The sequence below is a fragment of the Schistocerca piceifrons genome, chromosome 5 (genome assembly GCF_021461385.2).
Source record: "Schistocerca piceifrons isolate TAMUIC-IGC-003096 chromosome 5, iqSchPice1.1, whole genome shotgun sequence".
Classification (NCBI taxonomy): Eukaryota; Metazoa; Arthropoda; class Insecta; order Orthoptera; family Acrididae; genus Schistocerca; species Schistocerca piceifrons.
This window is the reverse complement of record NC_060142.1, coordinates 301,423,188-301,495,276: the sequence shown is the minus strand read 5'-3', so window position 1 is coordinate 301,495,276 and position 72,089 is coordinate 301,423,188.

Sequence of the window (72,089 nt, the reverse complement as noted above, 5' to 3'; positions counted from 1 at the left end):
TAGCTGTCTTTAAGTATAGCTTTATCCTTACTAATTATTAAAAAATCTCGCACCTGTCAAAGCTCAAAATATAATCTAAATGTCCAACATGTATGTAATAGATAGTAAATGTTCGACGTACTGACTTATCCTATCGTGAAATCATAGCCCAATAGTGCTACTATGTGTGTACTTGGAGGGGTGGGAGTGTGGGCGCATGGCGATTTCTCTAGAGTATGTCTCAGAGGTGGATTACACTGCTAAGACGTACTCTTCGCCATGCACTGTACACTGATGTACAGAGTATCTCTATGCATGCGGATTTTGGCTCTTCACAGGTGATAGTTTTCAACATAGGAGACTGGCAAGACCAGTTGATTGCAGTGAAATTCCAACAGCAACTAATATATCATCAGAAGGAATCACTTTAGATCAAACAGCATTACGTATTTGATCTATTGCTGTGCAGAGGATCGACTATTGGTGCAGGAAACGAATAGTTCATCCTGAAAACAGTTAAATATAATTAGAGCACTTCAATAGGGGAAGAGATCCGATACTTTTAGATTGCATTATTGGCAATAAGCCACTGGAAACAGTAACACTGATGTAATATCTAGGAGTAATTGTCTGGACTGACCTAAATTAGAATTACTGTAAATGCTATGGGAGGTTAATTAGAAGCTATCCAGTATCGGCATAATGGAGATGGTTGCTCTTACAAATATACTGCCACAGTTACCTTTACGTGGTTCATGGGAGAGGCATTCCCGCAATTTGTTTGCTTTGAGCAAAGATACAAATGTTCCATCCCTTCTTACTATTTCAGATAGTTCAGTCTGACTGTATAGAAAACACTGTAGTTAATTTTGAAAGTTAATTTCTTATCCACCTCCGAAGTGTAATTGTTAACATATTAAATGAAACCTGTGCCTCCACTGTGCGATTATTACATAGCCGTTGTTTGCATAAATTGAGCCCGGTTTAACTGCGAATCACAACTTACTGATTTATGAATAACAATTCTAAAAAGATATAATACGTTGGTAATGGTTGTTAACAAGCACAAATGTGGTACCTGTAGCACATTTTTGATGTCTTGGGCAGTCATGTTTGATAGTTACATCGTAGTGTGTCATACACTATACTAATTAAGACAAAGCTATCGTGGAAAAGCGTCCAGCAGCCACATTGTAACATAAATTGTAGCAACAAAAGATAAGGGTGACGTCAATATGGAGGTGGTCATCTTGGGAAATAAATTATACCGTCAGTGTCAGTGAGAAGTCGGGCAATCATGTACGCCTCCGTGAAAAGGACAACACCCTATCTCTGATTTTGAATCTCACACCATTTATAAATAAGGTGTTTGGCCAAGAAGAGGGGAGGGGAGGAGTACGGTGAGGGAGTAGATCGTACTAACTTGTGATAAGTTTACGGCCCGGTTTCAAGAATGTGTACGTAGTCCTCATTGCGGGTAAATTATATACAGTGAGCATGGACAGCTCATTCCGTTAATCCAACACTTTCTAATTATAAATCTGTTATTCAAAGACATATAGTAGCCTATCGTAGACGCCATTTCTCGCAGCATCTCCAACTGAAGATCTACCTACTGACCTGATAAATATCGAAAGAAATAGCCGAAATATATTTCTGATTATTTGAGAAACTTTTATACTGGTAGCAGTAATAGATCAGTAAAACTGGAATCTCTGATGAAGGAATAAAGTTTTATAACATTACATGTGATAGTTCGATGCAGACTGCAAAATGTATAGACTGAAATGAAAATAATAGATTTTCTAAACAGTGGCACAAGATTACGAGCGTACCTCATTGGCTTCGGTTCAAATATTTATTACTATTTCATATAAGGCATGACAAGTCACAAAGAAGCATAAAAGTCTGTTTGCATGAAACACGCGGTACAGAAGATCACCATAAGAAAATGTTTAGAACAACAAGATATTCATAGACCTTAGATATCGTTAAATGCAGTTTATTCGACGAGGTTTTGACGAAACCAATGGCCATAATAATCACATGCACGAATCTGAACCCGATTATGTACCATGCCTCGAAAACTGACGGTCTGATCATACAACGAACTTTAAATTTGTATACCGATAAATGCAGAGTAAAAATCTAAAAAAGTAGCAGATACTATTATGCTAAGCAGTGCAACATAGGGACAATCTTGGCAAGCATTTGTCACATGAAATCTGAGAATTCTCGACAGAAAGTGACTCCATTTCTACTTAATACATTACTCAAGCATAACAGCGCCAGGTCTGCTGGAAACACGCTGACAGGAGGCTACAGATAGGTTAGAGTCAATTTGTCCCTTTCAGACCACCAGTAACCAGCAGAACCACTTGACGTGCTCGCCTCTCATAGCCTAGGTTTACAGTCCGCCAAAATCTTTCACTTGAAATTTTCTTACGAAGTTCGTCAAAGTGATCGACTGCTCTGTAGAGAAACATCTTTGCAGTGAGCAATGAAATCAGTTTCAGAAATTTACATTTGTGACAGGTAACTTTCAATTGTCACTCTCTGATGCTACAAACGTGTGACGAGAGTACCGTTTTCATGGCATCAGCAGTGCAAAAACTTAGCGCATTAAATGAAACTGCATATGAACAAAAGCTTTACGATTTTGTATACTGATGTGTCGGTATTAAATATAGAATTTTAACCACTTTAAATCGGGATAAGTATTCTGTCATGAGTCATAACCTATATGCCGGCCTTGGTGACCGAGCGGTTCTAGGCACTACAGTCTGGCACCGCGCGACCGCTACGGTCGCAGGTTCGAATCCTGCCTCGGGCATGGATGTGTGTGATGTCCTTAGGTTAGTTAGGTTAAAGTAGTTCTAAGCTCTAGGGGATTGATGACCTCAGAAGTTAAGTCCAATAGTGCTCAGAGCCATAACTTTTATAAGTACTAACATTTTGGGGATGGCGGTTACCTATCTCCAAAATGAATTTCAATGACAGTCTATAGCATAGGCACAAAACTAGTATAGTTATCGGTACCTCTATACGTAGTACGAGGAAATTTACCTATGCTCTGAAGATGTCCTACTCCTTTTTGAGTCTGAGGAGAATGCGGCTCGTCGTCGGCGGATCAAGCTTCGCTGAGCTGCAGCGAGCCCGGGCCGGCATCATAAGCGACGCCGGGCGCCCGGGCGCTAAGTCGCCTCTTCGGCCTTCCTGGCCATCCCAGTAATGGCACGGCCGCCCTCCGCGGCCAGCACCTGCGATTTTTCAGGCTGTGCCGCCAGAGGGCCGCCCTGAGACCCTTACTCACCTGGATAGATCGCTGGGGAGCGAAAAAATTCCTCTCCTGTGGGCGCTGGCTATCACGCTGACCTTGTCTACTTTTTCTCACTTGAAAGACATAAAACTGAAGCACATTGTTAATAACCTTACGCGTGTAATTTGATATTACATGTTAAAGGGGATTGTAAGGATATTTTGCTGAGCTCCCGAAGTACTGAACGAAGAGGCATACTACAGTCCTGCGTAATACGGTACTGCCGTCATTTTTATGCCCGAATAAGGAGTGAATACAAACTTCATACGCACAGAATTGCCACAAATAGAACGCTGTTAGACACCATTTGACCAAATGACCACTGACGTTAGTGGTAAACAACTGCGAGAATGGAAAGAGAGTTTTCTCTGCTAACTACGAGGCGTGTTTTTTTTAAGTAAGTGTAAGTAGGCTGTTTAGGTTTTTATGTTGGTAACGCCATGTAGCGCTCTATATGAAAATCACTGACAGTGCTGTGTGCAGCCTGTGGCTGGTTTGCATTGTTGGAATTTGCTACTGTAGTGCTGGGCAGTTGGCTATTAACAGTGCGTAGCGTTGCGCAGTTGGAGGTGAACTGCGAGCAGTGGTGGATGTGGGGAGAGAGATGGCGGAGTTTTGAGAGCGGATGATCTGGACGCGTGTCCATCAGAGACAGTAAATTTGTAAGACTGGATGTCACGAACTGATTTTTGAACACTATTAAGGTAAATACATTGCTTGTTCTCTATCAAAATCTTTCATTTGCTAACTATGCCTATCAGTAGTTACTGCCTTCAGTAGTTAGAATCCTTTATTTAGCTGGCAGTATTTGCGCTCGCTGTATTGCAGTAGTTCGAATAACGAAGATTTTTGTGAGATAAGTGATTCATGAAAGGTATAGGTTATTGTTAGTCAGGGCCATTCTTTTGTAGGGATGTTTGAAAGTCATATTTCGTTGCGCTAAAAATATTGTCTCAGTTTAAGCATAATCATTTATAATTTTTATAAGGGGACGTTTCATAAGTACCGTTTTGAAATTAAAAAAAGACGTGCTAAGATATCTAAAATTTTAATTTTACATGAAAGCCTGTACCTCAATCTACGCACTGACGCCATTACAGTCTGATTCTTCCTTGTTTACGTTGTGTACTGAGTGTTTAAGATGCCTGCGATAATCGTGATTCCCGCCGACTGTGAAGTACGGGCTGTTATAAGATTTCTTAGTGTAAAAAGCCTAAAAGCGATCGATATTGATCGTGAGATCTGTGCAGTTTACGGAGAAAACATTATGAGTGATTGAATGGTAAGAAAGTGGATGGGAGCATTTAAAGATGGCCGCACAAATGTGCATGATAAATAACGGAGCGGGCGTCCTTCGGTCGTTAATGAAAGTTTGGTGCAGGGAGTGGACAATAAGGTGAGAGAAAACAGACGCTTTACGATTTACTCCTTGCGGGATGACTTTCGTAATGTTTCTCGTAGTGTTTTGAATGACATTGTGACCGAGCACTTGAATTACCGAAAATTGTGCGCACGTTGGGTACCGAAAATATTGACGGTTGTGCACAAAACCAAACGTTTAGACAGTGCATTGACTTTCCTTGAGCGGTACCACAACGACGGTGACGATTTCTTAAACCAAGTTGTTACGGGCGATGAAACATGGGTGGCCTACGTCACATCAGAATCAAAGCAACAGTCCATGGAAGTTGAGCAAGGGCCTCGTTTTGCTGCAAGACAATGCCCGTCCGGATGTGGCGAATCAGACCAAAGATCTCATCACATCTTTTCGATGGGAAACTCTAGATCATCCTCCGTGCAGCCCCGATCTTGCGCCCAGTGACTGCCATCTGTTCCTGCACTTGAAGAAACACCTGGGCGGTCAGCGTCTTCAAGACGATGACGAAGTCAAAACAGTGGGGATGCAGTGGTTAACAAGTCAGGCGGCAGACTTCTACGAGGAGCATATTCAAAAACTGGTACAACGTTATAACAAGTGCCTTAATATTGACGGAAAAAATGGTTCAAATGGCTCTGAGCACCATGGGACTTAACTGCTGAGGTCATCAGTCCCCTAGAACTTAGAACTACTTAAACCTAACTAACCTAAGGACATCACACACATCCATGCCCGAGGCAGGATTCGAACCTGCGACCGTAGCGGTCACGCGGTACCAGACTGTAGCGCCTAGAACCGCTCGGCCACTCCGGCCGGCAATATTGACGGAAATTATGTAGAAAAGTAGATTAAGGTACAGGCTTTCATGAAAAAATAAAATTATTGAGACATCTTAGCACGTCTTTTTTTAATTTCGAAACGGTATTTACTTACTATGTTCTCGTATAACAACTTTTTATGGCGATATGGTGATGTCACCTTAGAGCTGTGTTCCAGCAACTCAGTCGCGAATAGCGCCTTGACATTCCTGTTTGAAATTTCTAATGTTGATAAATGAGAGGGAGCGACCTGTTTTATTTGGTAAAAAATTTCTGTAGCCAAGATCGAATAAATTCTTATTTACATTCTACAGCCGGTTTCGCCAGGTTTTGTTGAAGACCTGAAGATGACAGGAAAACAAGGCGAAACCGGTTGTCGAAAGTATGTAACTATTTATGCGGTCTTGGCTATAGAAAGTTTTTTATCATGATGTTCCTTTGTTTAAGGGTTCATCGTCTGCCGGAGTGTGTCGTTCAACACTAATTAAATAATTCTACTATTACACGCTGTACCTTTCTTTCCGCCTCCATCACAGCAGAAACAAAACACGCTGCTCCTTTAAGCACTGTATAAACATTATTTGCGTGCCCTGGATATGCAAAAATTAGCGAAGTTGGACACACAGCGTGATTCCATAGTGAAGTTACAAACTTTCAGGGATGATGGAAAGGTTAAATGTGTCAATTTGAGGTGAGGAATCCTGCTCATGAAACGGCTGAGTCGAGAGTTATTAGAGAAAATCGTTCTGACATCGTTTTTATACCTCTGACAGTGGAATACAAATACGGGTACCGTTGTTTCTAAGATTGTCAGATGGTTAGCTTTCGTAGGTGGTAGCATGGACCAAGACAAGCAGTAAACATGGGCTCTAAAAAGCATACCTTCAGAGCTACGAGTACTTTTTCATATTGGTTACTGTGAAATACATGTGTTGTACTGCCAACCACTTTGACATCCATAATTTTGGAGGAGGAACTACAGAGCGAAACAAGAAAAAAATGTCTCTTTAATATTGGCTCTAAAGAGCGTGCCTTACGAGCTATGAACATGTGATCACCCTCGGTATTTTGAAACACATATCTTCTATTGCAAAAGTGCCTATAACTCTTACGATACACACTTTACAGCCCATATTTACTGGACTCTTCCACTGCACACTTTTACTGTGGGATTCATCATCCTTACAGCCAAACAAGCCAAACCTACAATGTTATGGCATTAACGACCTATCACTTGCTTTAACGCTCATTTCAAGCCCGAATGCGGGCGGTCACCCCGCTGATATTGGGAGAGTATCAGTGTAGTGCGGTACGGCGTCGATTCATAGGAGAGCTTCTTGCACTCTCTAGAGACGTTGTGTCAATGGCGTGGATACGAGCACTTCTTGCTCTTCGCTTTTTTAGGCTTTAAAATGTCCTGCGATCGGATCGTGTGTTACTATGTAAGTAAATCACTACTGGCTTCCGGTACAGCTTCATTCAAATTATAATGCGATGCATCTCGCACACCAAAACAAGAATTAAAGTTAATACGTCCCATATATCTCTCGTAGCTTTACATCGAAGTCTCAGATCAGGATGCCCGCTGTCAGCAATGTTATAACCGCTAAACATTGAACCATTTCTGAGACGTCTTAATTCTAATTTGGAGGTCTTCAGGTTACTTGGACGTAAACCTGGAGTTCAAACATTTTTAGATGAAGTCAGCATTATCCTTGCTGGTGAAGCAATAACTCATGCACTAATATGAAGCGGTTAGCGGCGTCATCTTCAATAACCTTAAGTCACTTCTGGTACAAGTGGCCCGTGAACAAGTCATGCACAAATCGCACTGGCTTCCAAATGTCACGCTCCGAAAGTAGCTTGGTTTATACATCTCTTCGAACTCCAAGAACTGGATGAAGAAAATACAACCCCTTTGGTTAACCTGACTAAGGCATTTTGACAAATTACAAACGCCCCATTTCATTCACACCTGTCCTTTACCTAACCTGCATCGCGCCGTATCAGTATACTTCATCCCGATCAACACAGCGACAGAAATTCTGGCAGCCGCTGCTTAGGCAATCTGTTCCTCTAAATATTTCCAAGAACAGCCAAACTTCTTCCCGGACATGGTTTGAGTTTAGCAATCGTCTAATGCATATCTATACTATTAACACCAGGACTATTTTCATTTTCTTATCAGCTACTAGATATTCAGTAACTGAAACCTTGTTCAACGCCTCTAGCACAATCGACATGTCTCCGCCAATATTCATGCGCGAAACAGAATCACAGATGCGTTATGTGTAATCGTATTTCATTATGGCAAAGCACGTGGGGGAGGAATCCCTTCACCGTTCCGTAGCCTCTTTGTACCAACAAACATTTCGGAATTTACCATTACGCGCAATTTACAGGAGTTATCCATCGACAGAATGAAGTAGAGTTTGGCGAAATGTTTATAAAAATTCCCACCATCGGCTGTCAAATCCACTTGGTTAGATGTAATCTATACTAAGGTTCCAAATAGTGTGAAGTCGTACAACATCAATAAAACACTAAGTCCGCTCTGCAAAAAGTGTCAGTTAAAGGATGAAGTGGCATATGAATGCGTCAATTCAGATCAAAACGTAATTTGGTCATGGACAAGAAGGAAACTGGCTTTAAGTACGAGAACTACGCATATCACCATCTACCTGAACGTGGTACGCGGCTCGCCTCACCCACTACTCCATTACCTCAGTTACTCCAGGCATGTCAAACTACCAGTCCGCAACATCAACAGAGAGTCATCCAACAGAGCTGCGGCAGAAAATACTCTGAGAGGTTCCAAAATTGTTTAATCATCTCCTTTGGCTTGCATTGAAGAAGAATACAAATTTAATATCAAAGCGTTCTGAAATCTCTTTGAGTACAACTATATTTTTATTGCACCAGAAATTATATCGGTCTCTGGGATAAAGGAATTTTCTATTTAATTTTTTTTCCATTTTTTACATGAAGAAATTTAAGTTCTAGATATAAGATCACATAACAAAAAATAGGAGTGAAAGAAGGAAAGAAATGAAGTATAAGAACCAAAGGACTATTGTTGTGGTGCGTATAATCTGACATACAATCAGACTGTCGGAGAAATACAGGGTGATTCAAAAAGAATACCACAACTTGAAAAATGTGTATTTAATGAAAGAAACATAATATAACCTTCTGTTATACATCATTACAAAGAGTATTTAAAAAGGTTTTTTTTTTCACTCAAAAACAAGTTCAGAGATGTTCAATATGGCCCCCTCCAGACACTCGAGCAATATCAACCCGATACTCCAACTCGTTCCACACTCTCTGTAGCATATCAGGCGTAACAGTTTGGATAGCTGCTGTTATTTCTCGTTTCAAATCATCAATGGTGGCTGGGAGAGGTGGCCAAAACACCATATCCTTAACATACCCCCATAAGAAAAAATCGCAGGGGGTAAGATCAGGGCTTCTTGGAGGCCAGTGATGAAGTGCTTTGTCACGGGCTGCCTGGCGGCCGATCCATCGCCTCGGGTAGTTGACGTTCAGGTAGTTACGGACAGATAGGTGCCAATGTGGTGGCGCTCCATCCTGCTGAAATATGAATTGTTGTGCTTCTTGTTCGTGCTGAGGGAACAGCCAATTCTCTAACATCTCCAGATACTGTATGTAGTCCAGTTACAGTAGCACCTTCGAAGAAAAAGGGACCAAAAACTTTATTGGCTGAAATGGCACAGAAAACGTTCACCTTAGGCGAGTCACGTTCATACTGAGATGTTTCCCGCGGATTCTCAGTGCCCCATATACAGACATTGTAACGGTTGACTTTCCCGTTAGTGTGGAAAGTTGCTTCATCACTAAACACAATCTGTTTCCATTTGAGCAAGGATAAAATCACAGAAATCGATTCTTTTAATCTTATCAGCTGCAGCCAGTGCTTGAACCAATTTCAGACGATAAGGTTTCATAACTAACCTTTTTCGTAGGACTCTCCATACAGTTGATTGTGGGAATTTGCAGCTCTCTGCTAGCTCTGCGAGTCGATTTTCCTGGGCTGCGAACAAATGCTTGCTGGATGCGTGCTACATTTTCATCACTCGTTCTCGGCCGTCCAGAACTTTTCCCTTTGCACAAACACCCATTCTCTGTAAACTGTTTATACCAACGTTTAATACACGACCTATCAGGAGGTTTAACACCATACTTCGTTCGAAATGCACACTGAACAACTGTCGTCGATTCACTTCTGCCATACTCAATAACACAAAAAGCTTTCTGTTGAGCGGTCGCCATCTTAGCATCAACTGACGCAGACGCCTAGTCAACAGCGCCTCAAGCGAACAAATGTACAACTAAATGAAACTTTATAGCTCCCTTAATTCGCCGACAGATAGTGCTTAGCTCTGCCTTTTGTCGTTGCAGAGTTTTAAATTCCTAAAGTTGTGGTATTCATTTTGAATCACCATGTATTATCCACAACATTCCGAAGACAGCAATGGCACATAGGTGCGAAACTATCACTTCATAACTCATTGATCCAAGCAGCTGACAAGATCAATATAGAGCAGAATGGAAAAGATAGGATCCGTTAGATGACGATCAGTTTGGGTTTAGGAAACGTAAAGGCCCGAGAGAGGCTTGCTAATGGAAGCAAGACAAGAGCAATCAGGATACGCTCATAGAATTGGTCCAGCTAGAAAAATGGTTCGACAATGTGAAATGATGCAGGATGTTCGAAATTCTGAGAGAAATGATAGTAAGCTACAAATATAGTCGGGTGATATATAATATGTACAAGAACCAAGAAGGAACAATAAGATTGGTAGAAGAAGAACTAAGTGCTCGGATTACGAAGGGTGTAGGTCGGGGATGCAGCCTCTCGTCCATACTGTTGAATCTACACAATGAAGAAGCATTGCCAGAAATTAAACAGCATTGTGCGGAGATGAATCCTGGGCTGTAGGAATAACTAGAGAGATGAAAACGAAAGCGCTGGCATGTGGTGGTCAAGAAGAATACTGAACATTATGTGGATCGAGATGTTATGGAGTTTTACAGAAGAATCGCCGAAGAAATTAACATCGGGGAATAAATTTCGTGGTACTAGATGTAGATGGTAGAAACTGTAGAGGAAGACAGAGCATAATAATTTCTATTAATAATTGAGAATGTAAGGTGCAGGTGCTACTCTGAGATGAACAGGTTTTCGCAAGGGAGGAACTTGTAGCGGGTCGCATTAAACCAGCCAGAAGAGACATCCAAAGAGTTTCGTCATTTTTGTCATTCAGTGGACTTCTCTCTAGCTGTTTCCAGAAAATTAATTGGTGTAATTTTTTTGTGGCTGACCGAAGAATGTTTTAATGCTTTTGCAGCGACTCTATGGTGATAAATAGCTTTGTTTGTTATTAACAGCCCATTCTCTTCAATCTCCAAATTTTAATCAATGTCAACAATAGCTAACGAAAAATTTCGGAAATTATGATTTCATAACTTATTAAAATTGCAGGAAAAGTTCTCATCAAAATTACCTTTCATAAAACAGTGGCACCGCAGCATCTGCTCGCTACAAATATTTAAGAGAAATCGTCCCTGGATGTGGACGCGAATGTCACACACACCTTTCAGCTGAAAATTACGAGTAGTCCAAGCTTATGAATGACAGTAAACAGTTCTTTATTATTTTATCCAGATATTTGTGCCCAACTGACATTCAATAATTCCACACGTCAATCACAGACTCACTGCGGTTTCAATAACTAATATCTGTAATTATCTTCTGAAGCAAAAGCAACGACCGAGGACGATGTTGGATATTGGTCTAAATTTGGTCACGGCCGTAGCGCCACTTAACATCCACAGAGTTCTGTATGACATATCTGTTAATTATGGTATAACTAAAACTACAGTTTTTCTTATTCCAAACAAGTTATTTCTATCTGTGAATAACTAAAAACTGTAAACAACTGAAAGAGATTCAAAGAACAAGAAATGAAAATACTTGGATGAGGAGACTTCCGTAGAAGAAGAGTATGTTTTTTGGATCCTGAGGAGCATGATTTGGAAGACAGCTGAAGCAAGAACGATATAAAATGAAGTGCAGCACATGTTTAGCTCTTCGTAAGTTACCTGAGCCTTTCCTTTTGCCTCCCTTTCTTACATCTTGATTATTATAATCAGTCCAGCGTTTATTATTTCTTTTGTACAATCTCCTCTCTTATAATTAAATTTTCCCCGGGAAATTTCAGTCTCATATTTATCAACATTTCCGGGGCAATAATGTCACCTTAGGGGGAAAGTAAACTGACTTTATGAATAGAAGTTTTATCGGGGAGGACATTGGACGTGGGTAGTTTCTGCAGCCATCTTGACCATAGTGCTACGGTGGTGTAATGGTCAGCATTTCTATCTGGTAAGGAAGAAGACCAGCTTTCGAGTCTCGGCTGTGGCACAAGTTATAATTCATTTCTTCAGCTTCCATCATTAACGTACTCTGCTGTCTGTGTCTACTGAACAGTTAGCAGATAACTTTACTAATGCAATTAGCCATTCCTGCTTCCACGAGCACTCATGCCAGAATTTGGTTCTGATTTGTTTCACTCTGGTATGTTTCATCTAAATCTTCCATGTCTTGTGTCTCCCTTCTGTAAGGATTCGTTATATTTCTCTGATTTCATACCAGTGCCAGATATAAGTTGTTTGTAGCCCCACAGAGCTCCCCTACCAAATCGCTAAACTTATTTTGCTCTTTCCGTGAAAGTATTCTGGAATCATACCATTTTCTCATACCATTGCTTTTATAATGATTTCCTCTCTCTTCCAGATCGACACATTTTATTAACTCAGAGGTTGATCATACATTTTCTCTATTTTTGTCATCATTCCTCCCCATAACATGGTAGGAAATATCTATTAGGTTACTGGGAAAAAGGATAATTAGAGTATAACGTCCCATCGGCAACGAGTTCACTAGAGACAGAGCACAAACTTGGATTGTTTTTCCTTTAACTCGGATTGCTTTTCATTTTAAGTATGGCGTGAAAGGGTACAGTACCGCCCGACATTGAAAATAGGCACAACATTTTTCGTTATTCTTGTCAGAACAACATATTTTTTCTAATAATAACTCAATTTCAATTAATACAGCGAAGCCGGATACCAGTGTGGGAAAGAATGACAATTTATTTATTTAACTGATCACATGTGCACTCCCTCAAAATAAATCCCTACATCCAGTTTGGTGAGATCTGTGAAATGAATGAATGTATGGTCGTCTGCTAACCACAGATAGTGAATGTGAATATATGGTCATCTTTGAGACGATCCTTTGGCCACCTTTGGTGGGACCAAAGAGATGAAATTTACCTGAGCTTTGAGCGCTTGAAATGTGGCTGACCAATACAGTAGCAAGGTGCTCCCCCACTTCGACAGAGGTGCAAGAGGACCTGAAGAACGGCCATGTTACAGCACTCTGCCGCTGGATCTTGTGCTGTTAAGACCCGTCTTGGGTGTGTTCCGTAAAGACAAAAGAGTGGAGACATGGTATGCATGTGGAATATTTAAGAGTAGTTTGAAATAATAATTTCTCTATTTCAGGAACTTTTGTGGGGAGAATTAAAAGTCAGGCAGGTAATATTAATGGGATCGTAGTAATCTTTGGAAGTGACCAACTGTCACAATGAAACCACGTGTAGCAATAAGTTGAAATACTTAAGTTAAGCTGAATTACTAGCGTGTGTACTATAAGTTGAAATATTTAAGAAATAGCGTGTGCAGGACTTGAAATTAGAGGCGAGTACTTCCACGTGGTGAGTACTATGTGAGCTCAATCTGTGTGTGAGACAAAGGATAAAGAGAAGTACTCGTCCATGGTATCAGTTGAGGACTCGTGTGTGTGATGAATATGTTCTTAATATTACTTTGCGTGATATGTTTCCATGTGATGCTTGATTCAAACTATAATACTCTGAGAGAGAAGCAAGGTGAGTCAGCCGTCTATCCAGCAACGCCACTTGGCTTGCATTGCACAGGAAGACGTGCATATACCTCCAGAGTTCACAGTAGGAAAGTAGAATTACGAAGTGGGGCAGTGTCGTGTGAAACTGGGATAAATATTAGTTGAAGTGGTAAAGCTGAAAGTGATAATGTTGTGACTATTCCCTGTGTTGTATTTCATGTTGTAGTGTGGTGTATGTCATGTAATTTAAGTATGTGTGGTTTGCATGGGAGAGTAGCAAGGTAGTTTCAGAGGCAGTGGGTTATGCGTGTTCATTTTGTACCGTTCGGTCTGGAGGAAAGTTTCGAGATGATGATTGTGAGAGTCGAAGTGTGAGATATAATAAGAGATCCACCATCCTATCCAGAAAGTGAACGTAGCGTTAAATAATTACGAGACCATAAGATAGAGAATCACCAATGTAAAGCCATGCCCAATGGGCGGAATTTCTCATGTGTTATTGTTGTAGGTTATAGAATTTTTGTGTTTAGGTTATAGAATTTATCGGAATAAATAAGATAGTGAAAAGAAAAAGATTGGTGGCCTTTTCCTTCGAATTGTATGTTGTCATGATATCCAGAATTTATAATGTGTGCGCCATTCATATTCAGTGCGATGGCCACGTGTTGATAAAAGCCGTTAAATAAAAAGAAAGAAAATGTGGTATTGCCAGTGCGTAGTGAACAGTCAGAGTTCTGTAAGTTACTGATAGTCAGATGTGCGTTTCCGTTGCGTATTATTCATATAGGAGGATAATTTGTAACTTAGTTGTGAGTACGAGAGTTCATGTTACTCGATAAATAAGAATGAATCCACTCGCTTGGCAGACCACTCATCTTGCAGGCCTGACTGCTTGATGCCACAGTATGAGCAAGGCATGTGGGTGCCTCTCAGGGGAAGGATATCGGCCTTGTTCTTTCAGAGGAAGTATCACAGTATTTCCCTGGAGTGATTTAGAGAAATCATAGGAAACTTAAGTCTGAATGGTCGAACGCGGATTTGAACCGTCGTCCTCCAAATAATATGTGAGAGCTTATCAGATAATTAGATTACCTATTCGTTGGTTGGACTGACGTGAAGGTGTCTGGAGCTCGAACTCGGTCGTCAAAAATGAGTGGAGTCACGCCTTTTACTGACTGATACAAGGGTGTACAACCTCTTCTGACCAGACCAGGTAGAACGGTATTTGACAATGGGACCTGTTTCACACTTATTGCATAATCAACCAACCCCACCCCTCTTGAGAGTCAGTTCATTGTGGAATTGTTGGACAACTGAAATGTATACTGATGCCTTATGATTGGTAACATGTTCAGTCAAACGTCGATTGTGTTCTACGACTATATTATTTACCGAAAGGTTCATGAAACTTTGGTTTAATGCTATGCTAGTGACCAAAAATAGCAAATTTATGGAACAAAAACTTCGAAAAATGAATAGAGCAATTAGGTCCTAGTTTGATCCCCTCACACACTCATTTTCTGGGTTTCATGAAATCATCCATATGTCAGTCTGATGTCCCTTGTTATTAACAGTACCCAAAACTGGAACACATTAATGACAATAAACGTTTCTGAAACATGCTGCACAAATCCAATCTAACCTATATTTAAAAAAAAAGAAACACTACTCTACCTGATCCAAAACTATTGTGATACAGGTGACAGACTGACTACTACCAGGACAAGGTTATGATGACCTGTGACAGTTTACATAACGTTCTTTGGGCTCCACGGGTTATAAATATTTAAAGAACGTTTCACCTGCAGAGATGAGCTGCTTACAAAACACTTACTACTATTTCTATGGCCTAAGAAACGTGAGGTATTATAAAATTTCTGTCAAAGAATCGTAGCCCACTTATATTACAGCTTCTGGGCTGTGGCAAGTGAACCAAAGCTATAATATAGTATACCTGTATAATGCAGTGTCCTTATGCGCCAGAACTGATCACGAGATCCCAAATGCATGCGATTGCCTTTCACAAGTGGCATGAATCTCAGGTACAAGTAGTCAGATGTTAAATTACTTCTTCTTGCGGAAATTTGACATTCACATTTTGTATAAATACATCTACTTCACATGACTAGAAACTCATGAATATTGTATTCAGTTTAACATGGCTTTGCCAAATGTTTATTTATATTTTATGTAATTTAGCGGTATCTCGCTAAATTATCAAATTTATTGGCTTTATAAATTTCTGTAACTCTCAGTATAAGTGTGTGTAATACAGCATTGTCTTAACTGAACATTAAACATATCAAATATTTATTTTGTGAATTTCACACTGTAAAGCTGTTTCAACTATGGTCGAAAGATTGAATGTGCCACGGTGACAGTCCGACTAATGTTTTGCTAAATGTGTTTAATATTTCTTTTCGTCGTTCCAAGGTGTGCTTGGTAACCACTGCAAGAAATGTTAGACACATCAGTTGTCAGCTCTGGAAGATGAGGTGATCTTATGCATCTACGAAATCATTTACTTTGGGCTTAAACATCTTTTGACCCATAGTTGACGAAAACTTTCCCAAGTTTATCAGTAATCTTGTTTATAAAGAGAAGGTACTGAATTGTGTGCAGGTGTTGAAGCTACCAACTAATTTAAAGTTACTAAGTTGTATTGGAATGGATTCTAACTCCTCTTCCCCATGGGCTCATGCTATGAACGTTTCATGTATGCAGCAGTACCAATAACTTGTCTTTCATAGGCTGTTTGATGTCTGGGTACAGTTGGTCAGTAAGCTAGACTAAGATGATGCCCATGAAGATCTCATCGGTTTCCTTATTGATTTCATTGTTGTATTAGATGTAGAAGCTAAGATGACATAGCCTAAACGATGCCATTACATCCACTGGAAAATTACGATGCAGCGACTCTGGCGCGCAGCTCAAGCAACCACCACTAGTGATAACTGCAATGGCCGATAATTGTCGATTGGCCAATTGGCGGTGGTCGGAAATGAAAAAAGAATCAATATGGGGGAAACCAAGATGGCGGTGTTGAGAAATTAAAGAATATAATAGTGCAGAACTGTTCCAGATGTCGTAAGATTAAAAAGAGTGGAAATTAAAAAGAAAAAAATGACCATGATACTGGTCCATTTGTGAGGTCACAATCGAGGTACCATATTCAGCTATATCAAAACAACATGAATAATTGTGAAAAGTACGTGAAGAACGTATCTTACCACGCGTACAGATTTGCATTATTAATGAAAAGTATCCAGGTCTAATCAGCAACTCTGTCTCCTGTCTCCCTCTCTTACCTTCCCTCTCTCTCTCTCTCTCTCTCTCCCCCCCCCCTCTCTCTCTCTCTCTCTCTCTCTCTCTCTGTCACACACACACACACACACACACACACACACACACACAGTGTTATTTAGCCACTTTGATACCCAGACTATTTTTCACTTTGAAATACTTCAGAACGTTTGCCATAACAGCCCGTCAGAATGGTATGGTATGAACATTATATTCTGTATGCGTAGTATTACTTAAACTTCATATTTTCATACTACACAAACATAATTTCTAAATGTACCAAATAAATTATGTAAACACAACATGGTCAAAGACATTGATAGACTAGCTTCCAGACAGAGAATGGTATAGTTTCTCCAAAAATCCATCTTTACCCCAAAATAAAATTATTATTCAAAATAAACTAAAATTTCGATTACAAAACACGTTTGGGTCACATTTTGTATTATGTAAGTGTAACTAGAGATCACTTTTTGTGAACAAAAATTCGATATTCACTCCGAAATAATATCATCATTGTTGCTTATCAAAATTTCCCGTAGAACATAACAGAGCACATGTGACAGTGTTGTTGTTCATTCGAGGCATGCTACCACAGCATGGTAAGTACGCAACTGTTCAGTACTGGGAAAACTGTATAGTTTTATATTTCACTCGACTCATTTGTACTGATATAAAATTCAGCTATAATGGGTACTGGTTTCGCGCTGACACACAGGTTCCCTTAGCACACACCTGAAATTACATATCTTACAATACGTGTATGTACATATCTATGTCCCCCCCCCCCATAGCAGCTTCTCCTATGCTTATAGAATTACCTAGCAATTAATTGTAATTACTCGTACAATATGGTGTCAAAAGGCACGAAGAGCTTCCATAGGCCAAAGTATACGATGGGCAATACGTACCCTCACTGATCTTAGCCTATGTGTCTGTTAGAAGTGAGTGTTATAAAAAAAGTGACAAACATTACCTACAGTAGCCAACATGACATCATTGTAGGTGTCGCCCTCACACATGTACTCATGGGCAGCTGCACACACTGTCATTTATTGATAAGATTTTTTAAAAGTGAAGAAATATGAAATATTACAAGGGGGCTTAATTAAATATAACGCAAATATTTTTTAATTTTAGTCGCTGTGTGTCCGGCTACGAAGTCTCATAACCGGTTGGCCCTGACTAGTATCAGTACGCAATCTGACTGCATAGAATAACAACAAAGAATGAAAGGAAATTTACGTTCCCACAATTAATTAATTAAGTCCCCAGCAACTATAAAAGCCACGAAACAAAAACTACGGAACAACAAAGCACAAGTGTAACTGTTCTGTGTGTGGAAGTGTGATTCAACGTACGCATCTGGCACGGTTCTTCCTCAATAAGACAAGATATTTTAAATACCATTTACACTGAATTAATTAAATAAAACTGAGATACTATAATTGCACATAGAAACCCGAATTACAGTCTAATACATGAACACAAGCCAGATGCTTTGTTGACTGAACCTGTGACCAAGAGGCATTGTTAGTTAGGAAATTTAAGAAAAAATAAAAAAAATGTTTTTTTACCTTCATATATATTGACTAAAAATACACTCTGATTATTACAACATCTCCATTCGAACAACATTTGCTGTCTAGCCCATCAAAACAACTGCACACGACATGGCCTCAACTAGTACAGCTATCGACATCCTCTCAGCAAAGCACTAACTACCACAACTTCTGAACAAGCACTGCCAGTGGAGGCGGCGGAATAAAACTCTTTGGCGCGATCTCTGGTGCTGTGACTCAGTGTAGCCGCCGTTCAATATCTTTTACTAAATAACGTAGCATCCCAAATTTAAATGTCAGTTTTACATTATAGGAATTGTTAAAGTTTACTTTTTTTTTTTTTTTTTTTTAGAGAAACGAGGCCTTCCTGTGCACAAGCCTATATTTATGCAACAGGGCATAGTGCGAACCATTAGTAGCTTCCATACAGGGAGTGAATGCTAAAACCTAAATTATGCTGTTTATTATTGTATGTTAGTCACATTACTGTTTAAAAAGAAAATAACGTGGAAGACATAAACAGTTACAGCTGTACAAATTATATTATCAGTGTAATTTTTTGGATTCAAATGCAAAGTAACACTAAAAACATTACACAGCACCTTACTGAGAATCATCTGACACAGTCCTCATTCATGGCGTGAAGGCCGCATTCAAAACCTAACACCACTTGTTCATAAATCATGTATATTAAAATCGTTTTAAAAGTGTTATATGAAATGTCGGTAATATATCTTTACATAGGGCTACATAACAAATGGCCAGGTTACAAATAATATAATCACCATGAGGGGTGCAGATTTTGCTCATATACATTTGAGCAAGGGTATCAAACGATTATGTATGTGTACATCCTAAGAGCACTAGTAATACAACAATATACACTTTCGTTTCAGAGAGGGAATAACCAAGGGTCTTGCTGACACTAACTGTCCTGTGCGACCAATGTGGACTACATCATACAGTGTATGGGTTATGGAATCGAAGCCCTCACAACCTTTGTATCATGCATCATAGATTTTTTTATTAAAACAAAATCTCTTGCTGCTTATAAGGTGTCACGAATAAAACATAAATGTGTTACAAAAATGCAGCGCTTGTATATATGCCAAGAATGTTATCATATGTGATACTCACTTAAATTTCGGCACATAAACAGTTACATGACAATTTCTATGGACAGTACTTGTGACATGGCGCCATACACACACTTCAAAAAAAGTTTAGCATCACCGCAGTTCCCAGAACTCCTGAAGATAGACGTTGACTGTGGATATTATATCACAGACACATTCCCTCTGATTGTTCGGAGCTGTCACTAAACCCGCCCAAAGATGTAAACAACCATGCTTGAGAAGCGCCTATTAGACGAAGGGTGTGGGACAGCCGATTAGTTCCAGTCATTCGACCAGAAAGGAGGTACACGGCTCGTGTTGTCTGTAGTTCAACCAAATCTAGTCGGTCAATACCGCGGTTTGAACGCGTCCGCATTGTTACTTTGTGCCAGAAAGGGCTCTCAACAAGGAAAATGTCCACGCGTCTCAGAGTGAAACAAAGCGATTTTTTTCGGGCATGGAGGAGATACAGAGACAGGAACTGTCAATGACATGCCTCGCTCAGGCTGCCCAAGGGCTATTACTGCAGTGGGTGACTGCTACCTACGGATTACGGCTCGGAGGAACCCTAACAGCAACGCCACCATGTTGAATAACGATTTTCGTGCAGCCACAGGACATCGTGTTACCACTCAAACTCTGCGCAGTGGGCTGCATGATGCGCAACTTCACTACCGACGTCCATGGCGAGGTCCATCTGTGCAACCATGACACCATGCAGTGCGGTACAGATGGGCCCAAGAACATGCCGATTGGACCGCTCAGGATATGCATCACGTTCTCTTCATCGATTAGTATCGCATATGCCTTCATCCAGACAATCGTCAGAGACGTAATTGCAGGCATCTCTGTGGGAAAGCGGAAGCCAATTTGTATGTCACCCCTGCGACGGTGTACGGTAATATACTTAGTCTCTTTAGTAAGAACACGCCTCATATGTTTATGTTCATGGTACAGAGCCCTTAAACTACAGCTCTATATCAGTTGGCAAAAGCTATCTGCTCAAGTGTCCTGAGTTCAGTGCCTATATCCGTCTCATCCGATGACAGTTTGCAAAAGCGAGTCAACATTGCGTTAAAGAATGGTATCTTAAGGCGTTTAGGATGGTTAGAGCTATTACGGCTAATCATGTTGGTACAAGTCGGTTTCCTGCAAACTGCAAACCACTAACAGTCCTCTTTTTTGGATACCATAAGGTCTAGGAAGTAAATTTCCCTTTCTACTTCCTGCTCCAGCGTGTATACGACGTTCCTACGATGCGAATTGGATACCGTCTTCAAAGTACACAGTGTTTCTACTATGTCCTTTACGATTATAAATGTATCATCAACGTACCGTCTATAAAAGACGACCATGTAACATATTTCTGGATTTTCTCAGAATACCTTCGTTCCCAGTGCGTTTTTTTGTTTTTTTTTGTTTTGTTTTAAATGTTCCCAAAGAGACTTGATAAATACACTCCTGGAAATGGAAAAAAGAACACATTGACACCGGTGTGTCAGACCCACCATACTTGCTCCGGACACTGCGAAAGGGCTGTACAAGCAATGATTACACGCACGGCGCAGCGGACACACCAGGAACCGCGGTGTTGGCCGTGGAATGGCGCTAGCTGCGCAGCATTTGTGCACCGCCGTCAGTGTCAGCCAGTTTGCCGTGGCATACGGAGCTCCATCGCAGTCTTTAACACTGGTAGAATGCCGTGACAGCGTGGACGTGAACCGTATGTGCAGTTGACGGACTTTGAGCGAGGGCGTATAGTGGGCATGCGGGAGGCCGGGTGGACGTACCGCCGAATTGCTCAACACGTGGGGCGTGAGGTCTCCACAGTACATCGATGTTGTCGCCAGTGGTCGGCGGAAGGTGCACGTGCCCGTCGACCTGGGACCGGACCGCAGCGACGCACGGATGCACGCCAAGACCGTAGGATCCTACGCAGTGCCGTAGGGGACCGCACCGCCACTTCCCAGCAAATTAGGGACACTGTTGCTCCCTGGGGTATCGGCGAGGACCATTCGCAACCGTCTCCATGAAGCTGGGCTACGGTCCCGCACACCGTTAGGCCGTCTTCCGCTCACGCCCCAACATCGTGCAGCCCGCCTCCAGTGGTGTCGCGACAGGCGAATGGAGACGTGTCGTCTTCAGCGATGAGAGTCGTTTCTGCCTTGGTGCCAATGATGGTCGTATGCGTGTTTGGCGCCGTGCAGGTGAGCGCCACAATCAGGACTGCATATGACCGAGGCACACAGGGCCAACACCCGGCATCATGGTGTGGGGAGCGATCTCCTACACTGGCCGTACACCACTGGTGATCGTCGAGGGGACACTGAATAGTGCACGGTACATCCAAACCGTCATCGAACCCATCGTTCTACCATTCCTAGACCGGCAAGGGAACTTGCTGTTCCAACAGGACAATGCACGTCCGCATGTATCCCGTGCCACCCAACGTGCTCTAGAAGGGGTAGGTTAACTACCCTGGCCAGCAAGATCTTCGGATCTGTCCCCCATTGAGCATGTTTGGGACTGGATGAAGCGTCGTCTCACGCGGTCTGCACGTCCAGCACGAACGCCGGTCCAACTGAGGCGCCAGGTGGAAATGGCATGGCAAGCCGTTCCACAGGACTACATCCAGCATCTCTACGATCGTCTCCATGGGAGAATAGCAGCCTGCATAGCTGCGAAAGGTGGATATACACTGTACTAGTGCCGACATTGTGCATGCTCTGTTGCCTGTGTCTATGTGCCTGTGGTTCTGTCAGTGTGATCATGTGATGTATCTGACCCCAGGAATGTGTCAATAAAGTTTCCCCTTCCTGGGACAATGAATTCACGGTGTTCTTATTTCAATTTCCAGGAGTGTAGTTACCCAACGCTACGACATTACATTGCAGATACACGTTCCCATCAAAACCAAAAAATTATAGTCCAAACGAAATTTGAGTAAATCGTTAAACTGAGTTACTTCCCCATAGTCCACCTCCCGTGGTGGACCAGATTATATAAGCGCACTGGACCCGAAGGTTTTCAGACAGAATAAAGAATAGTGGAGCAGAGTCGTCTTTCACGAACAGTATGTTGATGATACAGTCATCATCATAAGCGGCACAGTGGAAACACTTTATAATTCGAAAACGGTATTTAATTCGCATCATAGGAACGTCATATACAGCCTGGAACAATAAGTAAAAAGGAAAATTTATTTCCTAGACCATTTGGTGTCCAGTAAAGAGGAATTTTTAGGATTTGCAATTTAGCAGAAACTCACCAAACAGACACGATTATCCGTAATAGCCCTATCAATCCTAGACGCCATAAGATGGCATTCCTAAAGCAATATTGGGATGCTTATGGAATCTGCCATTTGTTGAGACGAAGTTAGGCGCCGAAATCAGGACAATTGAGCAAATAGCTGTTGAAACTGTAAACCATCTGTACCGTGACCGTAAACAAAAGAAGCGTGTTCTTAATAAAGAGACGAAGTATATTACTGTAAACTATCGCGTGGAGATCAACAACAAATTGGTGCTGCATTCCCAAAGAAAAGCTAAATTAGATACTGGACGCAGGGTCTATTAAAGAATAGACTAAGACAGCCGCTGGTAAACCAGCCGAGGGCAAAAAATACAATACATTCGAAAATGCAACTGTCTACAAATTACAGTGTGGTACCTATGATTGTTGTTGTTGTGGTCTTCAGTCCTGAGACTAGTTTGATGCAGCTCTCCATGCTACTCTATCTTGTGCAAACTTCTTCATCTCCCAGTACCTACTGCAACCTACATCCTTCTGAATCTGCTTAGTGTCTTCATCTCTTGGTCTCCCTCTACGATTTTTACCCTCCACGGTGCCCTCCAATGCTAAATTTGTGATCCCTCGATGCCTCAAAACATGTCCTACCAACCGATCCCTTCTTCTGGTCAAGTTGTGCCACAAACTTCTCTTCTCCCCAATCCTATTCAATGCCTCCTCATTAGTTACGTGATATACCCACCTTATCTTCAGCATTCTTCTGTAGCACCACATTTCGAAAGCTTCTATTCTCTTCTTGTCCAAACTAGTTATCGTCCATGTTTCACTTCCATACATGGCTACACTCCATACAAATACATTCAGAAACGACTTCCTGACACTTAAATCTATACTCGATGTTAACAAATTTCTCTTCTTGAGAAACGCTTTCCTTGCCATTGCCAGTCTACATTTTATATCCTCTCTACTTCGACCATCATCGGTTATTTTACTCCCTAAATAGCAAAACTCCTTTACTACTTTAAGTGTCTCATTTCCTAATCTAATTCCCTCAGCATCACCCGACTTAATTTGACTACATTCCATTATCCTCGTTTTGCTTTTGTTGATGTTCATCTTATATCCTCCTTTCAAGACACTGTCCATTCCGTTCAAATGCTCTTCCAAGTCCTTTGCTGTCTCTGACAGAATTACAATGTCATCGGCGAACCTCAAAGTTTTTACTTCTTCTCCATGAATTTTAATACCTACTCCGAATTTTTCTTTTGTTTCCTTTACTGCTTGCTCAATATACAGATTGAATAACATCGGGGACAGGCTAAAAACCTATCTCACTCTCTTCCCAACCGCTGCTTCCCTTTCATGCCCCTCGACTCTTATAACTGCCATCTGGTTTCTGTACAAATTGTAAATAGCCTTTCGCCCCCTGTATTTTACCCCTGCCACCTTCAGAATTTGAAAGAGAGTATTCCAGTTAACATTGTCAAAAGCTTTCTCTAAGTCTACAAATGCTAGAAACGTAGGTCTGCCTTTTCTTAATCTTTCTTCTGAGATAAGTCGTAAGGTCAGTATTGCCTCAAGTGTTCCAACATTTCTACGGAATCCAAACTGATCTTCCACGAGGTCGGATTCTACCAGTTTTTCTATTCGTCTGTAAAGAATTCGCGTTAGAATTTTGCAGCTGTGACTTATTAAACTGATAGTTCGGTAATTTTCACATCTCTCAACACCTGCTTTCTTTGGAATTGGAATTATTATATTCTTCTTGAAGTCTGAGGGTATTTCGCCTGTCTCATACATCGTGCTCACCAGATGGTAGAGTTTTGTCATGACTGGCTCTCCCGAGGCCATCAGTAGTTCTAATGGGATGTTGTCTACTCCCGGGACCTTGTTTCGACTCGGGTCTTTCAGTGCTCTGTCTAACTCTTCACGCAGTATCTTATCTCCCATTTCGTCTTCATCTACATCCTCTTCCATTACCATAATATTGTCCTCAAGTACATCGCCCTTGTATAAGCCCTCTATATACTCCTTCCACCTTTCTGCCTTCCCTTCTTTGCTTAGAACTGGGTTTCCATCTGAGCTCTTGATATTCATACAAGTGGTTCTCTCCAAAGGTCTCTTTAATTTTCCTGTAGGCAGTATCTATCTTACCCCTAGTGAGACAAGCCTCTACATCCTTACATTTGTCCTCTAGCCATCCCTGCTTAGCCATTTTGCACTTCCTGTCGATATCATTTTTGAGACGTTTGTATTCGTTTTTGCCTGCTTCATTTACTGCATTTTTATATTTTCTCCTTTCATCAATGAAATTCAATATTTCTTCTGTTACCCAAGGATTTCTATTAGCCCTCGTCTTTTTACCTACTTGATCGTCTGCTGCCTTCACTACTTCATCCCTCAGAGCTACCCATTCTTCTTCTACTGTATTTCTTTCCCCCATTCCTGTCAATTGTTCCCTTATGCTCTCCCTGAAACTCTCTACAACCTCTGGTTCTTTCAGTTTATCCAAGTCCCATCTCCTTAAATTCCCACCTTTTTGCAGGTTCTTCAGTTTCAATCTGCAGTTCATAACCAATAGATTGTGGTCAGATTCCACATCTGCCCCAGGAAATGTCTTACAATTTAAAACCTGGTTCCTAAATCTCTGTCTTACCATTATATAATCTATCTGATACCTTTTAGTATCTCCAGGATTCTTCCAGGTATACAACCTTCTTTTATGTTTCTTGAACCAAGTGTTAGCTATGATTAAGTTATGCTCTGTGCTAAATTCTACAAGGCGGCTTCCTCTCTCATTCCTTCCCCCCAATCTATATTCACCTACAATGTTTCCTTCTCTCTCTTTTCCTACTGACGAATTCCAGTCACCCATGACTATTAAATTTTCGTCTCCCTTCACTACCTGAATAATTTCTTTTATCTCGTCATACATTTCAGTACTGCATATGGCAGACGGGCAGTAGTTCCGAGATACGATATAAAAAGCACATCAGCATGTCGAGCAAAATGAGTTACAGACAGAATGTAAAAACTGAGGTATCATAGATAACAGGATGAGCATTTTTCATAAGGCAAAAAAGCGGCCAAATCAGATATCCTTAAAGAGTTGGAAATATAAAGGGCGAAGGCCAAGGAACCTGACAAACTGCTCAATGAACAAGCAGAATTTAAGAATAGGAATTTTTTTTTTCAGTTTCTTAAAATGTATGAAATGTTTGGTTTACATTCTATAGTGAGGGGAGGTACTGTTTCGTAAAATGTGATAGCTGCTGATCACAGGTATGTTTCACGTTGTAAGTATTAGCACTGTTAGAAGTCGCACATGGTTTGCACCCAGTATGTACATGTCACTGTGGATATGGATTACAGTAAATATGAGTACTACATAGATTATGAGTGGTTGCAGAGGTCTTAGATGTATGTAACGTTATTATTATACGCTAAGGAGCTGATGTCGGAATACTGTATGGCACAGTAATGAACATTGTCCTAGAAAACATCAGAACAGTCAATACTATAGAGTACGAATTTTTCCATTTGGCTGGAACAGATATATGCAGTTGGTGGTTTGTGCAGGTGCCGCAGTCGTCTATTACAAGATTCGTGACTGTGACCCATCTACAGATATGAGCCATGCCTTGGCACTTCAATACAATTTTAACGATCATCCAAAAAGTCTACACTACATATATTATTTCATGTCTGGATCAGGTAAAATTTGTTATGTAACTTTGATTGTTAACGGCATATAATATCGCCACAGTTAACCATTTATAATTGAAAATGCTTTAAAACTGACGTGTAAGCAGCAACTGATTTGTAATATTCATTGTACATCGGGTATATAAGGTGGTTGTGAGTTTGAGTCGAAAATCTGTGATGAGCGTTACGGCACATAATCGTCTTACAGTAGACTGTATTAGACCAGGAATAACTAGGCTAATGCATTTCAAGGTGATACAACATATGGCACCATATCACAAATACTCTCCATAGAAATTAATGTATGATAATAACTGTTTATGAAACTTCCTGGCAGATTAAAACTGTGTGCCCGACCGAGACTCGAACTCGGGACCTTTGCCTTTCGCGGGCAAGTGCTCTACCATCTGAGCTACCGGAGCACGACTCACGCCCGGTCCTCACAGCTTTACTTCTGCCAGTATCTCGTCTCCTACCTCTCGGTCGGGCACACAGTTTTAATCTGCCAGGAAGTTTCATATCAGCGCTCACTCCGCTGCAGAGTGAAAATCTCATTCCTAATAACTGTTTATGTTTTCAAATTCAAGATAGTATCACAAGTGATGACATTGTTGGCATAAATGAATATAAAAAAGCACTACATTTTTCATAACCATTCATATTTTAGTCACTACACCTTGTAATAAGCAAGATTTTTGTGCATACATCATATGAAAGGTGGTAAGGGGCTCTTCTCCGAAAACGGCATTGTATGATACATTACACATTTGTCACACAAAAATATGCAATGGTGTATGTGTCAGCGATACTTATGGTTATTCCCTCTCCGAAAAGCATATGATGTTGAATTACTAGCACACTTAGGGTGTGCACATACATAATCGTTTGATACACTTGTTCAGACGTGTATGATCAAAATCTGTACACCTCATGTTGGTGAGTATAATTTATGAGATGGCCTTTTGTTATGTAGCCCAATGTCAGGGTGTATAACCTACGATTATTATGTATACACGATCAATGCACAAATAAGGTTTGGTTTTGAATGCGGCCTTCAGGCTGTGAATGATGATTGCTTTGGATAAAGCTCCATATAGCGCTGTGTAATGTCTATTTAATGTGGTATTGTGGCTTTGGTACCAAAGGTTATACTAATAATGTAATTTCTACAGCTGTAAGTATTTTATGTCTCTCGCCTTATTTTATTTTTGGACATATAAGGCTAACGTACCATAATCAACAGCATATCTTGGGTTTTAGCATTGGCTCCTTGTATACTTTGTACTAGATCCTCCGAGGCTAAATTTCAAACCCTTTCGCAGTGTCTAATGGACTGAGAGTACACGACACTATTGATGGTGATCCTTCCGTTGTATGAGAATTTAAGCTCTGATGTCCCCTACACCTACATCTACATACATACTCCGCAAGGCATCGTACGGTGCATGGCGGAGGGTTTTCTGTACCACTACTAGTCATTTCCTTTCTGTTTCACTCGCAAATACAGCGAGAGAAAAGCAACTTTCTCCGTATGAGACATAATTTCATGTATGTTATTTTCTTGGTCCTTACGCGATACGTATATTGGCTGCAACAAAATCGTTCTGCAGTCAGCTTCAAATTCCGACTCTCTAAATTTTAGCAAATATGTTCTCGAAACGAACGTCGCCTCCTCTGCAGGGATTTCCACTTGAGTTCCCGAACCATCTCCGTAAGACTTTGTGCTGTTAGAGACGAATAGGCTTTGTGCTCTCCCTGGGTTTCACTCTCGACCATTCCTTATTATATGTCAACGAAAACTTGACAAGCAGACACTGACGAGCCAAAACTTTATGATCACTGCCCACTGTGAGGCTGTACGCTGCCTTGTGGGATGAGGGAATGTGACACGGTAAGAGAAGTATATGAGTGGAGCAGATGCGAATGAGGAATCGTTCTAGCAACTAAGAGGCGCAAATGTGGAAATCCACCGACTTAAGTGATTCTGACGAAAGACAGAGTGTTGTGGCCCAGGAGCTTGGAGCGAGCATCTCGGAAACGGAGAAGCTGGTCGTTTGTTCGTGTGCTACTGTCGTCTCTGACGCTGAAACCGCGAGTAACGACGAGAAGTAGGACGTCCATACCTCATCACAGAACATAGGGATCGGGGTCTTTCCCGCTCTCTACAGCAGGATAGGTGGCGATCTGTGGCAGATACGACGAGAGAGAACAGCGCAGGCGCAAGCAAAAGTGTTTGGATCACAACTTTCAGGTCACACTGTTGAACACTGTTTCCGCAATATAGAACTCTGATGTTGTTGATACAACAATAAGGTCAATTATGATTACAGCGGGCTGGGGATCATCGAGGAGGGATCACTGATCAAAGGAATCGTGTCGCCTGGTCGGATGAATCCTATTTATTACTAAACCAGGTCGAAGTTCGTGTCCAGATACGTCAACATCTAGGCGAACGGCTGTTCGAAACATGCAGCTCCCCATGGATGCAGGCCAATGGGTGTATTGTTAAGGGCGACATTCACCTGAGCTTCCATGGCAGTAATGCAAGGCACTATGACAGCCGTGGATTAGGCGAACATTGTTGGGGACAACCTGTAACCCCTTGTGTTCGATATCTTCTCAATAGGGATGGTATCATCCAGCATGATAACTGCCCCTGTCACGAGGCCAGAATCGTGCAGCAATGGTTTGAGGAACATGATAGTGAACTCACCTTAATGTCTTTGCCATCAAATTCGGCATATCTGAACCTGATGAAACCAAACTGGGACTCTATCGGTAGCCAGCTCCGCGCCCTCAAACCAACCACCCATTAATTAGGGGAAGAGTGTGACCTGTTCGTAGGCATCTTACGCCACAAACCTCTGGAAACCTGTCAAGTACTTGTTGAATCCATGACACACATAAACATTGCCAAATTGCTTTCCACAAGTGGACCAAAAGGCTTTTAAGTACTTGGTCATAACGTTTTGGCTCATCACTGTGTACCGTGGCCATAAACCGCACGCAGATGCACAATTGATGCTTCTTCATAGGTTGGAGAAAAGCAACAGCATGTCGCCTCCGCTGAGACCTTGCCCAGAACACCAATGGGGGAGTCCAACATCTGCCCTCAACCTCAAATACATTGCATAAATCACGAAGTATAGTGCCCATGTATCTTGTGTCAGTCCGTACATGGGAGGGAAGTCTACTCCCTCCCTCTACCACAGCTCACCTGACAACAGTACTTCCACGTGGTGAATGGTTATTCCTCAGCTCCCACCACACGCCTATGAGACTACTAGGAATACTTAGTGGATAATGCACTTATCTGCTCAATGGAAGATGGACTGTGGCAGCACTCGTGAAATGTCAAAGATTACAAAGTGAAATCAGAAATGTTAACGATTTCGTGGCCACTTGCTGACAAACTGCCTGTTTGCTTCTGTCTGGAGTTCTTCGTCCGACGTTTATTTGATGATTTTTCTGACAGTTTACCAGAAAGAGTGGCTGACATTGTCAAACCTTCACCCTCCATTGCTGGTGGTGGTCAGGAGTCAAGCTCACGCCCGCAGATTATATCTATCGTGCCAAAGTCCAAGGGGTGCGTTGTCATTTCCGGTGTGGTTCTTCCGTTGCTACCTGCAACAGTCGTTGACTGCAGCATGGGAATCCATAACCCTTTTACCTTCAACATCTTTCTTGTTGAAGATGTTTGTATATTTTTATAGCGTCTCTCAGCAAGCGGGTATGATGGTTCTTCTCCAGAGCAAGAACATTTATGCCGGTGAATGTCCCTATGTGGTCGCTCTCACACAGTGTTTTCTCTGTACGGCCGATTTCTTCATTTGCCTCAATGTGTAATACTGCTTATGCACGGTTATTTTGGTGTTGATTGGTCATCCGTCATTCCAATATAGACATTGCCGTAAGAACAAGGTACGCGGTATATTTCCGACATTGCGAAGTGAGTTCCTTTTCTCCTTTGCCTTTCTGAGACTCCCTTTGATCTTTTTCAGTTTATCAATAGTTTGTACGCCACGTTTGCACAATATTTGGTCGAATCTGTCCGTCACTCTTGGAGTGTATGACAGAAAGGTCATACCCGACATTTCTTCCTACGATGTATCGCTTCGTCGCGTCTTTGATTCTGTGACTCTTCTTATCTGGTGGAGACTTATTTATCCTCAGAAAGCTTTCCAGGTGCTGCACCTCGCGTCGAAGGTGCTGCCGCTCACATATTCACCTTGCTCGCTTTACGTCCGTATTAACCACGCCCATTTTTGTGGCTCAGGTGGTGTTATGCCAGTCTGTGAACGTATCGGCCAGCGTGTTTCGGATTTAAATACATGCTGTGTCCCAGGTTTCCACCACACCTCGTGGCTACCATATCTAGAAATGGTAGCCGTTTTGCAGCATGGTAAATTTTACATAGGCATGCAGGTTGTTCAGGTGTCCTGGTAAGTCACCGACTTCCTCACCAAGGTTCCACACAACGAAGGTATCGTCGACATATCTGTACCACTCCTAAGGGTTACATGATGCCAAGTGCAGTGCCTGTGCTTCAGAATCTTCCATGAAGGAGCTGGCTACCACTGGACTAAGTGGAATACTCATGGCAACGCCTTCCAACTTCTTGCATGTACATACGATGTTAAACAAGTGTAACACCTCGTTATTTTAACCGAGCATCCCGAGATCAAGCGTTAAACAGTTCCCGTAATGCGTCGTTGTTGATTTTAAAATGCTACACCTCAAGATGTAACTCAAATTCTCCTTTCCTGTTTCTCGTGAATCTTTTCTTGCATCATTAGGGTAGTAAGAGCTCCGACAACGTCCTGTCTACGACAGTACCACTGAAGATGTAGCACAAATGAGCTGATGTTTGAGCCGTAGGTTTTCTCCCAACAAATCAAAGAGGAACATGTAAATACATGACTTAAGGATTAGCACACTACGAAAAATATGCAAGTCTAGTCACAGCATTATTAGTGTGAGATGTCACTATAAGCACGTCTTACAGGCTTCTGCCACTACAAGATTACAGTGTTACCACTAAAAGTTTTGTGCATTCTTTTAACATACGACACTAAGATTCAACACGCTCGGCTGTTGAGTGGGATGGCTGACACAAGGGGAAAATTGAAAACGACAAGAGCATCATTCACAGTTCAAGAACCATCACACCTATTTGTTTAGTAAAAGTGTACATCAAAATATGTATAGGAATTTTCCTCGTTAACTAAGAAAAATAGCAATCGACTTATTGAGGCAACTAAAACAATAGGATGAATTATTACCAAAACACTTCCTTAGAGGTTTTATACTTTTAGTCTAAATTAATTCAGCCAGACGAGCGTATCTTTATTTCAAGATCATGAAAACTGTGAAGTTAACTGATTGAAAAATTGTAGGAATCAACATCAGAGACTTGCAATTAAATAATTTGGTAGAAGCATCAATGAATTTAAATTTTAACACCTTAAAATCTTGGAATTATATGATTTAGTGAAAGAATTATGCAAATATGACACACCAGAATCTGAGGTGAATACAGTCATGCAGTGCCTAAATCAGTTGGTTGAATTATACCAAGCAAAGTACGAAGAAACAGTAACTTTGCCGCCTATACAGCGGTTTGACGTATAAGGACTGTGGCCGTCCACCAAAGCAAGTTAACAATCACCCGGGTCAGAGAGGTAACTAGGGAAATCCATAAAAAACTAAAAATAAAATTAGATTAATGGCCGGAACACAAACAGACCAACATACAACCAGAAACAAATGCCAAACAAGAGCTGCATGGTAGTGATAAAAGGCAGGCTCGACCGAAAAAGGCCAATTCTAACAGTGGAATCGCTTCTCTCTCTACAATGCCAAATGCGTAAGATTTCTTTAAGTTTTACTAAAAAATACTTAGGATTATTTGAATTCATGAAGCTCATAGATTATTTTATTACATGCCAGGCTACCGTGAGCTTAAATAGCCACATCAAACGTTTCACAAATAGCAACAAGATTGTAATTACGGCTTGCGACAAATTTCAGGAAGCGACTACTGCTAAGGGAAAAAGTTTAGACTAATCCGGCCTATAAATTAATGGCTGGCATGACAAAAGGAACAGTAGAGCGCAGGAAGTTCAGCTCTCGATCATGCTTGCAATTAAAGTGGCAGCGCATTCACAGTCACGAGTTGACGAAGCATACGGAGAGCTTAATCACTTTGATTACTTGAGGCAAATTACACAATTAGCCACACAGGAAATTCCAAATAGAATATCATGAATTTGAACTTATTAAGGACCGCTCATTTTAATGCCGCAACCATTGCTCTAATCGCTGTACCAGCCCAAATAGTAGAGAAAAGTAATTTAAGCTCACGAGGTCACCCGAGAATTTCATTACTTACAGGTTTTAGCGTTAAGCTTAAGGTAACGCATCCAATTTTTTTCCTTTTTTGGAGAAAATCTGGAACCAAATCCAGCTTCTCGGTACAGCCCACGTATAAATTACAGCCACGTGGAATGGCCGCGAGGTTGAAGGTGCCATGTGACGGATTGCGCGGCCCCTCCCGCCGGAGGCTCGAGTCCTCACTCGGTCCTGCTCGTGTGTGTGGTGTTCTTAGCATATGTTAGTTTAAGTAGTGTGTAAGTCTAGGGACCGATGACCTCAGCAGTTTGGGCCCTTATGAATTAACACACATTTGAATATTTTTTATAAATTACAGTTCAAGGCAACTTCTGACCAATTTTAGTTGGACGCTTTGCTGACAGAAACATACCAATTGTGCACAAATTAACTACCGTAAGCACTCATGTAAAATCAGAAGCCACTCTGTATTAAAAGCACTACAGCAAAATTCACACAATAATTTAAGTAAAAGGCACCAGAAGTCCACAAGTCTAAAACTGCTCACCAAATGTACAGTTACCCGATCTGCTTGCTCGCAACGGGCAGGAAATAGTAACAAATGGAAGTTCCAAGTGATGTCTCGTATCCTTGCTTCCCAGGACACAGACTGCTAGACAGAAATAGCGTATGCGCCTTAGTGCCCGACATGTAGCTTCCTTTGAACTCACACTGTCCAGCCAGATCACGCTCCTGCCAAAACAGGAAAAACCACGGCCACATCATTGCCTCGTTGTTATCACTTCACCTCACACCGCGGTTCCTGTCAGCCCTTGCAGTTCAGAGCACTCTCCTCCCGCTGCTACAAGGAGGGGGCTCTCGACCCGCCTCCGAGCCGCCCTCCGGCAAAGATGCACGCAGGGACCGCGCCCTCGAGAACTTGAAGCGAGCCGCGCAGCTGAAGGACCTTTATAACATATGTAGATATTCTCCTAGTGAGAATTACCCACACTCCTTCGACCGTACAACGCTGTTTTGACCAGTGACCCATATCTTTCTGTCTGTAACACCCACGGATAGACGTACATCTGGTAGAGCTACTTTACTTGATAATAAGGTGATTTGCTCTGCACTGAGCCCTATGACGTCTTCCTGCGTTCGTATAGCAGGGAAACGCCCACATGAACGACTTACAGAGTGTAGTTGTGCTCCACATGTGGACACCCTGCACAGATGAAAACACACGTACTGGGACTCTGTCCAAGATCCGCCACTCGTTGTACATAAACACCTGGACTAATACCACTGGTTTGGAGACACAGGCCAGGAAGGATGGATTAATACCTCCATGCGTGTGGGAGCGATGTGCCTAAATTCACGGAGCTGTGGACGCCAGATGAAAACACTTCACCTTCTCCTCTCTTCCTCTCACCCCAGTGACTACGTACACTCACATGCCAGCACCGTATGGCATTGCATACCGGAAGTTCGGCGTGACGACTGCTAGCGTTTCTCCTGGAAGGTGGAGACAAAATATTCTGCTCTTTCGTGAATAAACTGTTTTCTTCATTTTCAGCAGTCTGACGACGTAAGTCTTGTCAGAAATGGAACTGACACATGTATGACATGGACGTGACCACGGCACGCATTGTTGTACCTATTAATACTCATACTTGCACTGTTCCCTATTTATTTATGCACATAGAATCAGCACAAATTAATGTAGACTTACAGATTTATGTTAAGGATGAAAAGAGTTTGAGTAATAGAATATCTGAGTGATTATCGTCCAAAACACTCTACTTTGTTTATTGAGACTCAGGCGATTCTGGGTACCCCAACTAGAACGTTATTAAATCATATGGGTAGTTGCTGATTTACAGGGACACGGCTGTAGTAAAGTAAATTTAAAAACTAATACAACAGTTGACATACGATCGTGGTTTTTAATGTTCACTCATAGCTATTTGCACTTTGCTAGAATAAAGTTTTTGGGGGTCATTGTAGTGTTTTGACGTAATGTACAGTATGTAACGGATGTAATATGTATTCAACAAGATCACTGACACGTACTTCGTGTTCAGATAAAAGGTGAAGAGATATTACTCAAACTGTGTAGAGAAACAGCTGGGCCATGGTGATACTTTACTTCGAATTGGTCCGTAAAACTTCATTATGTTAAAAATTACGTCTGCCAAGACAACACTGCAATTGCCTTAGCAACAGGCCCAGAACTACGAGAAGATGAAATAAAGTGGTTTCCTTGAGTATGCTTAGTTTGATATTCTGATCATATATTGTAAACGTTCTTCAAAATTATTGAAATACTTGCAGGAATGCCTGAACTGCATACAAAACTGGAGTTATCGTTTAGCGGGTTTTAACTGAGTGGTGTGCTTACTCTATGTTATTGTTAGCAAAACTGTATACGAAATGATTGGGCCAATGCAACTCCCAATACCAATACAGAAATACAGTCACTGAAAAATACATTCAGCCCCCTTAGGTGCTGATAAATGAAAACATGTAATAAAAATTGAATGTCTTTAAAAGAACATATGACCTAGACAGGGAGGCGTTTAGTGATTTGGGTGAATTACTTACACTGACCTTTTTCAATAGCGAAGTTGTATTCGAAGTTAAGTTTGGCTTTTCGAAACATCTGACAACTGAAAGTACATTACTCAGAAAAAAATACATCCACTTTACTAAATGAAAACCCTTCTTTCCTGACGTAGTCACAAATAATGAGATTTGTACAACAATTATTATCTACCATTGGTAAAAAGCATAAAGGAAAGTCATCAAATTACTTATATCTGTGTTAACAAATCTTAGAAACGTTACAAAAGGGAAATATCTAACTAACTTATACATCAAATCTGTTTACGTACATTTTGGGGTTACTCAATACATAACTCACTGTTACCAATCATCCGCCAACTCATTTACACTAACGCGCTGGCAATCTGAAAGTAAAAAAAAAATTGACTGCTTTACCTAAACTGCGAGAAGGCTTCTGCTTCGCCATTTGTATTTCCTGTAATACATGTATTCGTGAAGCTTCTTTGTAATATCAATCCAGTCATCCTTTCCTACCACAATTAAGTTTACGTTTATCATTTCACTTTACATTCCATTATAAAAATCGCTCATTGTTTTTAACTACCTATTTTACGTGCGGCGTAACACAAAATATTGGTATGATAAAATTCCTATATTATAATCTAACACTAGGTAGCTTTACAGAGTACACCACAAAAACTGCCTTCTGTATCGTCTTTCGCTCACCGACTGATATACATTCACTGCTGTTCGCCAAGCGCTCTCTCAATCCAACATTACAATCTCGGACTAGAAGCAGTATCCTTAGCTCTGCGGTCTTGCAGAGTCAACGATCCGCTTTATAGAGCCCATCAAGACATACATCGTTTACAGTACAATAGTTTCATTTTAGTTTACATTAGTGTTATTACGATATTTGGGTAGCACATATAAGTGTACCACAGGAGACTCCTTTCAATATAAATAGCTTTTATGTTGGCAAGTCTGAAACATATACCATCTCCTTCCTATCTCTTACGAGTAATTATTGATGTGATGAGGAGACATTGCAGAAGAAATGACAAAGTATTCATTTTTAAGTGTGACACTTAGTGTGAAAAATTTTCATTGCCAGGACAGAATTACAGAGATGGATAACTTGTACAGCTAACCACATCTCACCCTTGAATAAAGATATGCCAGACAGGATGTAGCAGTTGCACATGGAATTGTAAGGTTAAATACAGTAGTGATTAGAGAGGCAGTGCTAACCGTCTTTCCTTACGTTTCCTTATTGGCGTTCTATAAATGCCTTTCGGTACAAATGCTAAAGACAGCGAAGGGCTGGGCCATGAACGCACAGCAGGAAGAAAGTTGTAGTTAGGGCTCTTGTGCGGGCGGTCGGTCTGGCGGCAGACACCAGCGAATTCCAACATGTGAGAATGCGATCAAACGGGGCTACAGTGACAAAAATACGAACACCCCTCCACTGTTGCCACTTGCCCAGGCTGCAGACAACGTAGACCATTTGCAGGTGGACAAGGAAAAACATATCAGTGGTATGAAGAAATCCGCAGAATCGTTAGACCGGCGTACAAGAATATAAGCACTGGAGAGAGATAACATCTTAGAAAGCGGACCAAACAACACCTTAAGCTGTGCCGTTATGACGATGTGCGGGTGACTCATGAAAAGAGCCCATTTTATCCTTTTGTATTCCCATGCTGGCGAAACCGTACAGGTAGAAAGAACACGCCTTTTCGTTGGTGTATGGGCACTGATGTCCATCTTCAGTCCCAGTTATTGAGCAAAGAAACGTGATGAAGTGGAATAAAAGAGAACAAGGAGTTGATGGAGGGAGTAAGATATATAAAAAAATTATAATGTTGCCCAATGTTGGTGGTGTGGAAAGGTGGAAGAGTTGGCTTTTTGGGATGATGGATCAGGGGAGTCTGACAGAGAACACGGAAGGGAAGGGATTCGGCCAGGACACGCGGTATGGAGAGATTTGATCCAGGGAGATTCAGAGTTGATACATTAACTTTCAGATCGTGGGCGCCGAGATCAGCAGAGCGCGCGCGCACACACACACACACACACACACACACACACACACACACACACATAAAATGGGCAGTGATGGAGGGCTACCTCGAGTATTACGGTTGGAGGGCAGTCGACCCAGCTGACAGTAAGAACACTTGCGCCAGCAGCATGCTCTGGACAGATATGCGTAACGACCCTTTTGTTCAGCTAGAAGTGGAAGCCCGCAAAATGGCCGTTTTGTCGTTCTGCCCCAGTAGAAATATTTACTGTGCATTCCTCGCCATGCTATCACTGCTTATCTAGCAAACACTTCACTTATCTTTACATGTGATAAGATCTTGGCATATCCTGCTTGAGATTCCTACCAACACTTATCTATGATAATTAATGTGGACTGTTGTACATTAATTAAGCTGAGATGGCGAATCATAGTTATTAACCGTTACTAATTACAATTTTATTTATGAAATAAGTTCTATATACTGCACCTTGTCGGCTTTAATTTTGTGGATAATGAATGTGTAATTATAAACATTTCGTTTACTCCCTCAGTAGAAATATATTTATCCTGCATTTCCAATTCGTATCATGATATTTTCATAGTCTTCACATTATTCCACTTTTTCAATTTTTTCCATTACTGTAGTTAATACACCCCAAGTGCACTAGATTAAGAAAGGTACATGATATTAACTGCTAGAGATATCGTCGTCGAGGACAGAATTTTTCAGAATATGTCATGACGTAATTAAATTACAGCCACACGCTGCATTGTCAAAGAGCCAAAGTGCCTTGCATTATAGATTTAGCTGTTTGAGACTATGCCGACGTAATAATTGCTTCAGTGGTTCACAGTGGTCGCATCGGATAATGTTGTGGAAGCTGCACATTATTTAAAGACAGCTGCTCGTCATTTTCAGGTGCTTACTGACGTGCTGCTGCAGCTGCTCGCTAATATATGCGCTGGCTCACTAGAAAAGCGCAGGCAACATGGGGTGGAGCTGTAACGTCATCGTAGACGAATCATGGAGGACGAAGACATCCAGTGCCCCGCCGGAGAAACCGGCCACGGTCTTTGCATGCACGACGCTGGAGAAATGCTAGTTTAAGCCAGAAACCATTGGTACTCAAAGAGTTAACTGTTACACTGCACTTCCCCAGAACATATCGATCAAATCTTTCTTACATTCACCTATCCTAGTATGGGTTTTAAATAATCGTCTAATTTCATATAGTTTCAAATAATTAGTATAACTCCTAAATAACTGAACGGAGCGACATATTCCGGATATTCGTCACTAATCTTGTAATAATTACTGCCGGGTTCTTTCTGTTTACGGAAACCGTACTGTACCATTCATTAGCTGCCACCAGTTTGACCTATATGTAAACTTCAAAAACGCAAATTGAATATAAGTCTTGACACATGATATACAGCTAATGTCCACTTTGCCTTTCAGACACCCTATACAGGTTTGGTGAATGGCATGTATTCATAGTGGTATTATGGAACTTATTGTTCCTCCTGATGACTTAGTGGTGCAAATAATATGATTTTCGTACTTTCTGATAGGGGTTCAATATTATTTTCGATAATTACCTGCAAACAGTCTCCCTCCGTAAGCATTATCTTGCACTTAGCCCTTTTAAATAGAGCTGGTGTGCATAACACAGTTGAAATTTGTACCAGATCATTTATCATTACCTTAGGAATATCCAACGACGATACATCCATGTAGACATCGTCAGCGAACAATCCGATATAGCAGCCTATCTTATCTGTATATTACGGGCGAGTGTTGTGCCTTGGACAACATTTTAGACCTTCGCTCTAGCCAACCCTATTAACAGAAGTTTAGTATACTCTTATTCCATTTTGAAATGATAACATCTCTTGATATGTGATGCAGTCTTTTTCTGAAACTACAAAAATTACTCGATAAAAGGAAGACTCTTCCAAACCTGATGAACTGTACAACATGTCAAGGTACAACAAGGTCGTGTACCTAGTAACAAATGTTCTAATTTAAAAGCGTTGCAGTCGAGAAAATCGTGTCAACACTGTATTTAATGGTCTATGAGTTTAATTATTAATCTACTGCACACTAACAATAAGTAAGTGAACTCAAATAAAGAAGAAGCATTATCAAAGATCAGTTACAGGTCAAAAAATGTGAAATAGGAGTTGTTGGCAACCAACACAAATTTCCATTTTCAAGAGTGCTATTATTAGTCGGACATTAAAGAAACTCATTTCATTTGAACGTATCACGTATTCCAGTGTAAGCAGACTTATCGTTTCAAGGTAGAAAGATGGTGCACGACTGACGAAATATGTCCACAGCTTACGTAACTAGATATAATAATATACAGACGTTTACTCGCCATAAAACTTTGGAACTAAAGAATTAACAGTATTCTCAATATAGATTATATGTATTATACAACACCGAAATACGTGGAACTCGTAATATTTACAAACCCCGCTCAAAATACAACCACACGTCTAACATCAACAAAAACACATGACAAAGCGGGAAACTGGCGGTCTGTAGCGCTCGCTCCTTCATGTTATTCTATGATCAGTCAGTGGTCTAAAAGACCCACCAGGGGGCGTTCATGTTTCTAGGCACACTGCCTTCCAGGTACTACACTCACTCCTGTGTTGAATACAATACAGATACGCCTACCCGTCTTTGGGTCATTACAAGAAAAGAAGAGAGTCTGTTGCATAGCTACGGTAACTAATGGTCAGGGCAAAGCACGATGTAGAGTCACGCCGCCGTCCCCCACCCCCCCCCCCCCCCACCCCCCCCCCCCCCGCCCACCCCACACCCTCTCACCACCCTCTTCTTGCCGATATCACCCCATTACTTTTTAATCTTCACCAAATGGGAGAAAGAACTGAGAACGTTAGACAACAACTATTTTCGTTGCAAAGTAAGTAAGGTACAAGAAATTAAATTGTTCCATTACGCTTGATAACTGAAGCAGTACCAAACTGAGTTTAACAGTAACCGATAAGATTGGGAACACGAAGCGGAAGAAGTGAAGGAATTCTGTCACCTTGGAAGCAAAATAACACACGACGGAAGATGCAAGGAGGTCATAAAATGCAGATTAGCACAGGCGGAGAGAGGGCATTCCTAGCCAAAAGAAGTACATTACTACCATTTGTGGAAGATATTTATGAGAATGTATGTTTGAAATACAGCATTGTATGGTGTCGGATCATGGTCTGTGAGAAAACTCTAAAAGAAGAGAGTCGTAGGGATCGAGAAGTGGCATTGTACGTGAAACTCTAGTGTGTCCTGGCCAGAATGAATGAGGAAGTGACATCTTATGGGAGTTATTTTGTTTATGAGGTATTGTACGTGAAACTCTAGTGTGTCCTAGCCAGAATGAATGAGGAAGTGACATCTTATGGGAGTTATTTTGTTTATGAGTTATTTACACGCCAATTCATATATTCTTGTGCACGGAATACAACTGGTTACGCCCTGGAAACCCAGACCGTTAGCCAGTCAAGGACGTCGTGGAAGAACCAAACTATAGTGTTAGAACAATGTCCGAAAAATCAGGAGAGAGAGAGAGAGAGAGAGAGAGTGTTCAGGTTATTTCTTGCAGGAGCCCTAGAGCGCGTCATCTCTTATCCCGGCGCTCCAGCAGTGTTATGGAGCCAAGACTTGACTCTTTCCGTATACTACTTATTCTCTGTTCAGAAGCGATGCATAGAGGCTTGTTGGTCAGCTCATTTTACGCCAACAGATGACCTCTGCTGTAGCACCGGCCGATCCTACATAGGACGTAGGGCATTAAGAGTTGTACTTGGACGTCCCAGATAAAAATTGTAGGCCAGAAAAAAAATTACAAACGGCAACAAAAATTTGCAGTACTCGCTGGACTGACAAGACGATCTGCACATATAGAAAGATCTTTTCAGCGGGATCATTGAACTGAGAAACCACGGAAATCTTAGACAAGCAACAAGATGATAGGACGTATGTTAAGGCATGAAGGTATAAGTTCCTGTTAATTGAGGGTGCTGTTGAGGTAGAAATTGTAAGAGGAGAGTGATTTGGAATACAAGCAACAAACAATTGAGAACGTTTGGTGGAAGTACTACTCTCATATGAAGCAGATGGGACAAGAGAGGAGCACGTGTGGGCCGTAGCAATGCACTCGAAGACTCATGACCGAAGAAATCTTCACTGCTGCTTAGACATATTATTCGTTTATTCAGTAATTATTTTTGTATGATAAAATTCAAGACGTACACGCCACTCAGGCCAGTGCCCCCATTGCATGCAACAATAATGGGATTCCTTACAATGTTTTCACTATTCATTGATTCAAAGCCGAAAAAAAACAACAAATACTAAATACACCCTTCACGAACATCGCCGAGGACGCGCAACCCGACAGATATACTGACGCCTCTGAATGTGCTCGCACTCTGGCAGATCATGAGTAATTCTTACACTGGTATAGTAAGGTAATTGTCGTCTAGTATACGCGTCCATAAGTACTAAGGATGATATAAAGCAACAGCTGTAGCGTGAGAGCCGTTGCTATTTTAATCATATACGCTGAGCACAGATCGTATTACTGAGCAACTGGATGGGGGCTTCCGCTTGCGGAGGGCGAGACGCACTGGTGCTGCTGCTTGCCGGTGCTGATAAATGATTCAGCGGGCGCGGGTGGCAAGTCTGGCGCCATTAGTCATTCCCTTTCCTGGCGTGGCTGAGTCTGCGTCTGCGTGGCTGGACGCCCCTCCAAAGTCTGCAGGCCTCCCGACGTCTCCCTCTCAAGGAGGTACCGGGCGTCCGCCGATGTGGCAACCACGCATACCGTTCCTCGTTTATGGGTTTCCAATATAAGAGATCGTTGTCTGATAGAGACGACCCACTTGAGTTTCTGTTTTACAAATGCAACACTCCCAGACGCGAAATGTACAGTCCTAGTGTAAATGGGAGGGTGACTTGATAATTTTGATAAGACTGGTAAATTTCCATAAATGCATAGCATATATTTGTTACGATCGTATAAATGGTTTCTACAATGTACTAAGTACTGTTCGGTGCTGACGGCCGACTGGACTTGTGAGTGCGTCAATTGCAATAGAAACTGGAGAAAACCAAACTTCATGCTATTACCAAACATTTTCATTTGATTGGTTGGGCTGCCGCACAAATCAGGAACGAATTGGATAACGTTTACGCGGACTGTGCACCATCATTGAACACCATTTAATTTTGGGTTCATGAATCAAACTCGGCCGGGGAAGCACCGAAGACGAAGCACTCTCTGGCCGTCTAACTGAAGCCGACACAAAGGAAACCATTGACAGAATCCATCAGATGGTAATGAAAGACCACCGAATAAAAATTCGTGAGACTAATCAGACCAGCCGGCCGTTGTGGCTGAGCGGTTGTAGACGCTTCAGTCTGGAGCCGCGCGACCGCTACGGTCGCAGGGTCGAATCCTGCCTCGGGCATGGATATGTGTGATGTCCTTAGTTTGGTTAGGTTTAAGTAGTTCTAAGTTCTAGGGAACTGATGACCTCAGATGTTAAGTCCCATAGTGTTCGGAGCCATTTGAAGCATTTGAACTAATGAGGCCGTGGGCGTCTCAACTGAGCGATTGTATAACATCCTGCTCGGACAATTGTCTACGAAGTAACTGTGTGGAAGGTGAGTGCCTTGATTGCTGAAAGTCAGTCTAAGGCGCAGCCCGTGCAATATATTTCCATAATGTCTGGCGAGGTTTAACAGCAATCTACAAGACTTTGCTCCAATATGTGAGTTTTGATAAAACCTAGATCCATCATTACCAACCTGAATCGGAATGGCAATCAAATCAATGGACTCTTCAAAGCAAAGACCATTTTTCAGCTAGTGAGGTGATGGCCAATGGGTTTTAGGGATTCCCAAGGAATAATCCTCATACATTACTTGGAACAAGAGAGATCCATAACTGGACTTTATTATGTATGGATGCCTAAATGCAAAAAGACCAGGGTTGGCACGCAAATCATATGCTCTTTCACCAGAATAATGCACCATCCCACACACCAGTAATAACAATGGGAAAAGCGCGTGAAATGGGAGTTAAATTGGTTCCTCATCCACTCCATTCACCACACATATGCCCAATTGGCTTCTTCATGCTGCCTAACTTGAAACATTGACCTCTTGGGAAGGGATTACCATAAAATGAGGAAGCAATAGTTGCAGTTAAAGATTATTTTGCAGAGTTCGACAGAACGTATTTTTCCGATTGGGTGAAAAAGCTGGAGGATCGCTGGGCCGAGTGTGTATCCCTCACAGGAGACTATGTCGAGAAGTAAGGTGTTTGCGAAACCAGTATTACGTTTTTGCTTCGAAACTTTGTGAACAGAGTAATACAGGAAATAATTTGTGACGTTGGCAGCTTTCGCTGTGCCTCTCTTACTCCATCATTATAAGCCTCAGGTGCTCGTTCTAAGTAAATGATATCACTAGGGAAATCTTCAATTGGGGCTCAATTTGCGCCTCTGACTTAAACAGAAATTTTTACCTGTATAAAACGTTATTGTTCTCCACTGTGTGCGTGTCTTTTAGTGAGTTCATTTTTGTTATACTTTACTAACACTCTGATAAAAGAAATTATATTAGATCTGTAGTGTCACGAAAATGAAGTGATCCGTATCGCCATAGAAATCCACAGGCCGTACAGAAATACTGGAATGACAGTGACGACTGATGTGTTCTGCAGAACTTCTGAACGGTTTGCGTTAGGAGGTTCAAACTGCATGGGTGTCAACGGGGCATGATGGGAATTAGTATGCACAATATGGTTTGGTTTAGCGACGAAGCCCACTTTCATTTGGATGGTTTGGTTATTAAGTGATATTGGCACATCTGGGGATTGAGAATCTGCTTCGAGAAGTCTCTTCAACCTCAAGGGGCGACTGTGTGATGCGCAATATCCAGTCACGGAATAATGGGTGCGATATTCCTTGATGGCGCGGAATTACCGAACAGTACATTAAGGTTTTGGAAGATAATTTCATCCCCATTATCCAAAGTAACTCTGATTTCGACAAGAAGTGGTTCACGCAAGAAGGAGCTCAACCCCATCGAAGCAGGAGAGTGGTTAACGTCTTGGAGAAGCAATTCGGGGACCGCAATGGGGCTCTGGGGTACGCGCTTCATTCTCCGGATCTGCTTTTTGTGGGGCGATATTAAAGACAATGTGTACAGAAACAACACCAAAACCGTTGCTGAGCTGAAAACAGCCATTCAGGAGGTCATCGACAGCATCGAAGTTCGGACGCTTTAGAGGGCCTAGCAGAACTTCGCTATTCGTCTGTGCCACATCATTGTCAATGATGGCAGGCATATGCAAAATGTCAGAACCTAAAGTTGAATAACTGTAGGGACGTTGAAGTGTTGTATAAAGTGTGTGCGCGCCTTAGGTTGTAAATAATGTACTTTTTTTGATAGAGTTCAGTAATTGTGACCCTATATGTGCCCACTGTACTAATAAATTTGCTTTCCACTTATATGATACATAGGTTTTAGACATAACAGACCAAAAATATTGCTATAAACTCGCCACTTTCAGTGGCTGTTGTCTGATTTCTCCAAATTAGGATGTGTAATGTATTAACATTTTTGTAAGTGTTCCGAGCAATACATTCGTCCATGATACTTGTTCCATTGCGTGCGATACGGAGGAAAAAACCGATAGCACCCATCAACTAAACCACTTGCGGCCACAGCTAAGTATCCATCGTCCCTCTGTAGAATTTATCTGCCTAGTGTCACGGCAGCACGCGTAAATCGTGTTAAGGCCTCGCACGTTAAACTTTTTACTGTAGAAGAACTTAATTCAAGTAAACATATTTGTTGCCTCCGGGTAGCGACAAATTTTTTCTTCTACAAAAAATGACCCACAGCTTCTACGAATTCGAGAAACGTTATCAAAATTGTGAAAACAGCTGCCGTATGCATAACATCATGTCATGAGAATCGATCATAACACTTCACTTCTACGCGAAGCTGTAGAAGCGACTCTAATGCCACGGATTTGATGGATTCTCCGTCGTTATCGTCTTTTTCAGCCCTTTCATTGGCAATGTTTCTCTCAAGTTACAAAACTGCGAACTGTTTGCTGCTAAATGTTGCGAGTTCCGTCCTTGTAAGGTTTACAAGCATGGTTTAAGCTCTCCTACGAAACGATATTCTGTTGTTCCTGAATAGTATGCCTGTTTAGAAAACACCGTGCAAGGTTACGTGAGCATCAATTACCCGCGTAGCAGTTTCTTTCCACTTTGTGGCACTGGTTTCCTTGTGCAACGAAAACAGCTTATAACTGGAAACAGAAAGTCTTTAAGGTGAATTATAATGTAAATTTGTTGGCGAATTCTCCATTGGGACATAGCAAACGGACTTATCTTTTTCGGGAAAAGGTGACGAGTCCAGAAGAGTAAGAAAAAGCACGTCTTGCGCAAGTGAATGATGTACAGTTTGAAACTTTTGCTCACTGGAAAAAATATGGGACAAAAGGGATGTAGGCATTGACTTGAGTGGTATTAGACTGTAAAATGTGGAAACTATGATACTGTTCTGGGTTTTGTAGCAAAACGGAATTTTTTTAAGACATTTCACATGAAACAGCATAAAATACAACAATCTTTTAGTGACGAGAACTACATTGTAGTATTTACATTGTAGCACCCCTGCGCCTCTTGTGAGCAACGATACTCAAAGGCGACATACTGTATTTTGAAAAAAAAATTAAATGTAAAATTGTTCACCTAACCAGGTACATACACGAGGTGCATTCAAGTTCTAAGGCCTCCGATTTTTTTTCTAATTAACTACTCACCCGAAATCGATGAAACTGTCGTTACTTCTCGACGTAATCACCTTGCAGACGTACACATTTTTCACAACGCTGACGCCATGATTCCATGGCAGCGGCGAAGGCTTCTTTAGGAGTCTGTTTTGACCACTGGAAAATCGCTGAGGCAATAGCAGCACGGCTGGTGAATGTGTGGCCACGGAGAGTGACTTTCATTGTTGGAAAAAGCCAAAAGTCACTAGGAGCCAGGTCAGGTGAGTAGGAAGCATGAGGAATCACTTCAAAGTTGTTATCACGAAGAAACTGTTGCGTAACGTTAGCTCGATGTGCGAGTGCGTTGTCTTGGTGAAACAGCTCACGCGCAGCCCTTCCCGGACGTTTTTGTTGCAGTGCAGGAAGGAATTTGTTCTTCAAAACATTTTCGTAGGATGCACCTGTTACCGTAGTGCCCTTTGGAACGCAATGGGTAAGGATTACGCCCTTGCTGTCCCAGAACATGGACACCATCATTTTTTCAGCACTGGCAGTCACCCGAAATTTTTTTGGTGGCGGTGAATCTGTGTGCTTCCATTGAGCTGACTGGCGCTTTGTTTCTGGATTGAAAAATGGCATCCACGTCTAATCTATTGTCACAACCGACGAAAAGAAAGTCCCATTCATGCTGTCGTTGTGCGTCAACATTGCTTGGCAACATGCCACACGGGCAGCCATGTGGTCGTCCGTCAGCATTCGTGGCACCCACCTGGATGACACTTTTCGCATTTTCAGGTCGTCATGCAGGATTGTGTGCACAGAACCCACAGAAATGCCAACTCTGGAGGCGATCTGTTCAATAGTCATTCGGCGATCCCCCAAAACAATTCTCTTCACTTTCTCGATCATGTCGTCAGACCGCCTTGTGTGAGCCGGAGGTTGTTTCGGTTTGTTGTCACACGATGTTCTGCCTTTATTAAACTGTCGCACCCACGAACGCACTTTCGACACATCCATAACTCCATCACCACATGTCTCCTTCAACTGTCGATGAATTTCAATTGGTTTCACACCACGCAAATTCAGAAAACGAATGATTGCACGCTGTTCAAGTAAGGAAAACGTCGCCATTTTAAGTATTTAAAACAGTTCTCATTCTCGCCGCTGGCGGTAAAATTCCATCTGCCGTATGGTGCTGCCATCTCTGGGACGTATTGACAATGAACGCGGCCTCATTTTAAAACAATGTGCATGTTTCTATCTCTTTCCTGTATGGAGAAAAAAAAATCAGAGGCCTTAGAACTTGAATGCACCTCGTAATGTAAGTAACTTAATATTTTTTGGTCACAGAATTTGTGTGTGTGCCAAATAAAGGGTAAGTAGACTCACTGCAGCCTCTAGAATTAGCGGAAAATTCACAATAGTTGCTTATACATCTCCTTGAAGGTAAATAATTGTGTTGTTGGGCCAAATGCGCTTTGGCAGAAGAAAATTGTTGTAGTTTACTAACATTAGCAATTCCATAGAATTACCACATTTTTCACTAACTATATCATCCACTCCAGCCTAATTAACGCCCAGTTCATAAACAGGTACACAGCAATAGTCGGATTAACATAAGCTCCTGCTTTGAAAAGCATTCAGCTGGGGCGGTCAGACGAATTTTGCTTATTTTTATTTTTACTTATTACAACATTCGATCCACCGGTATTAAGGGCGGATGGAGAGCATATACAGGGTGTTTCAAAGCCTTTGCGGCAAATTTTTGTAGGTGTTAGCTGACATCATGACGAACAATTTTTGTTATTCACAAAATGTTTGCTGATGCTTCCTGGCGACACCAGGCATAACTTTATTAAATTCAGTGGCTCTGGGACGACGAGTTTTCAGCTAACCAGCAGGGTCTACTGACAAGGCGTACTGCATACACACACTATCTTCCCAAGTAATTTGATAGAGTAATTTTCAACAAGAAAACTTTAACGATGTGTGTCTGTAAGCGGAGAAAGGCTTTTTAGAAGCTGTCATCCATAGGGGCAGATGACTGACTTATGGGCAACACATATTTCGTACAAATGCCGTAGTGTGCTTACGCCACATAGAATCTCAGGAACGTAATCAATGATTTATTTTAAATATGTCTAACGTCACCGGAAGTGTTGGGCAACGTTTTGTTTCCAACAGAAGTTGTCCAGTATGATCTGATCTATCACTCCTTGATATTTTCAACAATGACTTTGAAACTCCTTGTACCAAGAGTGTTTGACAGTTACTACTATACTCGTCTAGGTGTTGTAAAGGGACTTAGCAGATAAAGTTTTGATAAGGAACCGATTTCCTGAACTATCCCTTTCCAGTGTATAATGTGTGAATATCGAATCATTTCAAAATCTCCCACTTCACGCATGCGCACATCGGAGACAATTACCTTTGACCTGAGAGTTCAGCGGAAGCTGCTCCAAGCGCTGAATCTGCAGTTCGTTGCACAAGGTGTATCTGCGACTCATGGTTTAATACGAACGGTCAACATACCCTGACCCTGAATACCATAGGCAACCCTCATAGCAACAAACGTACCACTGTCTCGTGGCTGTTGTTCTGGTCGGATGAAAATCGTATGTCACTGACTCAAAAGATCTAAGAAACGTTTTCAATTAATGAGTTGTGCAAATCTGCAACTACTCATCGCAGGGCAAGGAGGTAGACTTGACAGTGATTTCATTCTCAAACCTGTTATATATCCAAACGATACACTTCTGGACATGGGTCACTTATCAAGACTTCAAAATGCTAGAGGCCTTTTATATGAATCCCGAAACATCCTATATAAAAATGTATTCTTTACACTTAAAATGTTTAAAATAATGGAATTAAAATAAATAAAAGTGATTTCTTTTGATCATTTACTATAAAAGCCCAGACTGCGATTATTCGCCTGCTTCTAAGTGATGATGATGATGATGATGATGATGATGATGATGATGCTTCTTGACATTACTTCAAGATCACCACCCAGAAAATAGAGGATAGAGGTTTGAGAAGCAGTTTGGTAATACAACTGGTCCCTATATCACGACATCTAAAGTGGGTGGCTGAGTGTGGCAATGGACTGGAAAACGTATAAGTGAGGGCCGGAGGTAGATATCAGTGTTGGGCAAGGAGTCAGGGAGAGTTACTGGAGCAAGTGTTTACGCTATAGGTGGTAAAATGGCTCTGTGGTATGGGAAGAAGGAGCCTCATCAGGTTTCCTTGGGACTGGGGATCGGGGATAGGAGGTAGACGCAGAGTGTTGTTTCAAGATCGGCAGCAGCTTGGCATTGCTTTTGATCTCAGAGTTTACAGAATATATAGGTTTTGTGAAGATGTTCAAGGCATTTGGAGAGGCGGGGTGCTTCTGCAATTTAGGACGGTCTCATTTTAGTGCACTGTAGTGCAAATGGTGGCCCAGCGAAACATGTATATCGCTAGTTAGCATCACAGTCGGTTTACGAATCACTGAGACCTGTGATGCCTGGAAATCATATCGAAATCAGAGCTACCAGCATCAGAGCCCATCACAAAAATTGTTGCTATAGAAGTGCTACTTATGCTGTTGCTATATCGATCAAGTCTACACTGAAACTACTAGTCATAGAAAGTTACATATTATTAGTTAATAATTACAGAAATTCAATGATGTCTGAGAAAGTGATATGAGAGGAGTAGGTGTAATATGATAGCCACTACTAGTTGTGTATTTAGTAAATCTTATCCTATACGTATGAAAAACAGCGAAAATATCTAAACAAGACATAAATGTAGTTCACTGAGTTTAACACTGGAATACTGCAATACATGTTAGGTTTAAGTAACGTACACATTATTGAACACAAGCTAATGCCACTTGTGCTAGTAGCATAAGGTCGAGGCAGTGAATTAACCCAAACCACATGGAAGTTAATATAAAAGGATTTCAGAACAGTGCAACATAACTGGAGGAAATACATCTTAACACGTTTTCTTTTTCTTCAATTGATTGAATTCTTATACAGTCATCTAGTTCTGTTTTAATTAGAACTAGTGTTTGTTGACATCGCCTGATAATCGTTTAATTTTGTGCATGAAAATGATGGTATACGAATGATTTAACTGTAGAGGGTGGCTGGGAAGTATGTAAACACTGTAGGGAAACACATGGGCACAAAGTTTTTAGCAAAGTTTCAAGGTGGAATTTGGGTTAATCTAGGCAAAAGCTCTGTTGCACTGTGTCTTGCTGCGATAATTTTTGGAAGAGCTACTTTTAAAACAGAAAATTGAATTTCTGTGCTGGGAATTGTGGAACAGTCGATTCTCCCTTAGAGTTTGTCAGTCTCTGATTAATGTTGATCATGTTAACATAAAACATTGTTTTAAATCTAGAATCTGAAGAAACTTCTGAAATTTCCATGAATTTTAATGTGTTTGGTGTCGGCACTATGGAGTTCGACAAATTTTGTAGGTAAGACTTTATTTATAAAGCAGTTGGACTTTGGAAAAGTATTGCTTTCTCCTGTAGGGCATCTCGTTTTAATTTTTCGAACTACTGATTTATTACACACGATTTAGGAAAACCATGGATAATAGCTTTTAAGATTTTATTAGCTTCTGCCTGTAGCTAACATTTCTCTGTTTTCTTTTCTCGTATTTAACTTCGCTGTGCACTATCCCTGTTTCACCCTATCAGATGTATATCACTATCTGTGCAGAGCAACATACTTTTGTACTATGTGTTGCTCACTTGTAGAGAGAGAGATGTGTTTATCTTTATATTTGATGGGATCATGAATGCAGGCTGTCGTCACTAAGCAGTCTTTAGGACTGGAATGACACAAAGTGTTCAGAAATTAACAAAAAAAAAAAAAACTACGAAATCAGAAATATAAACTTCCTGATGTTTGTAGTTCTCAGTATATCTCTTCGCAAACTGTGTTTTATCGTATTTACGTTAATAACTGCGTAATCCATCATACATATTCAATGGTTTGAACTAATTCAAGGAAGAGAGTAGTTTGTTGACCACTAAACAAATATTAAAGACATTTTTTATGCCTTCAGAGTCGACTGAATCTGCAAACGAAAGTACTTTAGACCGGCCATAACTGTGGATTCTCTGAATGTTCGGTGACGTGGCACCTAGGAACCACCTAGGAACTGTAGCTCATGACATATTGGCTGACTTTATAACATTGGTGAATTAAAGATCTACTTAACTTTCACACACCTCTTTCCCACAGGAGTACTGTATAATTTAGAACTGTCATGGAACAGCGAATCATAGCTTGATGTACTGATTAATAAACTTCTCATGAGATACAATGTTCAACATTTACTAAAGTACATGTTCATCAGAAACTTCAGCAACTCGTTGCTCCAGCACTATGATGCTGACTCCCACAGATGAAGTTACGAACTGGGGCCCAGCTCTTGCATATTCCACACTAAACTGACCTCAGCACGAGTGCACTGCTATGCTAAGAGGTAGTATCTCCCATCGGTTGTTGCAGATTGCAGCGAGCCGTAGCTAATGTCTGTGACATTAATTCGCGTTCCCAACTTTGATGTGGCACCACTATATGTGGACGATACCACAGAAATTAAAAACTCATCTTGTTACATCACTTTGCTTTTGCAGTGTTTTCTATATGAAAGTACTTGAACTCTTTTTGAGTCCCAGTGCTTTCTGCCTGAAAAAAGAATTTCTTTTTTTTTTTAATTTTAAGTGCCACTGATGCTATGGGAAGACAGAGACTTCTAGTGGTACACTGAGATTATTCTACGAGTGCAGTGCGTTTTAGCAGTCACTCAATAGCGTTCAAAGCAACGTAGGAGATTTTGACATTTGGTTTTTGTATACTGGCCATATTAAGGATAACGTTCTCTACAGCTATGTTACTGTACAGTAAATCTGAGTTTCCACTACTGCTTTTATGAGTGTTATCGAAATGAAAACATTGAGAAGTGTGTCGATGTGATAAAAATGTATTACATTTTAGGCCAATTATTTAGGACTGTAATTTGTTTTAAGCGTTATGAGTTCATGGAAGTTCCGAAATGTGGCTATTTGTCCTTAAAAATGCGAAACTGCTTTCAAATATATCACATGAAGTAATGAGAGGTTGAGAACTCCATGTCCCACTTGTTCCACATTCGAACAACCTCCTCAAAGTCACTTAATTGTCAGTAGATTAGATTAGATTAGATTGGATTAGTACATGTTCCACAGATCATGAATACGACACTTCGTAATGATGTGGAACGTGTCAGGTTAATAAAAGGTACTATACAAGATATTACATTAGACAAAATATTACATGACACTCAATAATTTTTTTTTTTTTTTTTTGGAGGTTGGGAAATTACCCACTTACTATATCCGAAAATTCATCTAATGAGTAGAAGGAGTTGCCATTAAGATATTCTTTTAATTTTCTTTTAAATGCTATATGGCTATCTGTCAGACTTTTGATGCCATTAGGTAAGTGACCAAAGACTTTTGTGGCAGCATAATTTACCCCCTTCTGAGCCAAAGTTAGATTTAACCTTGAGTAGTGAAGATCACCCTTTCTCCTTGTGTTGTAGCCATGTACACTGCTATTACTTTTGAATTCGTTCGGATTGTTAATAACAAATTTCATAAGTGAATAAATATATTGTGAGGCTACAGTGAAGATTTCTAGCTCTTTAAATAATTGTCTGCAGGATGATCTTGGATGAGCTCCAGCAATTATTCTGATTACACGCTTTCGTGCAATGAACACTCTTTTACTCAATGATCAGTTACCCCAGAATATGATGCCATACGAAAGTAGGGAATGAAAATAGGCGTGGTAAGCTAAGTTACTCAGATGTATATCACCAAAATTTGCAATGACCCTAATAGCATAAGTAGCTGAACTCAAACGTTTCAGCAGATCCTCAGTGTGTTTTTTCCAATTCAACCCCTCGCCAATGCATACACCTAGAAATTTTGAATATTCTACCTTAGCTACCGATTTCTGATCGAAGTCTATATCTATTAATGGAGTCATTCCATTTACTGTGCGGAACTGTATATACTGTGTTTTGTCAAAGTTTAATGAGAACCCACTTGCAGAGAACCACTTAATGATTTTCAGAAAAACATCGTTTACAATTTCACCAGTTAATTCTGTCTGGTGTGATAGTTATACTTGTATCATCCTATATTCGCTGCTTACTAAGATAATAAAGATTATTTTGCGAAGTATTTTACTTTTTCGTTACAAAGTGCAACCATCTCTTTAAAACGATTGTTTAATTTCTGCCAGTTTGTTCTTGTATCCGTTATCTGTCGTTATAATAAAGATCAATGTGAAAAATTTTAAAATTATATATTTTTCAAATTGTTGAGATGCCAAGTGTTAAAACAGCAAAAAACTCTTCTGACTGCTGAGCTCGTTGTTGAGTTTAATAGCTGCAGTCCATGCGATTAACATATTATTATTATTATTAATCACGGTAAGCAGTTCATGTGATTCATGACTATTCGCTGATTACACTGATAAACAAACTACGTATATCTGGCATGGTGTTTCATTTTTCTAATGTAGTTTTCTATGCTGATTTCAACATTGAAAACTACTTTGCCTATCGCGTCAGGTTTTAAAGAAATTGAACACCGTTCGTCAGCTTTTTATCCTTTTTTTTCTAATTTTCCATGCAGCACCATACAATATTTTTGTCGTCTGTGAAAATTGTTAATTTAAGATAACACGTCGATCGTTTTCGATCTTTCTTTTTTTTATTATCAGATTAAGGTGATGATTTGGCGTCCACAGGTTGCATAAATTCACCATTTCTGTTCTGATACGTATATGTGCGGCTATCCAGCAGACAAATCCCATCGGAAGATTTTACTCCGTCCCTGAAGAAGTATATCAACAATATTTCGACTCAAACTTGGGTGCTGGTAAATCGTGGTCACCACAGTTTATCTCTATGACATTTGCATGCAACTTGCGCCTTGCAAAAGTACACTGTAATGAGTATGAATGGAGTATGTGTGGTGACCTCAAAGTTATTATCATTCTCATGGGAGAGCAGTCAGGGTACACCTAGTTCCACTGTTTTCTTTGCGAGAGGAACAACAGAGGTAGAAAGCACCTCTACATAAATGAACTGGTCTGTCAGAAACAGAATGCTGCTATGAAACACATGTGTTCCTCCTCGTGCCGTTGACTTGGAGTGGCAAAGTTATCGATCCACCTCTTCACGTCAAAATGAGGCTCATGAAGAATTTCATGAAGACGCCAGATATTGACTCAAATGCTTTTCATTACCTGTGCAACAGGTTTAAAGAGTTGAGTTATGCAAAAGTGAATGAAGTTATGTTCATAGGTCCTCAAATGCGGAACCTAATTACTGACAACCACTTCCAAGGATTACTGAAATGTACTGAAAGAAATGAATGAGTGGCATTGAAATGATTTGTAGCCTATATCTTCGGGAATTACAAAGCTGAAGGCTAAGTAAATGTTGCGAAGAATAGCATCAGTGCTAACAGAGAGCTGGGTGTCAAAGTGTTCTCCTCGCCTGGTATCTTGACTTCTTCCCCGAAAACTCAGGCTCAGTCAGTGAAGAACGTGATGGACCTTTCATCAGGACATGATGAAATCACGGTATCAGTATCCAGGGGGTGCAGCAATGTTGACTGACTACTACTGGACACTTCAACGTCACATGCCAAATGCTCAGCACAAACACAAGTCTACAGCCAAGAAATTCAAACTAATAACACCTTATCTTACAGAAGTATTTTCAGCGTGACTGGATTTTAAGTGTGTGTTATATCTTGAACTATGTATTACCAAAGAATATATGTGTCTACATCTTACATCTTCTTGGATACTCTGCAAATCACATTTAAGTGCCTGGCAGAGGGTTCATCGAAACACCTTCACAGTTCTCTATTATTGCAATCTCATATAGCACGCGGAAAGAATGAACACCTATATCTTTCTGTACGAGCTCTGATTTTCCGTATTTTATCGTGGTGATCGTTTCTCCCTATGTAGGTCGATGTCAACAGAATATTTTCGCATTCGGAGGAGAAATCTGATGATTGGAATTTCGTGAGAAGATTCCGTCGCAACGAAAACCTCCTTTTTTTAATGATGTACAGCTCAAATCCTGTATCATTTCAGCGACACTCTTTCCCATATTTCGCGATAATACAAAGCGTTCTGCCCTTCTCTGTACTTTTTCGATGTACTCTGTCAGTCCTATCTGGTAAGAAACCCACACCGCGCAGCAGTATTCTACAAGAGGACCGACAAACGTAATGAAGGCAGTCTCCTTAGTAGATCTGTTACATTTTCCAAGTGTCCTGCCAATAAAACAGTGTCTTTTGTTAGCCTTCCCCACAACATTTTCTATCGGTTCCATCCAATTTCAGTTGTACGTTATTGTAATTACTAGGTATTTATTTGAATTTACGGCCTTTGTATTTCACTGATTTATCGTGTAACCGAAGTTCATCGGATTCCTTTTAGCACTCATGTGGATGACGTTACACTTTTCCTTATTTACGGTCAACTCCAATTTCCGCACCATTCAGATATCTTTTCTAAATCGTTTTGCATCTTCTGATGACTTTATTAGTCGATACACCACAGCGTCATCTGCAAACAACCTAAGATGGCTGCTCAGATTGTCTCCCAAATCGTTAATATAGATACGTAACAGCAAAGGGCCTATAACACTACCTTGGGGAACGCCAGAAATCACTTCTGTGTTCCTCGATAACATTCTGTCAATTACTACTAACTGTGACCTGTCTGACAGGAAATCACAAATGCCGTCACATAACAGACAATATTCTATTAGCACGCAATTTCACTATTAGATGGTTGTATGGTACAGTGTCAAAAGCCTTTTGGAAATCCAGAAATACAGAATCGATCTGAAATCCCTTGTCAGCAGCACTCAACAGTTCATGCGAATAAAGAGCTAGTGGTGTTTCACAAGAACGATGATTTCTAAACCCATGTTGGCTGTGTGTGTCAATATACCGTTTTTTTCGTTTTTTTTTTTTTTTTTTTTTTTTTTTTCCAGGTAATTCATAATGTTCTAACACAATATACGTTCCAAAATCCTGCTGCATATCGATGTTAATGATACGGGCCCGTAATTTAGTGGATTACTCCTACTACGTTTCTTGAATATTGGTGTGACCTGTGCATCTTTCCAGTCTTTGGGTACGGATCTTTCGTCGAGCGAACGGTTGTATATGATTGTTAAGTATGGAGCTAACGCATCAGAATACTCCGAAAGGAAACTAACTGGTATACGGTCTTGACCAGAAGACTTGCTTTTATTAAGGCATTTAAGCTGTATCAGTACTCCGAGGATATTTACTTCTACGTTACTCATGTTGGCAGCTGTTCTTGAGTCGAATTCTGGAATATTTACTTCGTCTTCTTTTGTGAAGGCATTTCGGAAGGGTGTGTTTAGTAACTCTGCTCTGGCAGCTCTGTCATCGATAGTATCTCCGTTACTATCGTGCAGTGAAGGCTTCGATTGTTTCTTGCCGCTAACATACGTCAAGTAGGACCAGAATCTCTTTGGATATTCTGCCAGGTTTCGAGACAATGTTTCGTTGTGGGAACTATTATAAGCATCTCGCATTGAAGTCCGCGCTGAATTTCGAGCTTCTGTAAAAGATTGCCATTTAGCGTCTGTTTAAATTTGGCATGTTTGTTTCGTTGTTTCTGCAACAGGGTTCTGATCCGTTTTGTGCACCAAGGAGGATCGGCTTCGTCGTTTATGGTTCAATCTCTGTATTTTCTTACATAATGACATGTTCATTAGTACTCCATGTAACAGTAACTGTTCTAGTGAAATATACGCTATATAGTCACATTAGTTTCAGTACTTGTCAAATGCCTGAATAACAAACATTTGCAGTGCGGACTGCTGCGAGACGTGCAGGAAGAGAGTGAATGAGCAACTGGAAGATACCGACAGGGATGTGGAATCACGCCATCTTCAGTGCCATGGCCGGCTGCGCTAGGTTTATCGGTTGAGAATCAACGGTGCGAACAGCCCAATCGAGGCATTCCCACAAATTTTTGATTGGGTTTAAAATCAGATAGTTTAGAAGCCAGAGGAGTACGCTAAACTTTCCTCGTGTTCTTCGAACCACTCACGTACACTGCGAGCTGTGTCAGACATTGCATTGTCCTGCTGGTTGATGCCATATACCAGAGATAAAAACACTTGGACGTGGTCCCCAAGAATAGATGCGTCCTTGTGCTGTACCACGAATAAGTATAGAGGTGGATTTGTGGTATTCTTGTCAATTTATCGCAGCTATGGTTGGGAGGTAGTAGTTAAGGGTCCGATTGTCACATTACGTGGCAGGCGTGGGCGACGTTGGTGTTAAGCAGATGATTCTGTGAAGAAAGTTTACGACACTTCTCACAGACGACAAGGCACAGCCCGGCGGGCACTGTAAACAAGAGTGAAACAATTAGGGTGGCACAGAGCACTGACGGGCAGAGGGAAGCTGGTGCTTTAATTATTAAAGAGCACTAGACACGTCCCCTCCAGAGGAAGTAAGTCAGAGGCGTTGGGAAAAGACGTACAAATAAGCAAGCCTGGCGGCTCTGAATCTGCCAGTCATGTCGCCATTCTGAACGCCAGATGATGATTGTTTGAGTTGCAGGCCAACCACGACAACCTCCTGGTGATGGATATTGGCGACCAACCGATCTGCTGAAATTACCTCCAACCGCCGCAGCACGGCATCGTCGCAGCTGTGGCGAGGCGCGCCGCCCTTGGAGTTGCAGCCGCGGGTGAGAGGCGAGAGGGCTGCTGGCGTCAGCACTTTGGGTGACATCGTCCGGCGGACTGCAAGCTGCCGCCAGCAGCAGCAGGGCTAGAGCGTGAACTCGCGACGTTCCTGGTACAGTGCTGTCCGCGGTCGCTGACTGACCTGCCCTGGGCGGTAGATCAGAACTGCTACGGCTCACTACAACGACGGTGGACGGCTGTTTCCTCTACACGGGGTCGATAAGTATCGGAGCAGTTGGTCGTGTCGCGGGCTACCGGCGCAGCCAACACACGCGGCGGCCTCTTAGCCCTAGCTTGAGTAGGAGCGCTACGTCTGCAAGGTAGGGCGACCAGACGCCATATCACCAGATACTTGCATCGGCACTGGAGCTGACCCACGCACGCACGGCGTGCAGCGCCCTTACTCAGACCAGCGAAAGATCAGCTGCATACCATCGACGCAAAGAAGCCAGTGACTCACTTCCCGGTGTTTCTCTGCAGGCTGAGGGTGAGCACCCCTCTCTCCCAAACCGTACCTCTCGGTTATTCTGACATATTCCAAACCCTGAGCTTGGGTGGCTGTAACACTTGTGTTGATGAACTTCTAATATCTCTTTATATTCTACAAATTATCCCTGCACAGTTCTATGAGTGAATTACGTTTCCTACTTGACCATTTATATACTCGCAGAATCGATGCGCAAAGTAGTACAGTACTATTACTATTCCATGAGCGCATAATTACTTTTTGTAACATTCTCTGTGGTGTGTTGAGAGAACTTCTAGGGTTTTCTCCGTGCCGAATAGCCGCATTGAATAATTGTAATTTTGCTATCGAGATTACTGGAAGAAAGAGATTGAAAGTATATATTATGCTACTCAAGAAAATATATACTAAGCATTTACATCAAAGGTGTGTAAGGAATTTCATTATATATGTATTCTCTAATTGGAAATTTGCACGGAGGTGTCGTTTCGTTGGTAATCAGAAGGGAACTTCCGATGAATTGGAAACGAACCTGCAATTATTAGATCCGAGAGCTCCATTATTTCATCGAATAATTAAACTTTATCAGAGCAAACTTTTCGCTTGATCTGAGGTTTCCCGACTGACTACGCAACGCAAGAAAACCAAGACATTTTATTTACACAGGATTACAGATCGCTTCGAATCATCGAGACGGCGGACAAGGAGAGTCATCGCCCGATTCTGATTAAACAAGTAAAGCTTAATTATAACTTTCTTGAGAGACTGTGATGGCTGTGATATGGCTGCTTATGAATGAGATCATTAATAAAATACTAATAACTAACTTTCCTCCCTACCAGCAACCAGTACAAACACAATATTAATTAAAATTATTAACTGTGCCTTCCAGAACGACGAGATCCCCAAGGGAAAGCCACGAAGACATTCCCCATACCTTAATGCATGCAAAGTGTTTGCTTTCGGACGTTTCATACCATACACGCCAACATTTATCTGTCCGCTGGAACATAAAACATAATTCATCTGTAAAGCAACCTGTTGCCACTCAGTTCATGTCCAGTTGCGGTATAGGCGTCGAAATTACAGTCTTCATCGCCAACGAATACCGGTAGGCATCAGTGGGTAAACCAGGCACCAGCTGCAGAGGCTCATAGGCAGCAACGTTCGTTGATTGGTCGTTCAGGGGATACTGTTGTAGCACCTTGGTTCTTGTGGTCGGTTAGTTGCTCAACAGATGCACATCTATTCTCCCTTACACATCTCGTCGTTCAGCCCTGTCATCTATGACCCGTGGTGTACCACAATTGCCATGGTGCCAGTTTCGGACAGTGCCAGTTTGCCTTGCATAGTACACTTTCACCATGGTGGCACGCGAACAATTTACGAACTTAGCCGTTTCGGAAATGCTTCCAGCCTTGGACCGGAAGCCAATGGTCATACACTTTTGGACGTCAGATAAATCACTATATTTGCATAATACAAAAACTTCCCTGCCCTCCTCCTCCGCACGACACGCTTTATATATCGTCCACTGCTACTGTTGCCACATTCAATTTGTGTGTGGTTATCGCACGTTCATGTCGAACATAGATGTTGATCACGTTGATGGTACTGGACCGTGTAAATGGTTGAAGGAGTATATTTAAAACATGGTAGGTGGTACAGACAAATAGTTTACACGTTTTGAATCAGCGTGTTTCGCTTATCTTGCAGCCAAGATATCCATCAATTTCTAAAGTTATTTTTTCCTTGCTACTACTCTGCAGAACTCACAGAGTGAGCAAGGTCACTGAAAAGTCTTCCCCTCTCCCTGTAGTTATGTGTTATTTGTCTGAAAATTTAATAAAGAAGTTAAAAATTGCTTTACAGAATCCTTCACTGGCTGTAAAAAAGAGAGAACTTCCGAAATTATCGTTCCGTCTCAGTTCTGCATATTACTGCACAAGGTTAATTTTTTTGTTAACGGAGAAAATCTTTTTCACAATACTCACTGCTAAAAGAATGTATTGGCATTCTTCCAAGTGGTTGCTTCTGACGAAATGACGCAGTTACTAAGACAATTTATAGAGCTTTGCTGCCACTTACTATATGTTTTTAGAGGCTCATATCTCACCACATCCATTATGTCGATACGTAGCAGGGGTGGTCAGAAGGCTGTTCGCTACCCGCATACGGGTCTTGCCTCAACCTTGTATGGATCTTGTCGACTTGGTGAAGCTCTACGTGCACAGTCATCCTTTCGCCTTCATAAACATATACATGACAGCACTCGGTCTGAGTTTCTCTTATCGCTAATAATGTGACTGTGGGTTCCCATGCAAGAAAACTGATTGAGTAAGTCATGATTATTACTGCTATCCTAACATTTAGGATGTTGTTTAGGAAGGAAACTATGAAGAAGAGAATAGAGTATTCAACACAGACTGGAAAGTTGAATATATTTTTGTAACGAGAACGGTAAAGCAACATGTCGCTTGTGTCTAGTGGCATTGTTACCGTCCAAGACCAATAATCTGCAACCTCGTCGTAACACTGATCCACTGGTTTCAAGAGGATTTCCCTGTTGGTTCTGAGTTAAGACAACCAACCTAACATCACTCAAGGAGAAACTACAAGATAAGGGTAGTGCTACGTCCATATTTAATAAGAATGCATACTTAAAACCAGAAGCTAGCATCCGCGGTTAATATTACAAAAGCAAAGAAACCTGTCTCAGAAGAAGGGTATTGCAAAAATGTTTCTGTTTTATGCCTACAAAGTAAGTAATACCAAAAGAATTTGATTAAATGTCCTCAGCTAGACGTATGATACTGATTCTGCTGTTTGTTTTAGTGACGATATTTAGACTAGTTTACAATCTGTATTACTAAGTGACTGTACCGGAAGCCAGAACCACTTGCAGGTTGCCTTTCTGTCGGTTTCCTGGGGCAACAAGAATTTGATTTTCAATACTTCGAGTAATTATTAGCCGAATTTAAAATTTCAATTTGATCTCGTAATCTATTCACGCCATCGACCTTTTCAAGTTGGTAACATCGGTGGCAGGCCGACTGACGAAATTAAGCAACGTTGTGCCCTGTTAGTACTTGGATGGGTGACCGTGCAGGGAAAACCGGGTGCCGCTGATTGATGGACACGCAAGTCGATGAAGTGATGTCTAACTGAAAGACTTGCACGATGCCGTGGTGACATGCTACATTATTATGACATTATTATTGTTATTATTATTATCAACTCATTGAGAGAGACAATCTTATATTCAAAGTTTCATACAAGAAGACAAGTATTACAAATATGAAGTACTTGCTCGTTTTGAAGCAGCCTAACTGATACGCAAGTACCCGGACTTTATTCATCCGGTATTTCAGAATAAGAGCAGTTATCGACTTTCAACAAGATTCGCACATAATTTCAAACCTTTCTACGTATATCAAACCAAATCTCATTACCCTAGTACACATAGGTCAGGAGGTATGACGTCCTAGGTATTGAGATGAGTGAAGAACTTGCTTTTGCTTAAAATAGAGCACAGATCACCCAGACTAAATTCATCCATTCCTTCATAATGAGAGCACTTAGCTACTTCAAACCGACTTCAAGCATAACTTCTAACCCTTCCTAAACCTTTGCTCACTTACATGATTGCCATCCAATATTTAAAACACTAACTCATTTCCAATGTAATCAGACGTTTGAAGCTGTTTTATACACGGCTATTTAAGGTTTCATATAATCCTGGGTTTATTGGTATATAATTTAGAATCTCTTGCTGACGGTATTTGGACACTGTGTTCAACCTTACATTGTCTGTTGATGGCTCAGAAAACCGAAGGCTCTTTCAAAACACGATACAAATCAAATATTATTGAGAAAGAATAATAATTAATGGTTCGTGTTTTAAAAATTGTATGCCAATGGACAAGACTGCCAGCAATGCTATCGACCATGTACCGTGTGTGACAGGCTATAAACCGGAACTTGTGATGTTTTTGAATGCTGATGCATCTTATGATGATCTGTTTTCCACTGCATTATTCATTGAGAATATTTAGTAGCAAAATATTCAATAGCCACATGTTGAGCTGAGAGCTCTGAAAACGTCAACTACATCCACACAAATGTCAGTACACAATGACAGTTACAATTCTTCATATAAGACGTCAACAATGATGAAATTTTTCATGGTATATCTTGGTACTGTTTATTAAGGTAAGCTATCAACAGGCGACGTTTCTCGGCACATTTATCCAAGTTCATGGATAAAATAAAACAATTTCAGAAAGAAAAACAAAAATCCTCGCCTTAGCTTGGCTTGATGACCTACAGTGATCGTCAGACACGCGTTTAATACAGCTGTTCCGCATCCACAAACGCTGAGCACCTTATTAAAGGAGAGTGATGAATGTGTATCTGATTTAGTGCATTGTGCACCTTAACATAAAATTAAGTTAATTTTGGAAAGACCTCGAAGTTAAAAAATTCCGTCATTTCAAATTGTGTGAAGAAAATTATAGAAACCTGTTCTGACGTTCAGGTGGAAACAGAAAATTTTTAATGTACCATGTCTGACCTTAGTGAAGAAACGAATAACAGATTCAAAGATTTAAAGACACACAAACCTTCAGTTTTATTTCTGGAAAATCGGTCTATCATTTATATTATATGGGATCCTAATTATAAACGATCCATCACCAGCAGAGTCAGACGCACTTGAATTTCAAGATGATGGATTAAATAAAGTGGTTGTTGTAGTACTGAATTTAGGACTCAGGTTCGTAAAAGTCTTCGCTAAGGAACTGATCCGAGTTTCTTATGAATGTGAATCACTGTACATAACTCTCTAATTCATTAAATCTAAATACCTTTACCTACCTAAAGCAGTTCAAGAACACTTCAGTGAATTTGCGCAAAGTGCGTTTTACAGTCACCAGCTATGTTTCAAAGCTCACAGAAAAATAAACACTTAAGAAACACGCATCACAGGTATAATTTTTTACTTCTTGTTGAGTAATATAAAGTTCTTTCATGGCAGAAGTCGTAAAATTAGAAAAGAAATGTGCTTTCGTTAATGAAATAAAAATATTTATATATTTAATGTGAACTATCAGCATCTAAACAATGGCAGTTACGTAAGTTTGCAATTCCAAAAGGTAAGGTTATTGGCTGCTCCTGATACACAGTATGCCACAAACAGATTGATAAATATTTATTTTTATAATGAGTTGTGTTACAGTGAAAAATTCTGAAGCTGGTGAAATGAGCGGAAAAATATTTTACTTTAACCACTTCATCATCACTGGAAGCTGGCCTATTACTCGTAATATTGTTTCTCGTTTCTTCTACTTCATCTTCAGGCAAACAGTCTCCACAGGTAGGCTGCAAAGACGAGGAGATATTTTTTATATTGTGAATGAACTCCATTATCATAGTTTAGAACGATTTATGTTATCTGGGTGCTGAAAAAGCGACACAGAGCAAGGTTATTGAATTTAGAGGTCTGATACGTGTGGGATATATATGTTTCAACGTTGGAGTATTGGGTAGTTTAGCTGCGCAATGGCCCATTAAACTCGCTGCTCCGTGGGGTAATGGGGCAGATGGCACGTGATCGGCATGCTTTCCCCAGTCGTAAAGTTGGCCAGTGGCAGACACTGTGGGAACCGCTAACATCGCAGTAGCGAATGGCGGTATTATGTGTTTGTTACCACACTGAAAGTGTCTACAGATTAGAGACTGGTGTGATACACAGCGAAGGTGGGAAAACAGCCAAGTACGCCCTTTGGAAATATTTATCTCGTATTTAGACGCATTTACTTTGTACACTACACTTTTGTCCTATCACAGAGTGTAACATAACGCAGTTTATATTGTTTCTGGTTGGTGACTCGAAACAAGGGACACTTCATCCAACTAATATTAAACTTTGGAAACGCTTACATGTATGAATTGATAACTTCGACTGTTTCTTTGTACAGAAGTTTTTTAATGTCACTCAGCCAAATAGAAACAGAATTCTTTTTATTTAGCTTCACAGCTCACGAGATAATTCTTCCCATCCCCCCCCCCCCCTCTCTCTCTCTCTCTCTCTCTCTCTCTCTATATATATATATATATATATATATATATATATATATATAAAATCTCTTTTTAAGTTGTTGCATTTTTTATTTGATTACGAATCTGTGTGCATCTGGTAGTAATGATAACTATCGTAATAATAATAAACACATTAACAATAATAATAATAATTGTTAGGTAATGGAATATGACAGACAATATTTAATGAGGCTCATTTTACACTGACTTTCAAGTAAAAGTTGTACGCTCAAAGAGGCTCTATCTTGTAAAAATGGGAATACATTTACATATTAATGTGCATATGCTCTGGAATATGGTGCCAGGGCACGTTATCATGCTGTCTCTGCAATAACAGTCCCATTAATTTTTGTGTTACTAAACTGTCTCAGAATAGTATTGGGACTGTGTACTGTATTGCATTAAACTTCATGTTCCTCTGATTCGTATCTCCACGTCACCGTCGCTGATGTGGAGCTGGATGCTCTGCCGATAGCAAGGAGGGGGGGGGGGGGGGTGCGGGAGGGGGACTGTGGGTTGTGCCTCGTGTGTCGCGGTGATCTTGGTTGGAAAGGTACATTTTGTAACGTAAAACACGCATTTACATCTTCCACAACACTATATCCAGTCGCTAGCACTTCGTTATTCACTTTCGGACTTCTATGGTGATGTTCAGCCAGACGGGAACAATTCCTTAACTGCCGTGCCCAGATGAAACAGTCTTTCTAATGCCAGGAAATATTGTTAGCGACATTTATCTATTTATCTATTATGACGCACCACTCGCAGTTCTTAAAAATCCTGTAGTGGGTGAATAGTCTTCATTGTTTCCCTAATTCTCCTGTTATGAGCGTAACAGCTTTAATGTGGTCAAGTGTTCCGTATATCACACTGACAGACGTCATTGTTTTTGTGTTGAGACTGCACAGGCAAACTGAGAATGGGCTGTGTTCCACTGTACCATGCCCTGACGAGTGTACATAGGCAAAGATTAGGCATTCCCAAATACACGGGAAAAGTTTGTGGATCCTCTGCCATGTACCCGTTTTACATTTCAGTGAGATGAGCCATAATTCTTACCAATACGTAACCAGAAGGAAACTGTACGGCATCTTGCCATGAAGTCTGCAGGGTGGATTCCGACGGTCACCAGTAAAGCATCGATTGTCGTGGTGTCAAAAGCCCCTGTCAATCAAAGGAGCAAATACCTGTCTGCATATCACGCGATTTTATTGTTCCTTACGCACTGAAATTCTGGGCACCCAGATACACTATGTCACCAAAAGTATCCGGACACCCCCAAAAACACGTTCTTCGTATTAGGTGCGTTGTGCTGCCACCTACTCCGTATCAGCGATTTCAGTAGTCATTAGATATCGTGACAGAGCAGAATGGGACGCTGCGCCGAACTCACGGACCTCAAATGTGGTCAAGAGACAGGGTGTCACTTGCGTCATACGCGAGATTTCCACACTCCAAAACATCCCTAGGTCCACTGTTACCGATGTGATACTGAAGAGTAAACGTGAAAGGACACATACAGCACAAAATCTTAGAGGCCGACATCGTCTGTTGACTGACAGAGACCGCCAACGGTTGAAGAGGGTAGTAATGTGTAATAGGCAGACATCTATCCAGACGATCACACAAGAATTCCAAACTGCATCAGGACACACTGTCAGCACTATGACAGTTCGGCGAGAGATGATAAAGCTTGGATTTCATGGTCGAGCTCATAAGCCACACGTCACGCCGGTAAATGTAAACGACGCCTCGCTTGGTGTAAGGAGCATCAACATGGGACGATTGAACAATGGGAAAACGTTGTGTTGAGTGACGGTCCGATGGCAGGGTGTTGGTTTCGCAAATGCCCGGTGAACGTCGTCTACCAGCGTGTGTACTGCCAACAGTAAAATTTAGAGGCGGTGGTGTTACGGTGTGGTCGTGTTTTTCATTGAGGGGGCTTGCACTCATTGTTTTATGTGGCACTATCACAGCACAGGCCTGCATTGACGTTCTAAGCACCTTATTGTTTCCCACTACTGAAGAGCAATTAGGGGATGACGATTGCATCTTTCAACACGATCGAGTACCTGTACATAATGCACGGCCTGTGGCGGAGAGATTACACTATCATAATATCCCTGTAATGGACTGGCCTGCACAGAGTCCTCCCCTGAATCCTATAGAGAACCTTTGGGATGTTTTGGAACACCGACCGACATCGATACATCTCCTCAGTACAGCACTCCATGGAGAATGGGCTGCCATTCCTCAAGAAACCTTACAGCAACTGATGGAACGTATGCCTGCGAGAGTGGAAACTGTTATCAAGGCTAAGGGTGGGCCAACACCATGTTAAATTCCACCGTTACCGATCGAGGGCGCCACGAACTTAAAATTCATTTTCAGTCAGATGTCCGGATGCTTTCTATCACATAGTGTACTATCTGGGAAGCCTATGATGGACGTGAAAATGGCATGATAACAGGTTCTCACCGCATGCAGAGGTGGCTTCTAGATAGCTGTTGAGGCACGAGCATTTTTGAGCTTAATGATGCTTACTTCGTGTTCGGTTTTCCTGAATGTGTTGTGTGAACTTACGTTCTTCGTCCAGTTAAGCTCGAATGGACCGTGAGGCTTTTTATCTCGTGAGGGAAATGTTTTCTAGTTTAATTGTTAAGTTTCTTTGTAGTGTAGTTGACCTTTCAGGTGTGTATATGTAATTTGCTCTGGGGCTATGGTGAATCTGTTGCCTTCAATACCTCACTATATGCGCTCACCATGTCCTTCAGATCAGCTGCTGAGTTCCTTGACACAACACCCAAGATGACGTCGACGTACAAAGCCACATCATCGACTAAGCCATCTTCCTCCAACTGGCACAAGAGAGTTTTGATTGTTAAATCCCAAAATATGGCCAGCAAATAAACTCCTGTGAGCTGCTTAATAGATCTTTTCTTGTGCATGCCGACTACTCCTGAACTCCGTCCCTCCTGTAATCTATGGACGTATAGAATAGACACTGTAGTTCGTGCATTTGTGCAAATAATGCATATCACTACAAATTAATGAATTGCCAAGTACTTCCACAATATCAACTACGTATTTTTTAAGAGCGTCTATTATTTCGATCGTCCTTTTTAATACATCTTCAATACATTTCCCGTACCTAAGGCTAAATTGACACTAATTAAGCATGTGAAGCTCCGTGTGTGCGTGTAACCTTCCACAGATACTATCCTGAACCTATGTAAGTATGTTAATCATAGATATATGTCTATTTTACGACCAGTAAATCCCGATGCCTTATAAAAATCGAGCTTCCATCAGTCAAACGGCTTCTGACGTCTGATTACTTCATAAGTGAGTTCGTGTGTTGAATACTGGACGTTGAGGATGTAAGAGAGAAGAAGCTTAGAAAAGATTTGAAATTATGCTGAAAGTTTCTTGAAAGTCGCTAAGTGTTTTTGTTATGAAACACCGGATTATTATAGTCCGACTAATTTGCCTTCAGTTGAGTAAAAGTTAATTTTCCATGAATCTCAATGTTTTCTGAACTATGCGTCGTATAATAACATAAATTCCCAGGTTCATTTGGTGGTCTAGTTAGATACTCATTACTCATTGTGTTGTAAAAGAAGTTCGGAGTAAACAAGGAATACATTAAAACGTCGTGCATCCTGCTGATCTCTTACTGCGCACCATTTCAGGCAGAAGCTATTTTTCCAGCCATCTAAAATTTTATGACGTCCTATATTCTGCACTGTCTTATCTCTAAGCGGCAAGAAGCATACCCATTACTAACGAATAGTTCGTTAGTATGCTTAGGAGTCCCACAATTTGTAATTCTATTTGTATGAGAAGTTGAGCATGAACATTATATGGTCCAGGAGTTTTTCCGTTCTGAAATTTCATTACGGACGCTACTACGTTTTCTTCGGTGAGGGGCTTAGACTATTCACGCTGGTGTGAGAATGTATGAATCTGACTTTCGGAAAAGTATTATCCAGACAATTCCGAAGACTGCAAGAGATGGCGAATGTGAGAATTAACGCACAATCAGCTTAAAGGCTAATGCATTCAAATTGATGACAAGAGTAATACACAAATGAATGGAAAAGAAAATTAAGGATGTGTTGGAAGACGATCAGTTTGTTTTTAAGAAAAGTGAAGGCACCAGAGGGGCATTTGTGACGTTGCGGTTGATAATGGAAATAAGAAAAATGGTTCAAATGGCTCTGAGCACTATGGGACTTAACATCTGAGGTCATCAGTCCCCTAGAACTTAGAACTACTTAAACCTAACTAACCTAAGGACATCACACATATCCATGCCCGAGGCAGGATTCGAACCTGCGACCGTAGCAGTCGCGCGGTTCCGGACTGCGCGCCTAGAACCGCGAGACCACCGCGGCCGGCATGGAAATAAGACTAAAGAAAAAACAAGACACGTTCATAGAATTTGTCGACCTAGAAAAAGAGTTCGACAAAATCAAATAGTGCAAGATGTTCGAAATTGTAAGGAAAATAGGAGTATGCTCTAGGGAGAGACCGGCAACACACAATATGTACAAGACATAGAGGGAATAATAAGGATGGAAGACCAAGGAGAAGGAGCTCGGATTAAAAATGGTGTATGACAGGGACGGAGTCTTTCGCCCCTACAGTTCAACCCATACAGCGAAGAAGCAATGACAGAAATAAAAGGAAGATTCAGGAACTGGAATTAAAATTCAAGGTGAAAGGACAACATTGATACGATTCACTGATGACGTTGCTATGCTCAGTGACACGGAAGAATAATTCCATGGTCTGTTGAATAAAATGGTCTAATGAGTATAGAATATGGACTGAGAGTAAATCGAAGAACGACGAAGGCAATGAGAAGTAGCAGAATTGAGAGCAGCTAGAAACTGAATATCAGAACTGATTATCACGAAGTAAATGAAGTTAAGGAATTCTAACATCTGAACAGCAAAATACTCGTTGACGGATGGAGCAAGTAGGACACTAAGAGCAGACTACCCCTGGCAGAAAGGACATTCCTGGCCATCAGAAGAAGCTTACTAGTAAAATACGTGGGACTTTATTTGAGGAAGAAATTTCTGAGAACGCACCTCTAGAGCATATCATTGTTTGTTAGTGAAACAAGGACTTTGGGAAAACCGGAACAGAAGACAATCGAAGCGTTAGAGATGTAGTGCTACAAACGAATATTGCATATTAGGTCTGCTGATAAGGTAAGGAATGAGAAGGTTCTCCGCAGAAACAGAAGGGACAAGAATGTGTACGAAACACCGACAAGGAGAAGGGACCGGATGATAGGACATCTGTTAGAACATCAGGAAACAGTTTTCGTGGTACTAGCGGGAGCTGTAGAGGGTAAAAACTGTAGAAGACAAAGATTGCAAATGGTACTCTGAGATGAAGTGGTTAACATAGTAAAGGAATTCTTGGCGAGCCGCATAAAACCACTCAGAAGACTAGTGACTCAAAACGAAAAGGAAGCACATATCCATGTTGTCCGTGAACTGGTTGTCATCTTGATCATCGCGGTGTAGAGTTTGTCCGTCACATCAGGTGGCTACGACACCTCTTTTAATTATGTGTTATCAGTTTCTGTATCAACATCTACATACGGATTCGACAAGCTACAGTCTAGTGTCTGGAGGAGGATACCTCGTACCACTAATAGTGATTTCCTATCCTATTCCACAAGCAAATGGAACGAAGGAAGGGCTGTGTATATGCCTCCATATAGGCCCAAATTTGTCTTATGATGTCTTCACTGTCTTTGCGCTAATTGTACGTTGGCGTCAGTAGAATGGTTCTACAATCAGCGTCAAATGTTTGTCCTAAGAACTATGTCAATAGTGTTTCACGACAGAATGCCGCGTCGTTTTGCCTCCAGGATATCACATTAGAGATCATTAAGCAACTAGGCAACACTCAAATGTTAATCGAAAGTACCAGTAACAAATCTGTCAGCACACTGCTGAATTGATTCTATGTCTTCCTATAATCCGATCTGGTAGGGATCCCAAACATTTGAGTAATACTTATGAATGGGTCAAAAACGTGTTGTAATTGCGGTCTCCTTTCTACCTGAATTACGCTTTCCAAAAACTCTTCCACAAGCCGAAGCCGTAGTTTCTTGGTATGATCCTCTTGGAGCTATTCAATTTGTTACTGTTTACAATGATTGGATTCGGCAAAAATCCTCAAGTAATCACAATTTATTATTTTTATAGATTATTAGTTTCGCTTAAAGTAGTTTGCCATATTCAGATCTGTAATTACACAGAAAATGGCACAAAACCTACGTAGGCCATATTCTGATACTACTTCAAGGTAATGAAACAAAACTGTGACATTACACGGCTTTCCTTATGTTATGCACCCGAAAGTGCAATTTACCCTAGATCTTCAACAGAATAACACAAATCATTTCCGGGACTTACCTATAACCAAAAATGATAGTAAGCATATGCTTAACATTTATAGTTAACCGAGTTGTACTGACGTCATTATTAATTTGTGTCATCCCTTGTGATACAAAAGTAGTATTTTTAGTAATGGTACAGTGTTTAATACAGTTATCATTAAAAAGGGTGCAATAGACAAAAAACTATTTATCATACAGCAAGTTGCCATTGTGAACGAGTATGAAGAAACAGTCCTCACAATGTTTTATTACAAACAGGTTCAATGGAAGCAATCCCCTGATGTTAACAGTGTAAACTCGCATCATGATGGTGGCAAGCCCTCTACAAAATATATGGCAACGTCATTCAGTGGTTTTGTTTCCGACAAAACAGAGCATTGCTCTCATAAATCCATTGTTAAATTAGGTTTTAAACCTGAGAAAACGTCACACACACTATTGCGGTACAGTACAGGCTCGAAAAAAGTAGGTTTCAAAATTCTGTTATACATAAACTCAAATGGAATGACTGTTAGCAGGTATACGTTGGCCAAACAGTTGGCAGTTTTGGAGTGAGTTTCCGTGAAAATACTTATATCCTCAATTAAACAGCTTTGGGCTAGTATTTAAATTATGCACAATTTACGTTAAAAGGTATGAACCGTAATTTCAAAGTTTTTCATTGTGCATCCAAAGGAAGAGGGATTGACTTATTAGGAGAACTGGAAAAAAATAATCACAACGAACGAGTACCCCACAATTTAGTCAGTTACGGCTTGCATAGGACTATTTCGTAAACATTTTTGACGATGTTCTACAATCAGAGCAGATCTACCATACAGGTTACTTTTTACTCATTGAGCTTCATATATAATCACACTTTTGTCAAGTAGTTGCTTTTATCTTCATTTTATGTGGAGTACCTACATCTCAGGCTATACGTCATTTAGGGATTGAGCCTTGGCTTATTCGATCGACGTAAGGTGTCTTGTGACAGTTAACCATTGTACCATGTCTGAAGAAATTCGTACTACTGTTTGGGTTTATTGCTATATGTTCATTCTTGTCTCAGTCTATTTTCCACGCTAATATTCAGCTCCTTCACAAATCAGTGTTATATAATACACTGAAGCGCCAAGGAATCCGGCATAGGCATGCATA